Here is a 72,089-nt window from a genome sequence, read left to right on the forward strand (position 1 = left end):
CCCTCACCCGGCACCTCTCTAAAGAGAATGAATGGATTGAGGTTATCTGGCTTAGCCCCATTTGCCTGGTGAGTTAAAGGTGTAAGAAGAGGGGGTGAAAAATAAATCCAAAGGAAATAGCTAATAGGAATGAGGAATAGATTTTAAAGAAATATTAAGAATAGAAGACTGGGAGTTCATTGGCATTCAGAGGCAGTGTGGTTTATTTACAAACAATAATACCTGGACTTCATACTTACGTGGTAATGGTGATGGTTCTTGTTCTTGTTCTCATTGTAATTTTCCTTCTTCTCCCCCTCCTCCTCACCCTTCACCACCTCGCCCTCCCTTTCCTTCCTCCTCCCCTTCCCCTCCCTTCCTTCTCCCCCTCCTCTTCCCCCCTTGCTCCTTCTCCTCCTCCCTCTTCTTATTCTTACTTTCTTTTTCCCTTCTTTTCCTTCCCCTTTCTTCTCATCCTCTTTTTCCTTCTTCTTTTTATTTACTTTTCTCATGCTATTTAACCTCTCTTGGCTTGAGCTTTCTCAACAGTAAAATAGTGACGATATTTTCCCACAGGAATGTTGTGAGAATCTAGATGAGGCAAATTATATGAAGGTACCTAACACCTTATAAGAGCACAATAAATGTTATATGTTTTCTTTAAAAAAACAGAAGATAATTTTTGTTGTCATTAGTTTCCATTTTTAGTGTACATAACACAACACCCCAAATATTTGCCACCTATGCCTGTGTGCTTTACCAGTTCTCAAAATACACTTTATATTCCTTTTGGGGAAAATGTAGTTGGTTTTACTGGCTACAGAAGTTTAAAGACTAAAGAGGTCAAATGTCAACTCTATTGCAGACTATTTCTATAAAACTAAGTTTTATATGGTGTTTTAAACTAATGCTGCTTCTCTAAAAACTAGGACAACATCAGGCAAATCATAATTTATAAATTAGGGGTCAAGGAAAAAGGCAAATAATTAATCAGTTTCATTTTAGCTCTCACCCTTTTTGTACAGATAATAGCAATATTTGTGAGACTAGATAGCACGTATAGAGCCATACCAAAGAAGGCTCTTCTCTCGGGGTATGCAACTGTCCTACTAAATAACAGAGTCTGACTCTTCTTGAAGAAAATAAAAAGGAATCTCACTTGCTATCACTGATGGCCATAGGTCCGACGGTAATGTCACTCAGGGCATTGTGGCAAGGTCTCTAACCTGACAACTGTCCTTATGCCATAGGGAAAAATAAAAGGCAGAGCCTGAGGTACATATCAAGTTGCTACTATTTTCCAGAGACACGCTTCTTAGGCTGAGTCACTTTGAAAAACGAGTAGTTTCTATAGGCACGTGTACTTTTATATGCAGGCATATCTGTTTTGAATCTTGTAACACTGCTCATCTAATAAATTTTCTATCAGGGTAATAGGCATATCCTCATGAAGGTTTAAAAAAAAAACCAAAAAACCTAACAATGTACGCTGCATCTCTCTCACCTGGGATCTCCAAGAATTCCGGCACAATGTTGTGATTCACTTTGGGTCTATGGAAGGAGTTTATCTTTGAATCAGTCTTACCGCTAGTAATTTTGCACTGATTTCAAGCTACAATGGACTTGAACTTATTTCCTTGCCTTATTATGTTTTCAATCTCTTAAAAATGAAAATTATTTCATGGCAGGAATCTCACAAAAAAAGAAAATCTTATAATTTCTCCTTTCTTTCTTTCTTTCTCTTTCTTTTTCTTTCTTTCTTTCTTTCTTTCTTTCTTTCTTTCTTTCTTTCTTTCTTTCTTTCTTTCTTTCTTTCTTTCTTTCTTTCTTTCTTTCTTTCTTTCTTCTGTCAGAGTCCTTACATGCTCTATTGACCTCCAATTATTGGTCTCCCAGTAAGAGATGCTTTTCTTATGAATGTAGCATCAGAGTGTTGATTAACTGTAATAATTGGGTCACGATAGGGAAGCAATGTTCTTTAGAAGAAATGAGATAGAATATGCTAACAACTAGGGCCTTCCATTGGAGCCTCATGTTTTTGTTTTATTTTAAAAATTAATTTATTTTTAGAGAAGTTTTGTGTTTACAAAAAATTGAACAGATAGTGAAAGGATTGCCCTACCTCCTTCTCTTCCCTCTCAGGTTTTCCCTTATTAATATCTTGTGTTAGTGTGGTACATTTGTTATAACCCGTGAACCTATACTAATATACTACTACTAGCTGAAGTCTAGAATGTCCATAGGGTTCAACTTTTGTGTTGTTCAGTTCTATGGGTTTTGATAAATGCCTAATGTCACACAGCTACCATTACAGTATTATACAGAAGAGTTTCACTGCTCTAAAAATCCTCTGTGTTCCAACTCTTCGTCTGTGTTCTCCTCTAAACCCTTGACAGCCACCGATCTCTTTACCATCTCTATAGTTTTGTCTCTTCTTGAATGTTGTATAGTTGGAATCACAAAATATGTAGCATTTTTACTGTTTTTTTTAAGCAATATGCATTTAAGTTTCTTCCCTGTCTTTTCACAGCTTTAATAGATTTCTTCTTATTGCTGAATAATAACCTATTGAAGGAAGGTACCACAGTTTGTTTATTCATTTCCCCTTTTGAAGGACCTCTTGGTTGCTTACAGTTTTTGGAAACTATGACTAAAACTGCTATAAACTCTCATGTGCCGGTTTTTGTGTGGATAAATTTTTAAGCTCATTTAGGTAAATACCTAGGAACATGATTGCTGGATTGTATTATAAGCCTATGTTTAGCTCTATAAGAAACTGCCAAACTGTCACCCAAATGACTTTTCCATTTTGTATCCCCAACGTCAGGAATGAGAGTTTCTGTCATTCTACATCTTTACTAGAATTTTGCATTTTCAGATTATTTTTTGATTTTTCCATTAAAAAAGGTGTATAATGGTAACTCCTTGTATTTTTTTTTCAAATTTGCAATTCCCTAGTGACATATGATGTTGAGCATCTTTTAATATTCTTACTTGTCATCTGTATATATTCTTTGATGACATGTCTGTTCAGATATCATGCTTATTTTTTAATTGAGTTATTTGTTTTCTTTTTGCTCAATTTTAAGATTTCTTTGCATATTTTGGATACAAGTTTGTTATAACATATATGTTTTGCAAATATTTTCTCCCAGTCTTTGGCTTGTCTTGTCATTCTCTGAACCATGTTTTTTTTTTGTTTGTTTGTTTTTGTTTTTTTGTGTGTGTGCATTTTTGTTTGTTTTGTTTTGTTTGCAGAGTAGAAGTTCTAATTTTATTGAAGTGTAACTTACCGCTTATTTTATTTATGTATCATTTTTAGGTGTTATCTCTAAAAGGTCACTGCAAAACCTAAAGTTACCTAGATTTTTTTCCTAAAAAGTGAAAACTTTTATCTTCTAAAAGTTTTGTGGTGTTGTGTTTTACACTTAGGTCTATGATCTATTTGGAGCTAATTTTTATGAAGGGTGTAAGGTCTGTGTGTAGATGCCTTTGCTCTGCGTGTGGATGAAAGTTGTTCCAGCACTATTTGTGAAAAAGACCATTCTTTCTCCATTGAATTGTTTGTTCTTTGAAAAATGTCGATTGACTGTATTTGTGGATTTATTTCTGGGTTCTCTATTCTGTGTCATCGGGGTTTTGTTTTTGTTTTTTTGCCAAAAGCACACTATCTTGATCCCACTTGGCCATGGTATGTTGATTCTTTGTATACATTGTTGCATTTGATATGCTATGATTTTGCTGGCGGGTTTTGCACCTATGTTCATGAGATACATTAGATTTCCTGTTTGTAGGTTTTAGGGTAATGCTGGTCTCATAGAATGGTTTAGGAAATATTCCTTCTGCTTCTATTCTCTGTAGGAGATTATGGAGAATTGGTAGCATTTTTTTTCCTAAATATTTTAAAGAATTCACCAGTGAACCCATTTGGGCCTAATACTTTCTGTTTTAGAAGCTCATTAATTATTGATTCAATTTTTCTAGCAGATGTGGTCCTGCTCAAATTGTCCATTTCTCTTTGTATGAGTTTTGGTAGATTGTATCTTTCATGAAATTGGTTTACTTTATCTAGGTTATCAAATTTAGGATCATAGTGTTTTTCATATTTCTTTATTATCCTTCTACTATCCATGGGATAAGTCGTGGTGGGTCCTTTTTCATTTCTGCTATGAGTAATTTGTCTTCTCTTTCTTTCTCAGTTAGATGCTTACTTGATCTTCTGGCTTTTTTTTTTTTTTCTTTTTCGGCCCAGTTATATATATTTTTTTCTTCACTTTTGAAAGAAAGGAATGAAAATACAAGTTATGGAAGAGTATTGATCATGCCTTGATTAATGAACAATGTGAACGATAAGTGGGAAGGAACCTAATTACTGTTACCAAACCCAGGTGTGCACCATATAGAAATGAGGAAAATCGTATTAGCTACCAGGTTTTTGAAGATTTTATTTATTTATTTATTTATTTATTTATTTATTTATTTAGAGACAGAGAGACCGAGAGAGAGAGCACGAGCAGGGCAGAGGGAAAGGACTGAGCGGGAGGCCAGTGTGATGCGGGGCTCAATCCCAGGACTCTAGGATCATGACCTGAGCTGAGTGAGAGACGACACCTAACCGACTGAGCCACCCAGGTGCCCCAGCTACTGGGTTTTTGATGGCCTCTACTCTGTACCCAAAACAATAAATGGCCTGTTATGTCTTTTCTTAAAAATTCCAACAACTACCTTTTTTTTTATTAAGCTTATTTTACAAAGAAAACTCATACCCAGATAAATAAATAATATTTCCTAAGTTACAGGAAAAAAAAAAAAGTGAGGCAGGTTTTTGAATCCATGCCTTTCCTCTTTCAAAACTTCTTTGCTTCTTTTTCCCCCTTTTTTTCAAAGACTTTATTTATTTAAGAGAGGGCAGGGGCAAGGGAAAGGGAGAAGCAGACTCCCCACTGAGCTGGGAGCCAGACATGGGGCTAGGTCCCAGGACCTTGAGATCAATATCCAAGTCGCAGGCAAATGTTAATCAACTGAGACACCTAGGCACCCCTACCCTTCTTTGCTTCTTAAGATAATTCAACCTCTATTGTCCTGAGCTCTGAATCCTGGGGGGGCGGGGGGGGGGAAGTAAAATGATCTCTGTTTTTTAGCATAATATAAAACAGATGACATATTTTATATTATGGAAAATATTGTTACTTATTTACCTATTAAGTTGTTTTAATACTCGTGACTACTCCTAGGACAAAAGTTTTGGTGAAAACAAAACCAGTTAATTGTGAATACATTTACAAATCTTATTTGAAAATGTGAATCATTATTACCAAAACGTTTAGCACAAAGAGTATGGGTTCAAGAAAGACTTCTTATAATAAGAAATGATGACAATTAATTTTCTTATGTGTAAATCATTTTGTAAATTAGCAGAGGCTTGCCTAAGTTCTTTATTTTCAATTCTATTAATTACCTTCCTATAGATGTGTGAGAAATAGGGGACTTGAAGGCCTCAGGCCCATAGTCTAAGACAATATCAGATGTAGAATAAATATTTTATTCAAAGCCATTCTCCAGCACCATGCTTGTCAAAATAGCTCCCAAGAGAAGGTTAACAAGAATTGGCAATGTACGTCGCGAGAAAGGTAGAGAGAATCGAAAAGAAGAGAGCAGGAAGAAATGGGAATTAAGAATGAAACAGAACAGCCTCAGAAACTGTGCCTCCTTTCTCCTGGAGTCAAATCTCCCATCTGACTCTTATTAGGCTTTCGTGGTAGGAAATGTGAGTAAGGTGGTAGGAGGGGTGCATGAGGGAGCAAGCGGACTGACTGTGTGGGGGAGGGGACAGATTCTTGAATGAAGTATTGGAAATCTCTACATCATTTACCACTTAAAGTTTTTCTTTATTTGAATTTTCAGCCCTGATAAAAAGTTTGCAATTTCTGTCACAGGAAAATTCCCCATGGCATTTTGTAATGCCCAATTTCCATAGCTGATTTCATGTTTTCAACAGTCTGTCAAACTTCTGGCAGCTGTAACTTTTCTTCTGTGGAACACTGGAAAGGCACTGTTTTATAATATTATTTTGATAAATTACTGGGCCATATAAGAATTCTGAGAAGCAGGAGAGCCAATTCCTCTGCCGCTACACACACGAGGCTGGTGGTTAAGGTTTAGAATCTCTGCGAACAAATGCTTCTCAGTGTCACATTATTCTAACCATTTTTAAGTAGAAAGAGTTTAAAAATTCACATGCTTGAGGGTCCTCTCTAGAATAGTAAAATAAGAACCTCTGAGATGAGACCTAGGCATGCACGCGCACATACACACGTGCGCGCGCACAGATATATTTAAAGAATATTTGATCTTAATATATAAAATCATATTTGGTTTTAATACAGAAGTAAGGTTTAGAATGATTGCTCCAAGTCATTAATAGGGAAAGGATATCACTTCCGACATGAGTCAAAGGAGACTGGGAGCTTAGCTCAAGGTTTATCAACCCGAGATTGAGCTCTGTCTAGTAGGTACTCTCAGGACTCTTAGCAGGGTCCACATATTGTTCCCTGAGATGATCCCCCAAGACACTGAATTTGGAGATTCAAGGCATCTCCAAAGAGGAAAAAGATCGGACATTGAGGCCAGACTCCACAGTGAGTATCATCTGCATTTCCAATGCTGTCCCACCTACACTGTCATTGTTCTAGTCCACTCCAGAACAGGGGGCCACAAACTACTGCCTGCAGGCCTCACATGGCCCGCTGCCTTTTTTTGCATGGCCCAACGGCCAAGAACAGTTTTACATTTTTAGTATTTAAAAAAAGCTCAAAAGGAATATTTTTGTGACATAGGAAAATGCAATTTCTATAGATAGAATTTTATTGGATCACAGCCATGCTCATTTGTCTGCATATTGTCTATGACTATTTTCACATTACGAGGCAGAGTTGAAGAGTTGCTACAGAGACTGTAAGGCTCATAAAGTCTAAAATATGTACAATTTAGACCTTCTATTAGGTTCCTAGCACTGCCATAACAAATTATCACGAACTTAGTGGCATGAAAGAACAGAAATCTATTCTCTCCCTGTTCTAGAGGCCAAAAGTCCAAAATCAAGCTTTTGTCAGAATGATGGAAATTCCAGAGACTCTAGGATCCCACCCTATGCCTCTTTCAGCTTCTGGTGGTTCCGTGCGTTTGACGGTTTGTGGGATGCATTGCTCCAGCCTCTGCCTTGGTTTTCACATGGCCTGTCCTCTGGGCATTCGTCACCTCTAAAACAAGCACTTGTCATTGGATTTGGGGGTTAATCCAGGATGACCTCATCTTAAGACTCTGACATTAATTACATCTGCAAAAACCTTTTTTCTCAAATAAAGCCACATTTAGTTTTCTGTTAGACATAGCTGTGAGGGGACACTCTCTCTCTCTCTCTTACTAGACTCCTTTATAGAAAAAGTTTGCCTTAGTCTGGAATTTAAACTCAGTGATGAGAAAATGAGACTCTAGGAGAAAGGGAGAATAGATTATGAGAACTTTAACATTTTGCTAGTGTGGGCTTCTGTTCTATTCAAAAGGGACAGGAAAGCCTGTTGGTTACTGGATGACCTTTGCAGACAGTGAAGAGGATGCTATTGGTAAAACTGGGATTAATCCCACACACACATAATTCCTTATTTTCCAACAACTATTCCTTAAAATATGCCATATGTCAGTGAATTGATAAACTAGTCTGGAGATTTGCCTACAACAGTAATGTCGGGTTTCAAAAACACCAGTATATGCCAACAGTGACCACCATGTTAAGCAGAAGCTGTTATGGGTAACTGATCTGGCTCAATGATGGTAGCCCACTCAGCCATAGTCTCTTTTTGTTGCTCTTTATATCATTTCATAAAATTGAATCCTTGCCAAAAATTAGAGAAAGTCAAGGGAAATATGATTAAGTCTCTTAGAACACCTAGAGGGTGTCCTGTTGGCTCTCTGGGAGACTGTGGAGGTTGGGATAGTGTCAGAATCTGGTGGCGTGCCTTCTTCTTGTATCCTGAGCCACGGCTCCTTCTGTAGAGGCCCCTTTAAGGGAGGAAACACACTGAGTGTTCAATTATGATTACAGCACTTCAGAGGGAGTGAGAGCTCAGCCTGGACTTGTGGTGCCACTGTGGGCATCTGCATAGCCACCAGCCAGGAATCCTGCAGATGGAGAAAAACGAAAGATAGCCATGGGCCAAAGGGAAGGACTGGACCAGCACCCAGAATTCTAGACAAAGGAATCAGGCAGTTTGGATGGCTGCCTTCTCCATGGGTCTGTGATTAAGAGGGTGGAAAGACATTTGGCTTTCTGGCTGATTGTTGGGGGAGGAGAAAAGGAGACAGAAATGCCATCTTTTCATGGTGTCACTGCATATACCAAATAAGGGTCCACCTTAGAATCTGAAGGCTGCACTAGGGAGTACCCATCATAATTGAAATTATTAACAGTGAATATAAAACAGATCTAAGTTTTCTCTGTAGAAATCATTTTCATAGAAAAGGAAATTCAACCTAAGAGGTATTTCTTTGTTACCGATAAGATGTAAGAGATAATTGAAGCATAACTGAGGGCTTTATAATATGTCCTAAAGAAGATGACATGTTGGGGTGTCTAGGTGGCTCAGTTGGTTAAGCGTCTGCCTTCAGCTCAGGTCATGATCTCGGGGTTCTGGGATCAAACCCCACGTTGGGCTCCCTGCTCAGCCGGAAGTCTGCTTCTCCCTCTGCCCCTCCCCTCAGCTTGTGCGCTCTCTCTCTCTCTAATAAATAAATAAAATCTCTTTTAAAAAGTGATACTTTAATGTAACTATGTGATAGTAAATAAATATGCATATTATCTATGTACGTGTATATATATAAATGTATGTATACATATAAACATGTATATATAGACACACATAATACACATTTATGTATGTGTATACATGTATACATACTCATAGTAACTATATAAATATAACTATTTAAATGTATAAGTATATACGATGGAACTATATGTGTAAATATATAAATAAAATAGTCAATACATGTAACCATAAAGTCAAGTAGATAGAAGGAAATCAAGGGGCGCCAGGGTGGTGGAGCCAGTTAAGCATCCAACTCTCGGTTTCAGTTTAGGTCGTTATCTCAGGATTGTGAGATCCCTCCCCGCATCAGGCTCCGTGCTTGGCGTGGAGTCTGCTTGGGATTCTCTCCCCATCTCCCTTTGCCCCTCCTCTCTCTCTCTAAAAACAAACACATTTAAAAAAAAAAAAAAGTAAATCGTAACCTGTTATGAGATTGTTTGCATGAAGATGTCAATAAAAAGCACTGATGTCTGATCAAATTTGTAGAATCATCTGAACACTCAAGGCCCAGGAAACCCTGACCAACTGACATAATTCTTGACAGTTTTGTTGTTGTTTTGGGACTTCACTTTAACAGGACCTGTAGGTGTGAAAATGAAGGCAAGTATTTACTGGTTTGGTTTTTGTTTGTTTGTTTTTTGCCTAAGTGCAATGAAGAAATCTAAAATAAGTTGTTTTAATTGTGATATGGTATTTACATAGAAATATAAAATGGATTAATTTTAGTGGAACCTTGCTCATGTAAGTTAAATAATTTCTTTTCTGGAACTAGATTTTTTCTTTTTTCTCCCCAAACATGATTTTTTTCACAAGATATATATCCTTATTTTCTTATGCAGGCATTTGTTGCGAGACAGTCCAGAGCTATAGTGATAGTTTTAGAAAGATGCCAACCTGGTTTTTCTATTTCCTGCTGAAGAAAAGAATGCAAAAAGTAAATGAAATCTCTGCTCGTGTTGCTAGTGGGGCTATAGGACAAGTATGTCTGTCCCAGTGCCACTTAACAATGAATAACCTAGACTTCCTAACGGCACAGTTGTCCCCATCATGGGAGCCATGACACACTCCTGTAGTGAGGATGAGATTTCATCCGAGAGTATTCTTTCTGTCTCAAGCAGAAAATTAGGTATGACTCAGACTGGGATAGGAAAAGAGTTTCTTCTAGTTAGCGTATGGGAAAAGTTGGGCCTCATTCTTAGGCCACAAAGATTCTGGGAGAATTTGCCGTGATTGGGGTGAGCTGGCCCTGCCACACGAGACAGCATGGGAAGGTGAGGATAAATACAGAGAACAAAATCAGAGAAGGAAGATTTTTACTGATTCTACTATTGGAAATGTTGGGGGAGGCAAAAGAACAGCCCAAGCTGGGTGTTTGTATAAAATGCTTGTTGAACAGATAGAGCGAAGCAAGGAAAGAGAGGCTACTAGGAACTGTGGGATGTGAGAGTTAGTGATACAGGGTAGGTGGTAGGGAAGTACTGCCTGGGTTTCTGTTGGATCTCTTTGGCATTCATTAGGAAATGCCTATAAAAATACGAATGATGAACAAGTTGCAGTTGTTGGTTGTGCTCCCGTGAAAGTGTAATTATAGAGGGACATGGGTCTGTGCTCATATTCAAGTAACATAGGACCAATAATCATGTGAATATATGTGCAGCTCAAGGTTTGTTGGTTACCTTGCTTGCTGGTTAACGCCAGGTTTAACTGGGGAGGGTACCACTTTCTCTTTGTCTGGGTGGAGGATTATTTGACCTTCCTGGATTATAGTAGAGGAAGTTCAGGGATGGAATATAATTTATTAGACATCCTAGGAGACTGTGTATAGTTGATGAGCTTCATTGGGGAATAATGGCTTTTGACAAGTGGGAGAAAGGGTGGTTCGGAGCACTAACATGAAGTGTGGGTGTGTGAGATGACTGACAGACACGTGCGTTGCAATGTGATGTCCCTGCCCAAGTATTGTCATCGCTTCAGTAAATCATGGTAAAGCTGCATTGGATGGAGGCTTTTGGAAGCAAAAAAGAGCAGAGCTCTGTTTCATGCTGACATCATCAAGGTGGTAGGGTGGGTCTGGGATGAACTGAAATATTCTGAGGTTTAGGAACCAGAAAAGGGGGACTAATAAGGAGCTAAGTTCCAGAATTTGAAATAATTTGGTCGACATAGGATTTGCTTGAATTAAGTAATCAAGGAATCAAAGCAAAATTATCTACACTGTGAAAGGGTTAAAACAGCCCCATTACAACAACAACAACAAAAGGAAAAACAAAACAAAATAAAAAAACTCAGAGTGGAAAAAACCCAGGGAATAGGGGCACATAGAGAACAAATCACTTCCCACGGGAAGAACTAAGCGTAGGACACAGTTAGTTCAAGGAAGATTAAAGCATAGACTTTCTCTTGTACTTAAAATAAAGAAAGAAAAATAAAGCAGCAGAACCCCTAGGTGTACTGGGGAATAAATCAGTATCCTGTCTGTCAATGACGGCATATATGAGTGGTGAGTAATTATTGTCTAAGAAAGAAAGAAATTGAAAATTCGAAAGTAAATAGATGAGGAGGTACATGGTGCAAAGTAATTTTGTTTCAAAAATAATAAAATGACACAGCAAGATCTAGACATTTTTTTTCGGTTTTTGCAAATATCTGAAGGAGGCTTCTGAATCGATAATAATGTTTGTTTATCTTGAACATGAGCCAAATTGTAGCAACAGTTGGGAGAGGATTGTGCATGAAAAAAAGAAGACCGGGGAATTAGGGACATATGCTCTTTGTGAGAAAATGCTATTGCCCATGCCCAGGGCTCTCCCCGAGGGACCTGGAGAACTGGACAAGTCAATCACACCGTGGATTCCCTCCCCATTATTTTTGTACAGCTGAACTTGGATTGAATAGACCAACTTCTTCCCTCAAAAGAAACACACACACACACACACACACACACACACACACACACACAGCCTTTAAAAAGCAGCTGTCAACTTGAGGAGGGAAGGTAGTATGGTAGAGAAGAATTTATGGACTGACAGTAATAGCAGTAAAGTAAACATTCATTGATTATGTGTGTCAGGCAATGTGCTAAACACTCTATATGCATTGTTTCACTTAATGCTCATAACAACCTTGTAAATAAGTATTGCAATGTGTCTATTTTACAGAAAAAGAAACAAGTATACAGAAGTAAAAGTGCTTTGTGTAAGACAACATTACCATTACTAGTCGTACTGATATTATCAAAGTCATTAAACACTTATTATATATCAATAACCAGTCTAAAAATCCTTCATACATTAACTCATTTAATTCTATCTGTTAGTAATAATATTATTCTCATTTTATAGATGATAGTACAAAAATGTCAGAGCTGGATTCTAAAACCAATAAGTAGATTCTACAGCCATATGCTCAACTTTTGAACTAGTCTACTTATGTATTATTGCCCATGAACCAACCAAAGAAATACACCTTCAAATCTCTGTGTGCCAGTCAATTTACCTGATCGTGAATTTAAAGCTGTTTCCATGGCAGTGCCAATCGAAGAGGTTTTGATAGATAAAGAATGGTGGTACCAAACCGTGCAGTTAATTATTATCTTTAACATATTATTAACTTTTACAGATATTGTGAAAAGAATGATACTTAAAGAAAGGGACAATTTATGTGAAATTGATTTCTATCTTGAAAGATACCCAGTTTAAAAAAAAAGAAAGAAAAAGATACACAGTTTAATATCAGTTTTGACCATTAATCTTTTCCAAGGCTATTGTGCACAATATAATTTTTTTAAATACAGTTTCAAAATATAGAAGGCTAGAATTTGTGGCACTTACATTTCAATTTGCATTTTTCTTGAAAATTTTCATCAATTTCAAAAAGCATAAGAAGAGTAAGGAAAATGTGATGAGATTCACATGAAACTCTAAGTATCAAAATTAAAGCACTAAGTTTTGCTAGATCCTACCAATTTTTTTGTTAACTTTTTTCATTTAGCAGGCATATAAATATAAATATAAATGTGTATAAATAAATACACACACAAACACATACAAAAAACTTTGTTTGATTTTAGTTCCCTGAAGTCTTTTTTAATTTACTTGATGAAATCCAAACTCTTGACTTCACTGATGTAGTCTGTCTTTAGGTACAGTGATATAAACTTTCCACTGTACTTAAGAAATACTGACAGATTCTATGTGATGCTTTGGGGACACCTATCAAAATGAATTTAAAATTTATTATTTTTCTAACTGTACATTTTCTTATATAAAATGGTAAAATCAGTGGTTGGTCATTCGTTGGCAGGCATTCATAAACCTTCATTGAGAACCATGCTATACACTAGCTTTGCAGCAGCAAGAACCCATTCCCAGCCCAACCCCCTATCAAGAAGCACATTGAGCATCTACTAAGTTCTAGGTGTTATGACAGGGGGCTTGAAAATAGAGTTCATGGCTGCTTGGGGTTCTGAATCTTCCGGAGAGGCAAGACTTGACACAAATTAGTACAAGACAGGTCATCCTGAATGTATAAACAAAGAATTAAGGCTGAGATAATTTATAATTATATAATTAAATGGATACAATTGAAAGTATCCTATTTGATAATAGAACCCATATGCTATGTCCAATAAGAGGCACAAAAATAAAATCTATATGGGTGTTAGAGCTTGGAGTAAGACAATGAAAAATTTTAAATGCTGCATTTCCTGTTGCTGGTTCTAAGAAAAAAAGAAGTTCTCTGAACAGAAAAGATTGCAAGAGATGAAGGCATGGATTTCTAGGCCTTTATAGACGTCAGAGTATCCTTAAGGTATTTGCAAGGCACACTTCTAAAAGGAACAGATTATTTATTTATTTATTTATTTATTTATTTATTTTTGTTTTTATACAACTTTTTAAATTATTGATGACAATTATCCATCTCGTGCTTCAACAGATGAATATGTATTTGACCTTTAACAGGCTCATTTCTCTAAGGATTCCAGTTTTACTGGAAGAGCCAAATGTTGGCTTAGATCCATCAAATCATTTACTATCATTCCAGGCATATGATTGGTACTCATAAAATTGTACCAATAAGAAAAATTTATCCTAGACCTTACCAAAACCCTGAAGATTTCTGCAGAAGATACTCCATAGAATTTTTTTCTTTTTTACATCAAAACCATAACTTGTTGTGACTATAGAGAAGCCATCTAGTGAAAATTCAGACACAAGGTATAAGCCTACCTCAAAGTCACTTATTTTCCCTGTCTGTACAACTGATCAATATGTTTATAGTCCCTGATAAAAGCCTACTCTTCTACAGTTTCCTCCTAGACATGAATGAGTATCTATCAAATACCATTGGGTCAGATTTATCAATACACACACCAGCCACCCTGCTTCACTGCTCATCAAAGAACAAGTTACTATGGGAACAGTGGTAGTTCTGTGAATAGCCCAGTAAAAATATTCCACTTCAACAGGGATTCCTAGCACTTTGTCCCTGAGAAAAAATTTGCTTAAAAAACTGACATTTTCAAATACCAAACATTTAAAAAGTCATTTAAAAGCTGTGCTTTTAAAAATATTTCTCAACATAAAAAAGAAACAGCTCTGATTAGGATCTCCACAAAATACTGATTGGTAGGTAACACTCAGATATTCTGGTCCACATTGGATTTGGCAGAAGTGCAAAATGATTTTATCCATGGGGAATCTGTAAAAGATGGATGCAAATATAGACAATAATATTTTTTTCTATCAGAATTAACAACTAATTAATACACAAAAGAATAAACAGTGCAGCCAGTAATTTTGTTTGCATGTGTTAACAACCAGCTTGATCACAAGGGATACTCACCTCCAATATTTGAGGCCTTTATCTACCTCTTGGACAAGTGTTATCTGGGGCCTCTTTCATCTGTAACATTCTATTTTCTAATAAGTCTTTTTCCCCCAAAAAAGAGTATCTGTACCTAGAATAATTAATCTACAGAGCTATTCATAACAACAATACACCTTACAATGTATTGTTCCCAAATGGTCAGGAATAAAGTAAAAAGCTGAGTCAAGTAATTAAATATTTTATTTAAATGACATCAAACAAATGGTTTTCATTAATATAATCTCAACAATAATTTTGGTATTTTGTGTCAGCATTGATATATATTACAGCTACAAAAGAATATTGGAGTCCATTAAGTTTTAACGTGTTGTGTTCCTTCTTTTTCCAATGTAGATGTCAGTTTGGCTAGTAAATGCTTTGGAAAATTCATTTCTGCTAACCGTTGAATCTCAAGTACATAGCGGAGTACTTGACACATAGGCGATATCGATAAATACTAGCTAAATGGGTAAATGAATACATGTTCACATTAAGTAGAACCAATTGAAGAGAAATAAACAGAAAAGTAATAATTTTTTAGTGCCACTTAGGTGCTGCCAGGTGTCATTCTTTACATTGTCTATCTCACCTAGTCTCAGCAGGTGTTCAAATATGAGGACTTGGGAAGCATAAACTGAGTTGCTTAATTAATTTTTAGTCAGAATTCAACATTTCATTTTTAATAAAGTGACAATACAGAAAATCCATCTTTCTTCCGAATTATTTCACCTTTATATTGCATTGAGAGAAGTCTCCTTACCTTGCATAAAATGATTTTCTTTCCATGACTATTAAAACCTTATTTATAACTACTGTCACCATTTTGTTAATTTGTGTAGCATTTGAGTTCCAGAGTTAATAATAAATACCTTGTCAGGGAAAAAGGAAAATGCCTCATGGATTTGCAAAGGTTGTAATCTTTAAAGGTAAGGATGACATGTATGAAGGCATTTGAAGGGTTGATAAAAAGAAAATCGTAATTATAACTATTGATTATCTTATTCTGCTCTTCTCTCTAAGAATGAAAAAGGGAGAGGAAATGACAAAAGGTTCTTTCTTGCCAGTAATCTCAAAGAAACATACATCTTCAAATGTTGTTTTCCTAGAGTAATAGCAAAATGAACTAAGGTGTTTTGATTCTTGAGCCCATAGGGCTCCATTCTGATGTAAATTGATTTCCATTGTTTCTCCTACTGAGAACGTGTGTCTCCAGTGCAGTTACTCTTACATGATTTAATTAATGAGCATGAATCAAATGTATTCAGAGTTTATACAAGAATAGTGAATTCTCGCAACATTTACAAGCTATTTGAAATGATCCTTTACATTGCTGCTGGTTCTAAAAAAAGCAAGATCTGCCACCATGTTGGATACTTGAGCAAAAATTTAAAAAAAACCCTACATGTAAACTAGTTTTCCCAGATTTATTGAATAAGTGAGCCCAACGTGCGAGAGAAATCCATATTTTAATGACCCACGATTGAACTGTGATTTTCTCTGAGCCTGTGTCACATGCCCCTCCAACTGTACTGGAATCTGGTTCAAGATTCTTACCTCTGACTTTATAAAGATAATATTGGGTTCTAGGAAATCCTGTGAAGGCTGACTGGTCAAATAAGTATAAATTTATTCTTTAAAAGTTCATATCTGTTATGGCAAAAAAAACACACAAAAACCAAACAGAAACCTCCACATTTTCTCTATCTTTCATCATTATGGTTTCAGTGTACTTCAGTTCAGCAAACATCCGCCAGTTCTTCTGCTAGGCAGGCAGGATTCAAAGACAAAACACAGTCCCATTTCTTTCAAGAGCTTATGTCAGCTGTAATGCTACTCATTTTGACAGCCCCCTTAAATTTTACTCCTCAGGGAATGCCACTGATTGGTAGTTTGATAGATGTTTGTACTACAACATTTTTCATTGAGATCAACAGCATTGCTTTTCATTTTAGCTAAAGTGTAAGCTCCTTGAGGACTGTGTTCATTCACTATTTTCTCCCCTGTGCTTAGTGAAAACCTGACACCTAGTTAAGGTTTAATGCACATGCGTTGAACAAATGTCTTTTGTGGAATGAAAGAAGAGTCTTCCTCCAGGTGTTATCATTCCTGTGGATAAAGTATTCAAAGAATTTAGATGTTTGCCTTCTCTTTCAGAATTTTAATACGTTCTGGGGCAACAATCATAGCTATTTAAAAAATTCATTTCTATTTGTTTGTTCAAGTTTCTTCTATTCCTTTGTTTAAAATATTTCATTTGGTTTCTTTCCTTCTCAAATTGTTTGATGTGAACTGATGTGTATCAATCATCCATCCTAAAGGGTTCTTCTCGCTGCTTAAGCATGTAATAGATAGTAGAAGGAAAAACTCTATCGTCGTGTTGGAATAGCTTTTAAAATGTCAATGAAAAGAGTTCAGAAACAGAAATACTCAATAAGTCTGCCTGGCCAGCATGATAAGCTATGACTTTGTACCCACAAGCATGAATTAAAACGTTAATTCCAACAGCTTTGTTGTAACCATAGTTTATCACAAATCCTCAGTGTTCAATTTTTCAGCATTTGCCAAATGTGCTGCCTATACACATGGTAATGATTCACTTTGAATATTCAAATGCTTGAGCTTTCTATTGCATTTTATAATTAAAATAGTAACAAAATGATTTTGGTGTCTGTTGGCAGTTTCACTATGCCCATGTGATGTTTCTTAAGGGATCTTTATACTTCTAATGGGTAAGAGGGAGGGAATGGCCTTCTCTGTGAGCACGTATCTACTGGTTATTACAGAGATTCAAAACATGAAACAGCATGTCTTTGGCACCTGTGAGCTAAATAAAAATAAAAATAAAAAATCTAAAAAACAAAATATGTGTTAGATGGGTACACATTTTCTGTTATTTCATTCAGGAGAAAACTTGGCTCTTTATACTGCTAAAGATAGTCTTCACAGGGGTTATATAACCTCCAGTTAAAATTTACCAACAGAATTAAATTTAATTAAGACCAAAAAAATGCTTAAATATAGTCAAATCATTTAAATGGAATCTACTAATCTCAAAGGAAATAGACTTAAGCTACTTTTTCTAATGTTCTGAGTAGATTGATAGCAGCCTATCTTTGCAGGGCAATTTTCTTCAACTTTGTTATTTCTTACCATCATTAACTAATAGGATTTAGAATTCTGAGAAATGATGTTTAAGATATGAGCAACAGACAGGCAATCTACCAAAAGCCACCTCTAATTCACAGCACTTCACTTATTAACAAAACTGAGTTGATAACATATTTCAGATGTAAATTCAAAAACAATTTCGTTACTTCTAAGTATGTATTGTAATGAGAAAATAAAAAACATAAAGCCTCACCAGAGTCACCAAAGTAAACAGACGGAATTTATTTGTAATTTTTTCTTGAAAAAAGACATATTAAGCCACACTTCGTTTTATTAAACAATCTAAATATTATTTTTGCTTACATATTGCTATTCAGATTATCAAATTACAAAATTCCTAACATTCTGAAATTGTTTGGGTACAGGGCTCCTAGATAGCTCAGTCGGTTAAGCATCCAACTCTTGATTTCAGCTTTCTCAGGGTCCTGGGATCCAGCCCCACATCAGACTTGGTGCTCAGTGTGGAGTCTGCTTGAGGATTCTCTCTCTCTCTCTCTCTCTCTCTGCGCCCCTCCCTCTGCTCTCTCTCTCTCTCAAATAAATAAATAAATATTTAAAAAATAGAAATAGTTTGTGTACATTGGGAAAACAAAAACAAATTTATAAAAACACTATATTTCATTCTCTCTAAAGACATTTTACAATAAAAATAAAGAGATATCCTCTATTCTATAAATAAATCTTTTGCAGATCTATTGGTTTGTGTGAATTTGGTTTAATGTAGCTTATTGTTTACATCAGCCATGCAGAGAGAGCGTCTCCCATCCCGCACAGTACACACGTACATTGCAACAAATAATATAGGAACTCATATAAGAAAGAAGCCAGGGGTTAGCCACAGTATTCATATTATTGAACTGTCTGAAAAAAGTCATCAAAGTGTAAATGGTTAGTGAGAGAATTAAAAAAAAAAAATCCAGATTCTATGATTGTTTAAATGAAAGAGGTAATGAAGTCCGAGAAATGAGTTTCATACTGACTCAGAGAGCAATGATCTTTGCTCTCTTTCGGAAAGAACTTCAGAGGGTAGCTCAACTCAAGTCAACTCTTGTTCAGGTATAACAAAGAGGAAAGGAAAATGGAGACTAGGTGTATCATTTTGAAATTATTTTTCAGAGTAGAAATAATCATCTCAACTTCTGTGTGGATTTGGGATGAGCATCTTTATCTTTTATTCTTTTATGAAGAGGAGCGTTTATGAAAGAAATTGTCCTAATCGTCTCTGAAAAGAAATTTTGTTGGTAACATAATTTATCAGAAATAAAGGCAAAATATACATTTTGTTATTAAGTGAAAGACATCGGCTTTGGTACATGGGATGGAAAACCTGACAAAGATCTCAAAGTCTCCATTTTTACCAATGAAGGCATTGAATTAGATGACCACAAAGGTCTCTTGTAACTTTAAGATTCCATGAGTCATGTAAGTTATTAAAGAAGCACCATTATATAAGTCACGGAAGTTCCACAGATATCGATAACCTACAGCAGCATCTGACTTTTCTTCTACATTATATTATGGTATATAATGTAGATGGTAGTAGATAAGAAGGTTTGTGGGGAAGGTGAAAGAAAAAATAGCTATAAAGCTGGTAGGTCAAGGAGTTAAGTGATTGACAACTTATCAGTCACCAAGGTCCCAGAGTTAATTAAGCCCATGCATTTAAAACAAAACAAAACAAAACAAAAACCAACCAATGATATAATTACAGGTTGCAATAAAAAGTATTTGGCCCAAAAGGTAAAAAGCATCCAGATGACACCTGCCCTCACCAACCAATTATATAATCAGGCAGAAACATTGTTATTCTAATTTTTCCATAGTAGCTTCATGAACATGGGTGCCATGAACAATCCCATATAATTTCATATTCATGCCCATGCTAATTGGTGCTACTATTCACAGAATCACCTTCCCAGGAAAGAAAACGGCTACAGAATCTTTAGGAAAAAATAAAAATATGTAGAAAGATTTGCTTTAAAAAACGTCTGTTGCTCGCTTGCTCGCTCTCTCTCTGCCATATTATTTAGTGAATGCCAACTACATGCCAGGATGTGAGCTCTTTGGATGACCTACTTAAAGTCGGCTCGCACTTCGTCAGTTCAAAATCAAAGACTTGCGAGGCTGAACGAGGACTCCGGAGGTCGTTTATCTCAGACCCCTGCCTGGAGGAGTCACTGTTCTAACCCATCCTAGAAGGAGGTTGGACGAGGAGTTGTTTCCAAAGGACCCCAGGGTGCTATAGAAGCTGTGCTGGTGACTCAGTTCTCTGCATTCTCCTTCGCAGTCAGGGCCCAATCAAAGTTCCTGAGAGGTGGAAAGGCCACCGCACGTTTAGATGTTCTGCCTTTCAAATGTACTCGAAATGAGTTTCTCACAATGAGCGGCCATTTAAAACTTCCTAGGTTACCTGAAAACTACAGATTTAACTGTTCCTTTAAAGAACTAAATTCCACTTGACATATAGAGTCTTCTTTATTTCCTCACAGTGTCAGTTCGCTTGCCAGTCTTCCATTTTCTCTCTCTGTTGGACATTTGGTAGATGTCTGGGCATCATTTAGTCATTGATTCCCCCTAGAGGGGAGGCTGGTTGTGCATACGAATGAGTTGTTGGTGAGTTTGTCAAAGACAAAAGTCACGGGGACACTAAAGTGTATTTTATGTAAATATTTTAGAGAATAGAAAATAAAAAGTAGGTCAGATATTGGCAAGTAACATCTTCATTTGGTTGTCATGTAGATTTGTGTATATAAAGTTCACCATATGTAAGAACGCCTTTTTCTCATATTTCTCAAGTGTCTCATGAGAAACATCGTTCCACTGAGAAAAATGATCCTCCATCACAAATTGATTCTATCTCCAAATCCAGGCATTCAAATCACAATCACCAACAGATATCATGGATCTCAAGAGAAGCAAGAGGAAGACCAATTAGTAAGTCTTTGTCAATCCAATCAGACTACTGACAAAATCATTGCAAGTCTCTGTCAATCCAATCAGACTACTGACAAAATTACTTAAGAACAATGATTCCTCCTTCATTTTTACACTCAAAAATAAATATAATCCTCTCAATTCAAAGCTAATGGCACTAATAATTTGTGTTCAACCAGAGGGGTGGATCACATATGAGAGACAATCTTCCAGTTATATCTGTTCTGTCCATACATCCAACATTCTCTTACTGATAAATTATAGGAAGAAGGAAGATATGACTCCTTGACAAACATTTGGGATATGCCTGATATAGGAAGAAGAATCAATAAAACATGAATTTTATTTTCTTGCTACTCAGACCAGAGTTCCCTCCTGGAAGGAAAGATCCAAAAGTCATTTACATAAGACAATGCAAAAGATCCATTTAACCTGAGTTTGTGAAATTTGGGTGCTTATGTATATTGTGTTTGCCTTCCATTTCTAGAGATCTGTAATGATTTATTATATTATAGAGGTAGCTCTCAAATCAGTGGCTAAAAGTGACATAAATAGTGTTTAACTCCCGGGAGGGGGAAATATATATATATATATATACACACACACACACAAAATACTATCTATATATATACATATATATATATATAGGATATGTAGGATATATATATATCCTACAAAATATATATACAAAATACTATATAAATATATATATAGTATTTTGTATTACATATCTTAGGAGTCAGCAAACTTTTTTTTTTTCTGTGAAGGGCCAAATAATAAATATTTTTGGCTTTGCAGGTTTCTATCACTCTTCAATTCTGCTGTTGTAGTGCAAGAAAGAGCAGCTGTAGACCGTGCATGAATAATTGATATGGCTGGCTTTGGCTCATTGTGAACCACAATTGGCTCATGGGTTAGAGTTTTCTAATCCTTTCCTTAGACCATAAAAATTTCAAGAAATATCAAAGATTGAAATGTAAAATAATAAAACCATAAAATTATGAAAAGAAAACTGTACAGAAAAATCTTCTAACTTGGATGTCAAAATATATTTTTAAGTATTATCCCAAGCCCAGAAGTCAAAAAGAAGAGTAATAAACTTGACCACATAAAATTAAAGAAAAAGAATATAATCATGTCAAAACCCGAAGATGAGGAGACAGCACCCAGACAATAAATATAAATGAATCTCAAACATAGAACCCAGCTGCTCATCATCATTTGTATTAGAAGAGTTTGAAGTTAAAAAGATAAAATGAATTATCATTTTTCAGGTCTAAGATTGTCAAAAAGTTTGACCAAACATCTTCAGGAGGATGGGTCAAAACAGGACCACTTAAACATTGCTGGTGTTGCTGAATATCGATATATTTTCTATGGAGAACAATCAATGTTTCACTTAACTTTACATGACAAGGTTTCAAAATAATGAACAATTGATGTATATACCTTTTCTTTGATATATTAAAGTTTGCTTTGATATAAGTTTAACAATTTATTTGATACAAATCTAATAATAAAGCAATAAAAATCTTTACATTAATTAGTGCATAAAGCTATCCTCATTTTAGTTCCTCAAAAGTCATTATAGTTTCATGCAGATAAAGATTCTTAAAGTATTGTCAAACTCATTATTTGGATGTCTTCCAACCTGCATTTTATTTATTTATTTATTTTAAAGATTTTATTTATTTATTTGACAGAGATAGGGACAGCCAGCGAGAGAGGAAACACAAGCAGGGGGAGTGGAAGAGGAAGAAGCAGACTCATAGCGGAGGAGCCGGATGTGGGTCTCGATCCCATAACGCCGGGATCACGCCCTGAGCCGAAGGCAGACGCTTAACCGCTGTGCCACCCAGGCACCCCCCAACCTGCATTTTAAATGACAGCTTTGTAGAGCTCTTTGACATCACCTAAAGATAGTAGCAGATTATCCCTATTTCATGTAGTTGTCAGTTAATTCATAAAGAATTTCTCATTTTCAAAGTATGTTTGACTATGAATGTTCTGGTAACGTGTTTCTATATTTGAATTTCTTTGCCCTTCCACTTCTTTTTTTTCAATAATTCCTAATTGTTGTCAATCCCGCCATGACGCACCACCTATAAAAAGCCCCATCTAACCACTTCTACCTCCGAGCCCTCAGACAGCCTTGTGTGGTATTCTTCAGGAGACTGGCACCCTTACCTTTATCCACTACTCTCATATCGTTGGATGAATCGTGAAGGGAAGAGAATTATCTTCAGAATCTTTAGATACTGAAGACTGCAGAGGGTTGGAGCTAAATGTAAAGGTTCTTGATTTCTGTATTTAAAATGTGGGATCTTACCAGGCAATCAAGCTTCCACTGAAAGTGTTTAGCACTGAAATGATCAGATAAGATATATGACTTCAGAAACAACTCAGACAGATGTGTGGAGACTGGATTTGATGACAGAGACTGCAGATAGAACATGCAATGGAAAGGCTGTTACACTAGCCCACATAAAAGGAAGGAAGAGAATGACTGATAACAGAAATTGACGATCAAAACTGTTAAATTAATTTCTAAGGCCATGTGAGTGTATCCAAATGAGTGTTTCCTTATGTGGGGTTTTATTTTGTCCACTCACTCTAACAGCTGTTATAAAACAGCATACATACTGCTGATAGGTAACTGTATTCACTTTCTGAGAAGAGATTTAGGGAAAGACACATTCCCCAACCCGACTGAATAACATAGCTGCCATCTGCTTAGCATCAAGGCCCTTTTCTATGATTAAAGAAAAAAAAAGTAAGCATTAATGTCACCTGCTTCACTACACGTAGTACCATATTCCTGTTAATTCATAGGTTACCTCGTATTTCAGACAGGTTTGAAACCATATCATTTATACTTTCTCTCTGGAAACCAGAGTTTTCACCAAATCTTTTAATGAAGGTATTGTTTCAAACTGCACAAATGCTATTTGAAGCATGTGGGAACATTGTAGCCTTCGAGAATAAAGTGTTTCAGCAAATAATGAAACAAAACCTTCCATCTGGATGAGAAGCGTTGCATGAATGCAGCCATTTAATTGGATAGCACATTGCTGGAATTTTTCACTTCATTTGTAAGAACAGATACCAGCAATCAGTCCACTTCTATTCAGTTTGCCTAAGTCAAGCAGGCAGTCTGAACATAAAAAACGGTTGTTTTCTCCCCCCAACTCTATAAAATGTCCAGATTTACAAGAGAGTGGATGTGTCATCTCCAGAGATGCTGTATGCTTAGTGGCATTAATGTAGACATAATTTAATCACCAGTCAGCATACTGATATTGATGAGCTATACGTGTCTATGATTCTTTGTCCTGAATGTAATATTCAGTCTGAACATTTCGAGAAGTCACAGGTCCTCAGGACTCTGGGCTAGACTTCCAGGATTGTATATAACTTCATCGCTTCAGATTTCATTAACTGTGGATAAGTTGTTTAGTCTCTAAATACCTCAATTTTCTCATATGTAAATTGTAGATGACAATATTAGTTACTTCATATGGTGTTTTGTGAGTAAATACATGTAAAGTGCTTAAATATGTCATAGCACATAGTAAGCGTTCAGTCAATGTAGCAATTATTGTTTTTAGTTCCTCCATATGGGGACAGAATTGGCTGAGGCCATTAAACAGATTGCTGACTTTTGAGATGAATCTAAACTACTTTCAGAAAAATGCCAGTCTCTGAAAATTTCTTTCAGATCAGCTAAGAAGTTGATCTTATTAGGACACCTTGGTTAAAATGTCCCTCTAGGAATAGCAAAGACAGGTTTGTAAGGTAAGGACCACCTTGGGAGAAAAGGCATCTGCTTCAGGAACAATCATGTCCATATCTTCTAAGATGTTTTTCATTCTACTTGACAAAATCCTTTTGTTCTTATTTTGTTATATGAACCCCAAAGAAAGAATCTTCCCTGTGTTATGACTGTAATCAGCTGTTCATGCCACCAGCTTAAACCAAAAGGGGATTCTGACTGCTCAGGAAAGCACAGAAGACATGTCACAAAGCCTGAAACTAATAGGATTAAATAGGGAGAGCAGAAACCAAATTATATTTTGGCCCTTTCCTTCACATAATTCACCATAATAAGAAGCTCATTCCTTTCTTGAAAAACTTCCACAAATCTTGCCCTTCTCATTTGGTCAGAAGGGAAAAGAAACTCTATTTCAATACCTTTTTCTTGTAGGTCAAACAGCACTATAAAGAATTGAAGGAAGTTTAGGAAATAATTTAATAACGAACAGAAAAAGTGCTCTCTGCAAAGAGCATCTATAGGAATCCCCAGAGGTCACTCAAGGGACCACAGTTGCCTGACATATATTTTTTTCTTTAGAAGATTTCTCATTTCCCAATAAGAATATTGGTATTCATTATTTCATGAACTTTGCTACTCTTCTGTCTTTGTGTAACTTCGAGTACATTCCTTTTGTGAGTTCATGAGTTTTACAGTTAACTTTGAATAGCCATGCTAGTTGAGAGAAAAGAGAATATGGAAAATGAATGCCTTCAAGTCTCATTTCAGGTACTGAAGTCTTCTTCCAGTGGGAAAGAGCTGCAGCTATTCCATGTGGTACTTTATGGGAATTAAAAATGGAACCTCTCCAGGTGCAGCCCTGCACCAAGACAAGTGATAGAGCAAACAGAACCAACACTTGACTCTTGGGTGACCTTGTGTAGTGCACAATCTATGCAGCCACATGGGGCAGCTTGAACTTTGAAGACAATAAGGTTTTACTTGACCATTCTATTTTGTAAATTGGCAGTAAGGCCAAACATTGTGCTGCTGGGAAGCTAGCATTTTAATTTAGTCAACTAAATTAGTAATATATAAAATAGTTGACTATATAGCATCCATAATCCTAGTATCTTCTCCCAGTTATATCTGTGTTGTGTGTTAAATATTCCCTGTACGTATTATGTATGCTTTCTACCAAAGCACATTTATTAGTTTTATTTCCTTAATTTATCCATAAATATAGGTACACCTCATTTTATTGTGCTTTGCTTTATTGTACTTTTCAGATATTACATTTTTTTATAAACTCAAGTTTTGTGACAACCTTACCACTATCAAATTTATCAGTGCCATTTTTCCAAAAACATTTGCTCACTTCATGTCTGTATGCCACATTCTGGTAATTTTTGCAATATTTCAAATTCCTTCCTTATTACATTTGTAGTGGTGATCTGTGATCCGTGATTACAGTTCATTTAAAGCTCAGAAGATGGTTAGCATTTTTTTTAGCAATGAAGTATTTTTTAATTAAGATATGTGTATTTTTTAGACACATACTATTGAGCATCTAATAGACTATAGGTTAGTGTAAACAATTTTTATATGCACTGGGAAACTAAAACATTAATTTGACTTGCTTTACTGAGATACTCACTTTACTGCAGTGGTCTGGAAAACAAACCCGCAGTATCTCCAAGGTACGCCTGCATGTCTATTTCATATAATCTTTTAAGTTATCCTTTTGATTAATTGGTAACATTTCATTTTAAGTGATTGTGGTATTTATGATTTTATTCTTTCTTTGTTTTTATCATCTCGTTTTTCAACAATCACCTTTTACACTGTGATAAATTGTTGGTATTTCAGAATAATTATCAAGGTTTCTCTCTCTGAAAAATTAGCTGTTATTCTGTCTGAAAATTTTTTCCGCATTTTATCCCTTTGATCTCCATATTTTTTAGCTAATCCTAATCATCCACGATGGCTTAGCTTCTAGGTTGTCCTATGGTAGATGCTGTCAATTACCAATAGCCAAATCCTACTTGATCTTAGTTAAGGGTGGACGTTCCCTGATTTCAGAATGGATATGGCCCCTCCACCAGCACCCGGTTATAAAGTTAATTATGGAAATCCCATTCCCTTCTATCAGAACCTCACTGTATTTTCTTCTCACTAATGACACGTATGGCATCATTTTGGCAAAAGCTCTAGCATATACTCCTGATGAAAAGGCAGAACTTGAGGAAAAAGCCTATGATCCTACTCTATCCTTTTTCCCTTGAATATGATGGCATTGACTTGCAGAAAACATCCTTCCCCAGGATTGAAAAGCCAGCATGCTGAAGATGGCAGAGCAGGAAATAGAATGCCATACTCGATGATATCACTGGGTCCTAGGTGATAGAACTGAGCTTTTGTTCCAAATCTAGTATCACTTACCTCTTATTTATTTTAAATTATTATTTTGTCTGATAACAAAATATTTTTATTTGTAACCACTGCTAATCAGATATTTTGTTATTTACAGTCAACTCTAGTTTGTTCACTTCATTTGTGTAATCTACTCTGGACTCTCAGGTCTGGGCTGGGTGCCACCATGTGATTCAATGCAAAATGTTCATCCATTATCAAGGGAGTCATCATAGAATATTAAAATTGTCTATTCATCTAAATGAATAAATTACTATTCCATTTGTTAGTGCTACAGTTTAGGGTAGTATATCCATCTTTTTCAATATTTTATCTTTGGTGTCTAACCCAGTAACCAGGCTATAATACATACTAAAAAGAATGTTGATGAGAGAGAGTTGAACTACTCAGTTATTTTCTCTCAATTTTTTATTATTTATAATTTTCTCTTATTTATAATCAATCCATTTTATAATTCGGATTATATGCCACTACCCTAGGAGAATTTTTTGGCATTAATATTACTATATAAAAGGTTATGTATTTCTTGTGTATTTTTATTGTACGAATCTTATTTCAATAAAGATCTGCTATTCAGAGTTAGACCAAACTCAAGATTAAGGTCATAGCCCTTCAGACTGCCAAGTCTACCCAAGAATGTAGATATCATTCACAAGTTTGTGGGTCCTAAGGGCCACCCTCAATTCAGATCAGCTGGCTAAAAATGTGGGGGTTCCCATGACCGACCTCACATTAAATGATTTCCCCTCACAGTACTTGGGAAAGCACTATATTTGGTGTTGGTTTTGTTGTGGCAAAAGGACACGAAGTAGAAACACACAAGGCAGAATGTAAGACTGGAAGGAGTGTTGCAAATATAAAGCTTCTGTGTCCCAAGGGATATGCTACCCTCCTGGCACTGAAGTGTAACAATATGTGCATGAAATATTGTCAAAGCAGGATGCTCACTCTAGCTTTGCTGTCCAGAGCTTTTATTGAGGCTTCGTTGACATGGATGATTTACTGCCCACATGGTTGAAATCAATCTCTAGTCCCAACCCCTGGAGATCAGACTGATTTCACATAGCCAACAGTCCTAACTCTCTGATCACATGGTTGATATTTTGGGACCTGGTCAACCCCTAGTGGGTCATCTATTTAGCAAAATGATCAGTTGGGGTCCAAGGAGCCTATCCTACCAGCAATCATCTTGTTAGCATAAACTATCAGCTGTGGTCCCGGAGGCCCACCCATGAATACCAAAGATATTCCATTCATTCAGGGAATTCCAAGGGTTTAGAAGTTACTTCCTAGGAGCCAGGACTAAGGCCAAATGAACCTCTCTGGGTACAGTTAATTCTTCACTACAAATCCGCTTAAAATTTTTTCTTCCTCCCTTCCTTCCTTCCTCCCTCCCTCCCTCCCTCCCTCCCTCCCTCCCTCCCTCCCTTCCTTCCTTCTTCCTTCCTTCCTTCCTTCTTCCTTCCTTCCTTCCTTCCTTCCTTCCTTCCTTCCTTCCTTCCTTCTTCCTTCCTTTCTTTTTCCTTCCTTCCTGCCTGCCTATCTAATGGATTCTGGACTGGCGTAAATTACAATTTCTCACTCTAATGGTGATAGAGAAACATTGAATGACCTGTCAAAAATAGCATTCAAAAAAGAGCAGAAATAGAAGAAATGGGAAAGCTAGATTACCTACAAGTTGAATCATGAGCCTGTAACCATTTCTTTCTGTCCAATGACATGTTCAATGAATAGACCTCCTGTCCATGCCCAACATTACGTATACTTGTGAGTGAGAAAACAGCTTAGCAATGCTGAAAGAGGAAACATACTCCCTTTGCGACCAACAGGTCAGAGTGCAGGAAGAGCTTCTTGGCTTGTCCTCACAGCTTGACTCAGAGCACAGAGTTGAGGTCCAGAACTATGAGTGTCTCTTTCCAGCTGGCTTAAAGTTTGAAAGTGCAATAGCCTGGTGTGGGCTGATCCAACCATGCTAATGCCTTGCCATTGGGACAATAAACCAGGACATTAGAATCTGGGTACTCTGAGATGATATTGAGAGAAAGGCCAGCCATCTGGCTGCTACATCAGGTTTTACTAGTTTTAATTGACCCTTCTTTCTGTCCTATCTGTTTTTCTATTCATAAACCCACAAGTGACATTTCAACTGGTATTATGCAGAAGAAATGTCTGAGAACTCACTGTCCCAAGAGCTGGACTGGGGACTAACAAATGCTTAATTCTTTTAGAGGCATATTTTGTTTCTCATTAACTCATTTATTTTATAGTCTATATTCCTCACATGTCTGAATAGTAGAGAAAACAGCTTTTATTTCACCTAAAAGATTAATAGGGATGGTATGAAAAAAACCTGGTAAAGACCACAGGCTTGTCAGAAGAACTAGTTCTAATATCTCTCTGAATATCTTTATTCCCAGAATTACCAGCTATAAAATAGAACAAGAAAAGGCTATATCTAAAGGAATTATAAGAATTGTTAGATAGTACAGATAAATTATTTAGGTGCATAACTGACTCATGGTAAATGCAGAATAAGTAATAGCTAGTATTTTATGGGCATAGCATTTTTACTGAGAAATGTTCAGATATGGGAAGACAATGATAACATTTACTCAATAGTTTTTTGACTTTAAGTATGGGAAACCTACCAATCGGTAGTCAAATTAAACCCACATATTCTCAATTAAGTTCTAAATTCTAAATCCAGCCATGTGGGTGAAAGTAAGGAGGTCTTCATATTAAACAAAGAAATCTAGGAGAAGAGTAGTTTGTTAACACACCTTTACTTTCCTCCCCACCAAATCAAAGTACAGATATAATCTAAAGACCGATATAGATTACCAATATCTCAACCATTGCTGTATTCATTATGTAATAACTGTATTAAAACACATTATCTCCTCTATAATGTACAGTAATAAACTATGTTAAGCAATAATCTGGGTCCTGATATACTTAGACCCGTTGAAGCAATTTATTTTTATCTGGGAGAGTTAGCAGTTTGTCTTTTATTCTATACAAATGTGTGTATTTCCCTACATTTTGTCATGGCAATTTTCATTGCACTGAATACATTACACTGATACATTACACCGATGACAGGATGAGCATGGCTGAGAAGGAAACAAGTGAAAGTACAGGCTTCTAGCCTTTGTAATCACATAGAGGGCTGTGGATGAACTCATGGACCACTAACTCAACTAAAACCATTGGTGGGACAACCATCATTGAAGTCCTTAGAGATCAACAAATGTGGCTATTTGGAGTCATTTCCAAGGTCAAAGATAATCTTGGGCTGCTCCACTGAACAACAAGAAATAATAAAAAAATGACTACTTCAACTGCTTGAAAAGGATCATAGTTTGATATATTCTCACTGGTAGCAATAAGTAATAGAATTCTGTCAGAAGGTTGCTGCCTAGATTATTCCAGGGCCAGAAAGGCTGCTATCCTACTAACACAGGTTTAGAAACAGTTAGCCTTTCTTCTTGGTTCTGATTCATTAGTTAATAATTAGTTACTAATAATTCATTAGTTAATAATTCAATAGTTGATAATAATAATAATAATCAATAGTTAATATAGGTTTACTTCCTGAAGTAGAATAACTCAACACACTGTTGGGTTTCTGGAGTAAGGCACTGATGCAATCTACTGTCCTGTATCTTTTAAGAGGAAATTAATAGCATCTCACTGGGCTCTGACAGGTGTGAGAGATTGACTATGTCATTGTAGAGACTTAGAATCAGAGTTGGAAATTGCAGCCAACCACCTATTGGTTCTAATGCCCTTTCATGTGTATCTCGTCTATGTCTATGTCTTCTGCACTACAACTACAGAGTTGAGTATAGTGACTAAGGTCATACGGATAACATAGTCTACAATATTTACTCTCCTGCTCATCATAGAAAATGGTTGCCAACTTCTTGTCCGAATGATGCGAGGCCTTCACTACAGGCTCTGAGAAGGATCTGTGGAGACTCTATTTTGTCTATCAGAAACGCTACCAAAATGAGAAGATGTAGAAGAGATGGAGTATGGTCACAGGTCAGGCACCATGGGAAGCTTTGAAGGAAATCATTCTTTCACCATATGTGCAGTATGCCCCAGTTTTTAACAAGTAGTCCTATACTTCTTGTTTTCTGCTTCTCTATTTTGATGAAATAGTGATCTTTCTGTAGCCAATGTTCTGTACTTATCAAAATATTTATACTAATTAACATGTGTACACATTCTAGTAAAGGGATTATTGCATATTTATATCATAAAATCAATTTATAACACATATGGATTTGGTCTAATTATTACCAAAGAATACTACATAATTAAATGAAACTATAGTTTTAAGAGCTATAGAAGCTTTCTAAAAATTGATTAATGAGGGGAACTAAACTTAAGAGCCTGGGAAATGCAGAGTTCTTGGTGAAAAAGTAAATTAACATTATGATATATTTAATTATGAAGTATTTCAACCATTAATAAAAAGATACAGAAGAGCCAAGCAATGCTCTTATACACTTGTACATCATGCCCTTAAGTCTGTTTTGTTTTGTTTTTTAAAGATTTATTTATTTGAGAGAGAGAGCGTGAGAAGGGGTGGGCAGAGGGAGAGAGTGGAGAGAGAGAGAAGTAAACTCCCCGCTGAGCAGGGAGCCTGATGCAGGGCTCAATTCCAGGACCCTGAGATCATGACCCAAGCCAAAGGCAGCTTCTTAACCAACTGAGCCACCCAGGTGCCCGTAGGTCTATTTTTTTAAATAAAATATTCCAGTTACAGATGAATTCCCATGCATGATTTTATACTTTTATAATAAATGAACATATTCACTGATTATATATAGTATCATTTTCACGTTTTAAATTTATATGAATGGTATCATGTTTTATGTATCTTTTTTAAAAATGTCTTAAATACAATTTTCTAAAAATCCATTCACATTGATAGATATTGTTTGAGTTGATTCATTTTATCTGTTGCATGGTGTATTGTCATATGACTGATACTAATAATAGCTCATAATTATTATAAGCTTACTATGTATCTGATTAAATCTGAATTCTATTAATATAAATTATTTATTTTTTATACACAAAAAAACATGAAGGTGACACAATTTTTACCTCCATTTTACAAATGAAGAAACTGAAGCATAGAGCTACATTTGCCCAAAGTTGATAGAGCTGGATTTCGCACGCCGGCAGAGAAGCTCCAAAAAATCATTCTAAATCACTCTGCCAAAACTGCCTGGCTTAAGCACAATTTAAATATTTGTTCTGCTGTTAGTGGGAATTTAGGTTGATTATGATATTTGCTCTTACAGACAATGCTATAACAAACATTTTGGGACAGTTCTTCTTACGCTATAATGAAATTTTCTCTAAGTATATTGTTGTGAAATTGCTGAGCTATAAGGTATAGGCATCTTCAACTTCATTAGATATCGACAAATGTGCTCTCCAAAGTCGCTGCATGCATTTAAAATCTCATCAATATAGAAGCAAATATACTTGATACTTGTAGATTTAAATATTTTCTCAACAAATCTGAAGAATTGAAAGTGGCTTCTTCTGGCATTAAAAATAGTTATTTCTTTAATTACTAGTGGGGTTTCACCACTCTTCTTATGTGTTGATAATTCATATTTCTACTTCTAAGAATTGTTTGGTCTCTTCATTTGCCTATGTTCTTCCTACTTTTTCTTAACCGTACTAAACTGTGGGGCCTTAAAAATACATTATAAGCACTATTTTTTAATTTGCTAAGTTATGAATGGTTTCTCTAATTCTTTTAGTTTTATTGCATGTTTAGTTCAACAGAAGTTTTTAATTTCAGTTTGGTCAAATTTGTCTACTTATGGCCATGTTTTTGTCTCTCATGTAAAAAAATTAGTTCCTCCTTCATATCATAAGATATTCTTTTGTAATTTTTCCAAATTTTAAAGTTGTATTTTTCATATTTAGGTTTTCATCCTCCTGTATTTGATTTTTTTTTCAATTTCATTAAGAAATTACTGACATGCATCACTATATAAGTTTAAGGCACATTTCACTATTGTGAAATGATTACAATAGGTTCAGCTAACATCCATCTTCTCATCTAGTTAAAATAAAGAAGAAATGAAAAAGGAAAAAAAATATCCTTGTAACCTTAAGATTTACTCTCTTACAACTTCCCTATGTATCACACAGCAGCATTAGCTATAGCCATCATGGTGTACGTTCATTCCACTTATATGTTGTATAACTGGAAGTTTGTACCTTTTGACCACCTTGCTACAATTCCCCCTCCCATCAGCCCCTTATCTTCTAACTTTGGGTTCAGTTTGCTCTTTCTATAGTTCTTCAAAACATAAAGTTAGGTTGTTTTTTGGGGATCTTTCTTGCTTCTTAATGTAGGTGTTCATTGCTATGAATTTCTCTCTTAAAACTGCTTTTGCTGTATCCCATAAGTTCTGGTATGTTGTCTTTCCATTTTTGTTTGTCTCAAAATTTTTTTTTTATTCTCCTGTAACTTCTTCTTTGATCCATTAGTTGCTCAGGGGAGTGTTGTTTAATTTCCATGTGTTCATGAATTTTTTAATTTTCCTCTTTTATTGGTTTCTAGATTTATACCATTGTTGTCAGAGATGATACCTGGTATAATTTCAATTTTGAATTTGCTAAGACATGCTTTATGGCCTAGAAAATGTTCCAGGGGCACCCAAGAAGAATGTGTATTCTGTTGCTGCTGGTTAGAATGCTCTGCGTATGTTTGTTATGTCCCTTTGGTCTATAGTGTCATTCAAATCCACAGTTTCCTTAATTTTTCCTTAATTGATTGGGTGGTCTATCCATTGTTATGAGTGGGGGTATTAGAGTTCCCAACTATTATTGTATTTTTGTTTATTTCTCCTTTTAGCTTTGTTAATTTTACTTTGTATGTTTAGGTGCTCTAATTTTGGACACATAAATATTTAAAGTTGTTGTAACTTCTTGATGTATTGACCCCTCTATCATTATATTTTGACTTTCTTTGTCTCTTTTTTCCACTTTTAGTTTGAAGTCTATCTGGTATAAATATAACCTCTGCTCGGGTCCCACAGATTCCCCTATAATTCCTGTGGAGCAAGATCAGAGTAGGGACTCCCACAAAGTGACCCCCATGCTGGGGGAAGCTGGTTATTTCCTCTGGGTTGTCATTTCCCACCAGAAGAACTAAAGGCTCAGGGGAGTTGTCCCTGCACGGTCTGCACTGCCTGGGGGAAGGACAATGTGGTTAACGTGTAGCCTTTTCTCGTACCCCTCTAATGAGACTCTCTTGGTCTCTGAGGTGTAGGGGTGCTTCAGCTTCACCCCTGTGTTCCAGGATTCTTTCAGGGGTGTCTTGGTCTTCAGCAGATATTAACTGTTCCTGTGAGAGAGATCAAAGTCAGAAAGAGTCAAGATGTGGTCATCTTGGTGATGTCATTTGTATTTGATTTTTAAATATGGCATGAAATATGGCCCCATTTCTTTTCTAAAACTGTATGTGATGAAATCACTTATCCAGTGACTCTAAATGATGAATATCCTCACTTCATTGTTTATTAAGATATGATAGATTGATAGGTTTTAGTTCTTAATTCATTCTATTACCCCCCATTTTTTTATATTAATGCTTTAGTGAAAAAGATACATGAAAACCACCTATGTACACAATCCCAGGTGAACATAACAAGCAAACCTCCTCACACCTTTTGTCTTATAAAAGCTTGACTTCTTTAGAGTAACTAACTTCTTGCACATTCCAGCAACCGTGTCCCAGTTAACTTGGTTTCTTTTTCTCCAAGTTCAAAATAAAATTAAATTCCTCTAGGGTCAGGGGCTGAATTGAGAGTCTCTGGCAAGTAAAGAGAGCGATAGATGATAGATAGATAGATAGATAGATAGATAGATAGATAGATAGATAGATTTAATGTTTTTAGTGTTTTATTTAAATTCCAGATAGTTAACATATAGTGTAATATTAGTTTCAGGAGTAGAATTTAATGATTCATCATTCATTATTTTACATAAAACACCCAGCGCTCATCATGAAGTACCCTCCTTAATCCCCATCACCCATTTAGCCTCCCCACTCCCCCCCTCACTCCCCATCCCCACCACCCACCTCCCCTCCAGCAACCCTGAGTTTGTTCTCTATAGTTAAGAGTCTCTTTTATGGTCTGCCTCTCTAAGAGAACCATATTTTTTAAGGGCTTGGTGATGGGTTTTGAGCTCAGCCAGGGTAATGAAACACTTCATCATTGGAACAAACGGCACAGCCACCATTTAGGGTTTTCTTTGGTATATGGTTCATAATGGAGATTGTTTTTCTCAAACTGTTTGGTCTGGGTAAGCCTCCTTCACAAGCTTCGCAAGTCCTGAGATGCCTGGCTGCTGGCAGTTGCTATGGTAGGAGTAGGCTTCTTCCTCCAGCTTCATGGTTGGAAGGAAGTTCTGGGCATGTCCTGGTAGCTGCGAACACCCTCCCAGCACGCTGTCTGCTTGCGCTGTGCTTTAAGATCCTCAGCACTAAACTTCACATCTACACCTTTCTCTAGTCTGCTTTCTGTCTCTGACTTTCATCAGCCAGTAACTGCTTAGATTCTTCCCACATTTTTTAGAGGCTGGTCTTCCTCGGGCTGGAATTTCCCACTTAAGCTGATGTCCCTGCTGGGTTCTTAGTGTTGATATATTTTCCTGCTGGCCCGTTATTGTTGGCCCAGCAGGCTCAGAAGCCCCAACCAGCCTCTTCTGGGGTTTAATCATGGTCTCCCTGCAGGGGTGTTCTCTCACAGCACTGACCCCACCACCCGGCAGATGTATTACATGATATTTTTTATTTATTACAGTTTTATAATTAGACTTGTTATTTGGTAGAACAAGTCTCCTCATTTTGTTAGACTTTCTCATGAATGTCTTGGATATCTTAAGACCTAATGTTTCATAAATATTTTTAAAAATCTTTCTAAGCTATCAACTGGAATCTCATTGAATTTGTGAAGTTATTATATTTTTGTAGAGTAATTATTTATACATATTATTGCTATCCGTAATTACTGTATACTACTAAATTTAGTTATTCTGTTATGATTTCCATAGTTTTATTCTTTTTTTTCTTAAGTTCTTGCAGAACTTTGTTGTTGTTGTTTTTACATTAATACCTAGCACCATATAATGTTTGTTGTTACTATAAATGGTATTTTAAAAAATCTGGCATTTACTAATGTGGAGGCAATAAATGTGTACCACTCAGATATACCTTCAAGAATGAACCTGTTGCATAGAATTCAGTCAGATAATAGCCTTGAGTTGTCGTACCTCTGGGATCCATTACAGTATTTGAGTCAAATACTCACTCTGCCTAGGCAGCTACCAGCCAATGACAGAGCGTGATAGGCATATTAAGGCTTCCTGTTGATTGCTCTATACAATACTCCTCTGCAGGCAATTTTTGCCCTACAGCTCTCTGCTGAGCTGCCTACGGCTCTTTTACAGCTGCATTGCTCTTTTGCAGTTCTTCCTATTTCTTTAAATTTTTGAAGAAACAACATATTTCATAAAGATAAGGCTTAATTTAAAATATTAACATACATTTATAATCCAAAAAACTCTCATTCTGCTACTTAAATAATCTGTAACTGCTTTGTCATCATCATTCTATCAACAGAATTCATAATATGAAGTGACTTTCCATGTCACAGGATTCAATTTATCAGGCTAGATTTTCATCAGAGGGAATGAAGTTTTCATGAAGCATGGTCAAAAAGCATCTGACTACATCTCTGTCCCAAACCCAACTTGCCTTTCCCACCCCAGAACACATTTTTATTTTCAATTGGAAAAAATGTGATCTACCAAAAAATTTGAGTTCACATTGTTACTGAAATATAGAAAACATGGGAAAATACATGTGAGATCATTAAAATTCACTCATAAATTTTCATATTGTCAAATATAGAGTAAAATGGTACAGGTTAATTAAGCCAGGGGATACAAACGCTGCACCAAAAATTCAGTTTACACCCAGGTTACTGATGCAAACATTTGTTACCACATATGGCTTTAAATATTTCAAGACATTGGGTTTGATGTTTACACCCCACAGTGTGTGAATCTTCCATATGGTGGTTTTCTATTATACATAGTATTTGAGTTATATGGTTGAGTGATAGAAGTTTTTATATCAAATGTTAGTGGATATATTCATGTACACACACACACACACACACACACACACACACACATGCACACAAACTTATACAAGCATCAAAGCTTAGCATGAGCCTTTGAGACCAACCAAACAGCCCTGGATATAACCCTACATAGACATTGGAGAGATGTTTTAGCAAAATATAGAATTATTTTTCCTAGGCTATTTTTTTTAAAGGGTACAATTTCAACTCAATTTCCCATATTTGTCTTCAATGTTAATGGCAACAAGTAATTTAAACTTTGCCTTGTTGCTTATAAAACATCTATAAATACCTAACTTCATCATCCTCTTCTTGCTTTCTGTATGTTGAAGAAGCAAATATGATTAATAACTCATTTAGATTATTCAATGAGCAAGAAGCTCTAATTTGAGCAGTAAGTCTACAAAAAAGTGGTAAAACAAAGAAGAGAGTTGGGATTGCTTGGTCAGGGCCTATAGAATAGCATTTTCTGTATTTATTTTCTTGATTACATGCCCTGAGACCAGAAGCCTGAAAGTGCTTGACCATGCAGCAATGACAAGAAAAGCATGGTGTTGTTTTCAAAGGACTTTTCAATTGTAATGAAACTTTTCAATTAGCAGAAACACGGAGAAAGGATTTAAAACAAACAAACAACAACAACAACAAAACATGTCTTAAAGACTTAATACAAAATTCATCCAATGATCTGAAAGATGTATTTCGAATACTCACCACACAAATACTCAAAAAATAGATTTTTTATTTTTATTTATTTATTTATTTTAATGCACAGCCAGAATGCAACCATCCATTTCTCTTTGTGCTTAGTAATGGTAGACCTTTGTAACCAGGGATTCTTTAAAATAAAAGAACGGAGGAAGTGCCTCAGTGGTGGCATCATATGTGAGGAGAAATGATAAATAGGTAGGTAGAAAGATGATAGATAGATCTCTGTTTCTGCAGTGACAAGTATAACTTCAACTCACCAAGACCTCATAGGAAGCAAAAATTCTCAGACTTTAGATTATCAGTTTACCATAATGTTGACCACTCTTCCTTGCTTACTAGCAATTACAGAAACAATTGTACCACATGTTTGGCAAAGGGTAAATGATCAAGAGATGGTTTAAGAGGCCGTTATTCTTACAGAAACTCAAACAAATTGATTGGGGTTGATCTATATGAGGAAATGGATTGACATTGCAAGGGTCAAGACCAACTGCAAACTTTATGTCACCTATAAAGCATTAGCTCCTGATTCCCGTTTTCAGAGCTCCAGCTTTTCTATGGTGACAGAAGAGAGGGTTCTTGGGTTGACCAGATTGCTTTGTCCAACAGATAGGGCATTTATGCTGCAACAAATATCCCTTCACTTAATGGTAGTAATTCACCTCTGGTGTAAATGACAGTAGTTGAGATTTTTTTTTCCAGCAAACCCATAAAGGAGAAAATTTAACCCGAAGAGGAAATGGGGCAAAGATCATAACAAATAAAAATTTTTAACAGATGAGCAGGAGCTAGAAGAGAAGGACCTGTTTATATGTGGTGTCTGCCTTTGAGTAAACATAAATGGTAGCATAAATTGAATTTAAACTTATGCGGATAATAACAGTGGAAAAGGAAATTTCCTCTTAGGTTAATTCTTCCCAGATGCTCCTATTTTTAAATAGTATGATCCAATGTTACCAGATTTGCTACTGTAATCTGGCTGATGTTTCAATGGATTACATAAATCTAATTAGTCAAATCAGGATATATGGGAGATGCTAACTGCTTTTTCTAACCGGTTTTGATATTAATTTTCCATTCTTGGCAATATATTGTCTCCTAAATGCCCTTGGGAATAACAATACTTTAACTATTTTTGTGTAATATATGATTAAAGCCTAGCTTTAAACAAAATATTTTAGTGTTCTATTTTTGAATATTAATGAAAAATGTCCTTAACAATATTTATTTTTCCGAAGCATATTTTCCAACTTTTTCTCCATTAAAATGTGCTTTATAATATTTGCCTTATATTAAGATATAGGAACAAACATACTTTGTTCACAATTATATTTCTAATGATGTGTATAATGTTTGGCTTTGGACCTATTACATGCTAAGAAAATAGGTTATCTTTCAACTATGTTAAAATTATAATACTGACAAAAAAGTTTCAAATATTTAATCTTTAAAATTACTTCACTGTATCCTTTAAAAAATTAGCTGGCTTATTTGAATATGTTGTACATTTTTCTAACTGAGACTACTTCAACTGATAATTTGTTAGCCCAGCACCATAAGTAACACTTTATATGTGTACATTGGCTTTATTTTCAACATATGAAAATATTTATTATCTTCACTATACTGTCATACTCACATTTAATGCCGCTGTTTTCATTTGTATAGTAGACCCACTCTCTCTCGCTTAGCACAAGCTCATTGCTCCAGAAATAATTCCATCTTTATCTTACATCATCACTTTCCCACTCTCTATTGGATCATTCCCATCAACATACACATATACGGTTATTTCTTCTTAAAAAAATTTTTTTTCTGATTCCACTTTCTCTGCTAACTACTTTCCTATTACTCTGCTCCCCTTTGTAGCTAAACACCTAAAACAGGTGTTTTTCTCCCCTCCTCACATGTTCTCACTTCATCATGTCTTCTTCCTCATCAGTTTATTAAAAATATTATCATCAAGATACTCCCAAAGTAACTGAAGCCAACTGACCTGACCTATAGGTAGCATTTGAAGCAGTTGATCATACCCTTCTCCTTTTTATACTTCCCCACATTTCTTCCAAGACTTTACTCTCTCTGGGATTTGTCTTACCTCAATGGTAGGACAGTCTCCTTTGCTGGTTCCTTTTCTTCTCCCCAGTCTCTAAATTAGAACATTTCCAGTCTCAGACTTTGGTCTTCTCTTCTTTTTGCTCATTCCATTGGCTATTTCATCTAGGCTCATGGCTTTAAAAATTAAAAAAAACTTCTGGAGTTACATTTCCCACCCAGAGTGTTCATCAGATTGCAGACCTGTACATCTAATCGTCTACTTGACATCTCTACTGGATGTCTGGTTGACATCTCAAACTGAACACGCTTCAAAATGGATTCTCAATTGTCCCTCCCCATATCTACCTCAAATATAGGCCATGCCCCACTGCTTTTCCAGTACCCATGCCAGCGTAAGTGGAGTCATCCTTGAATCCCCATTTCTCTTACAACCTACACCCAATATGTCAGGAAATTTGTTGTCTCTAACTTTAAAAATATTCAAAATCCAAATATTTTGCACTGCCTGTGATCAAAATTGATTCCCAGGACTACCATAGTCTCCGAACTAATTCTAGTACTTGTATTTTTGTCCGTTAGAGGCTATTCTCAACACAAGAGCCAGAGAGTATTAGGAAACACTCTCGGAATTAGCACCTGTTGGGGCAAGGAGTGGTGAGAGGGGAGGGAAGAGAGCATCTTTGAGCAAAGGGAAAAGTTGGGCCATAGAGTCTTAGAAAATGTCACTCAATCCCACAGGAACCTCTGAAACTGCCATGGTCCTTCCGAGTGTTCTCAAGGTAGTGAGGGGCGCCAGAGCCTTTAGTTGCTCGTTAACGACACACTGAGTGTAGGCAGCCCTCAGAGACAGAGTGAGGCTTGGGTGAGCGGGCTCCCTGCAGCAAGCAGAGAAAAGTGTCACAGTTGGAATCTATCAGGCAGCAGCACAATCAGCAAATGTATTCTAAGTCTTCCTGCGCTGAAGGGACATGTGGTTGCAGCATCGCAGTATCCACCACACAACCAGTTGAAAATCACTGAGCTTAGGAAAACAATTAGGAGAGTAAGTAGGTGGAATTTGCCTAACTTCAAATTTGAGAATAGAATATTGCCGCGTTAGCTATCTGACAAAATATAAATTCCATCTCTTCCTTATGAACTTCAACTGCACTGTTTACAAAAATTGTGAGTTGTAAGGTACTTTCAAATGGAACATGTGATTAATGATTCAAGAGAGAGTAGGTCTCCAGGTGTCAAGTATGTGACAGGAATTTAATCACTCAGTGGCTTCAGGAAGTTTCCCTTATTACCTATCTACTAGATACCTTTCTAGTTTGTTTCTTTCTGCATGAAATCATTTCCATTCATTCCTTTAGCTTATAATTTTCTTTTGTTTAAAAATACATGCACTCTAAAAAGGAAAACTCATTGAACCTTTTTGGTCACTACAACTCATTTTTTGCTAAGCCATCTACATTCAGTGAAGACTATTGCCCCTTTATGTACCAGAACCTGTGTGAGGTTGTGAGCTTACTGAGGTGAATGGATTTCTAAATGATTTCAAGGAACTCTGCAATTTGGTAATGGAAAAAAGAAACTGTAAAAGCCCATTATTTCAATGCAGCTTGGTATGTGCATTAACAGAGATTCGCCCAGGGTCCTGGTCTAAGGTCACTAGAGAGGAATCCTGGAGGACAAGTAGGGTTAATCAGTTGGAGACTAGAGGTGGAAGTAATATTTCAGGCAGAAAAAGCTGTGTCTGCAAAGGTTAGGAGGTCAGAGAGGACACAAAACACAGTGGAACTTACAGGGAATCGATCGCCCTGGGACAGAGAGCCTAAAGAAGGCAAGCTGTGGTAAGGGGAACCTGGAGCTGGAGGCAGGGAAGAGCACAATTGTACTTACTCAACTGTTTTTCAAACTCACAATTTCTTTAGTGGAATAGGGAGTATACTTGGAAGGAAAAAATACTGGAACATGAGAGCCAGAAATTGTAGATTTTTTTTTTTATTAATTGTTTACACCATATTTAAAGCATGCAAATCTTCCTTTCCCTAATTTTCAAGTTATTTACAAAGACTGATACTTAATCTTTTTTCTTGTGTTTGTGACTATAGCCTATACAGAGAATCCAGTGAAACATACAGATCTTCTTCCCCTATAAAAATGCATATAGGGGCGCCTGGGTGGCTCAATCTTTAAGTGCCTGCCTTCAGCTCAGGGCGTGATCCCAGAGTCTTGGGATCCAGCCCTGCAGCGGGCTCCCTGCTGGGAGCCTGCTTCTTCCTCTCCCACTCCCCCTGCTTGTTTTCCCCCCTCTCGCTGGCTGTCTCTCTCTCTGTCAAATAAATAGATAAAATCTTAAAAAAATGAATATAAAATGGTGCATATTTAATTCCGAGGTGTTTATAGATTTCCTGAAGCTCATCCATAGGACGCTGAATTAAGAAACCCACATCTAGCATTTGATAATATTAGCGCCAGTATGCTGCCCTTCCCCTCCACCCTCAAATCTGCTCTCAAAGCACACAGTATTTTTTTTAAGATTTTATTTATTTATTTGACAGAGAGAGAGAGGGAGAGCACAAGCAGGGGAGCGGCAGGCAGGGGGAGAGGGAGAAGACTCCCCACTGAGCAAGGAGTGTGATGTGGGCCTTGATCTCAGGACCCCGGGATCATGACCCAAGCCAAAGGCAGTTAACCAACTGAGCCACCCAGGTGCCCCTCAAAGCACACAGTATTAATTCTAGTTGTCAATTCATTCATTTGGTGACACCCAGAATCATGATGTACTGTATCACTCAACTTCTGGGCAGGGCCAGATATATCTCACCCTGGTCATGCAACCCCTTTATCAGCAAGTGTATGAACTTTCGGGCGGTAGAGCCTTTTCTTATGTCCACTATAAATCTCTCAGACGGTATTATAGCACCAGTGTTTTGTCCACACTGGATTTGGAAGCAAATGTGAAGACAGCTTAAAAAGTCATTTACCTGTTGTAAATATAAATTCTTAAACAGGAGCCCCATCCTTTACAGTTATGAGATGTTATAATGATTTTACTGGGGAGACAGATTTAATCAATGTCACTGATGGAACTCTTTTAATAATTACACTTACTCTTTTGAACTTTTTCTCTAGTTGGCACTTAAAACAGCTAATCTTTTGGTCTGGATAGCAGTGGAAATGTTTTGTTATAGTGAGAAAGTTGAAGCGTTTTTCTTTGTTTTCCTATATTTCTCCTCTGCCACTTCTATAGGATTAATTTATACCAGTGGATGCATACTCATGGGGTTAAATGCTTATATCTTAAAACAAAGCATGGTATATAATTGTACAACTTCTAGACAACATGAAAGACATCCTTTCCATACATCTTTTCCAAATTTGAAAAATATCAATTCCTTGCCCAATCTTTTAATTAATAAAATGTGGACCTGTAGTAACAGAAATGAAAGTCCCTTAGAAAGTCTCCTCCGTCCACAAATACTCTCATCTATTCCTCAGTGAAAGGCAGGCTGAGAAAGTTTGGGAAATGAAAGAGGTATGTTTTGACAATCATGTTTGCAAACCTCAGGATTTATTGGGGAAAGAATTTGTTGATGGTCTTTGGTTCACAGAAGATGCCTATTAGTTGTAATATCAATAAGAATAATTTATGTATGCTTTATTTTATTAGTTTGAGACCAGTGTCTGATTGTGGGGAAAATTGCCCGTACACAGTGATTGTAAGGTCTCTTGAAAGCCTTTGACCCCAATTATTTTTATCACTGGTCTTATTTTTCACATATTAGAGACATTACTTTGTTAGGAATAAACTTCAGAAATCACTGGAGAATTATAATATGAAAACTCACTTATTAACCACAACTTATTAACCACATTGACTTCTCAGTGGTAAACCAGAAGAGTTAAAATATCTAAATTCCAATATCATCTGAATATACTGATCATTAAATTTATAATGATACAGTTAAATGATGAAACATAAAACTTGGGGGGCACCCGGCTGGCTGGCTTAGTTAGAAGAACATGAAACTCTTGATCTTGGGGGCAGAGATGACCCCCCCCCCCAAAAAAATCATAAAGCTTAGAAGAACTTTGAGTAGTTTTTTTTGTTTTTTGTTTTTTATCTGTTGCATTATCTTCATGTAGGGCATCACGTGAAAACCCTTCACACACAAAAGATGATCAAATCTTTATTTAAATACCTTTAGAAAAGAAGATACAAAGTCTGCCTCATCAAGCTATTCTAGGGTCTAAAACCAAATGCCTAAACTAAGGAGCCTCTGCTACTGTTCAAAGGTTCTTTTCTTCCCCCCTGAAAGGCAAGGGGAAACAGTTCCTGCCATGCAAGAAGATATGAAAGCAAAATGTGTTGTTCCCATTATTAAGCGCACTTTTGAAATTCTATCTAAACATTTGCAACTAATAGCAGATATTTTAAGACCTATGGTTTGAATAATTACCTTTAATAGTAGTAAATGTTAGGTCCCTTCAATTTCTTAGCTGCAAAATTTTGTGAGTCACTCACTGCATGTAACTTCATACATTTATAGTCTTTATTTTATAGATTTTCTGAAAACCAACTTCAATTTTTCTTCTTTTCTGAAGTATATTTAATAATTATATTAAATATAATTAAAGCAGATATTATTCTTCTTTTCAATGTGACGTTTTCCACCCATGAGTCAAAAATGTACTGTTTTTAATATAGCTAGAGATAAGTCGGAAACAAAAACAACTAGACTGTTACATATACAAATACCTAAATTGTCAGTTTTATGTTCTTCTTGGAATCCATTAACAAAGAGGATAATTACAGAAACAACCAGTCTAAATTAAAAAGAAGTATTTTGTTGGGGAAAAAAAAGACCCAAGATTGAGATATATCCCCACAATTTATGAGCTGCCTGACCTCATTAACATCTTCTAATTTCAATTTATTTGTTCTCAAAATAGCATATATGTTTCACATGTGTTACCTTTTCATAAGATTTTAAGATAAATTTCAGTTTAGAGAACAAATATGAAACATTCACAACTCTGATCTTCACTATTATTGTGGTGACTGTATAAGTACTCTACCCTTTATCAAATATATACACCATACAAAATTATCTTTATTAAAATTCAAACAACAGCCCATTCTAATTTAAAAGTTTAAAAAAAACTTCCTCTAACAATTTCATTAAATAATCTAGAAGCTACTTTATATGAGTGATGATGCTTCCTCTGCAGTAACAGGACACACAAATCAAAATGGCTTAAGCTATATGAAAAATTCATTATCTCATTTACAGAAAGTCTCACAGTAATGGGGGAGCATCCTCGCTCGGCCATGGTGCTCCTATTCACTGTATGATAAGTTCAGTGCCAGAGTTCCATGCAGTAATGGAAGGTAAGGCATTGTCTAATGGGGGAAGTAACCATTTCATTTGCCAGCAATTTTCTCTTCCCATCAGTTGGCCAACATTTTGTCATACGCTTTATGTCAATCTAGTTATTTGCAATGTCAATGGGATTATCATAATTAGTTATGCTGGGTTATCCAATGCGATAGCCAGTAGCCTCATGTGTCTATGAAAGTTAAATGAATAGTAATTTAAAAAATTAATTAATTCATTGATAGTAATTAAATAAAATTTAAAATTCAGTTTTGCTGTCTTACTAGCCACATTTCAAATACTTAATAGCTCCGTGAGGCCAATGGCTACTCTATTGGGCAGTGTAGAAATAGAATATTTCTGTCATCACAGAAATTCCTATTGGACAATGTGAGAACTTTAGATAAATCAGTATTTACCTCTAAGCTAGAGCAAGGATCATCTTCTTTGAAAGCTGGCTCTCTGAACAAATTGTGTTTCTATGTACCAAGGGATATATAAAGATTGGCTGTAGGTATACAACACGCAATATCTGCTACATCGTTTTTTGAGGAACAGAGATTGCCACATCATACAGGCCTTAGTCCCAGCATTGTATATTCTATGTACCTCTCCCCTGTACTATACTTTAGCTGGCAAATGGAGAAGTGGCAGGGAGATTTACAGAATAATATCTGTGAATTAGAGTTGGCTCTATAAATTGGACATAAGACAACTACTTAAAACTAGAAATTAAAAAAAGACTGAGAAAAAATATGAATGAATTATACCACTCTCCATAGCAAAATAATTGTGTCCATATTTTAATTTCTGCAACCAAATGCATGGCTTTGCTTTCATTTTGCCAGATATCAAATGAAAACATATTTATATTTAGGAAGTATAGCCTATTGTTTACAACTAATGGTCTGCATTATCTACAGGGAGAAATTTATAAGAGTCCATTGGAAAATTGAGTTCCTACATAGTTTATTCCCTTGTCTTCAAGGCAAATTACCTATCTAACCTGAAGAAATGTGATTCTCAATGCGTTCCAGTTCACATGTACCCATCTCTATAGCTTCTCTTGCTGCTCCACTATGCCCCTCTCCACTAAAGGGAAGGAGCCAACTAGGAATATTGGAATAGTCCCCAAATTCTACTTAACTGTCCACATTATTAAAAAGTCCAAGGTAAGTGTTCCTGGGCGGCTCAGTCAGTTGAATGTCTGACTCTTGTTTTCGGCTCAGGTCATGATCTCAGGGTCATGAGACTGAGCTCTATGTTGGGTGTAGAACCTGCTTGGGATTCTCCCCACTCCCGCCCCTCCTCCCACTCACATGCGTGCACACTCGCATTCTCTCTTGCCCTATTCTCTCTAAAATAAATATATAAATAAAATATTTAAAAAGTCCAAGATGAAGAATAATGGCTTGATAATCATTAAAGACTTTATAATAGAAATGGAACAACAAATGTTGGTTATGTTAAGGTTACAAAAAAAAAATTGAATGGAAAAAATATTGAATGGAGATTCCAAGAGAAAATGTTAGAATGCTTTTCGGTAGCTGAGATAAAGGATGTTCTCTCTTACGCAGGAAAGAATAGCCGGGAAAATATACTTCTCAGGTCACAAAGCACTAAGGCAATTTACTTCTGTCCGTATTTTTATCAACGGTCCTTCTTCTGTAATCCCTGACCTCTGAGAAATTTTGGGTTTGGCGCATTCTCTCCCCAGCCTGAAGGTCATGCTCTGTTCTATTTGCTGTGTCTGAAATAGCTGTGTGCTTTCATCCTAAATTCATGCTTTGGTCCAGGACCGTCTAAGCATCTGATTAGCTCCATCTTTTTCTCCTATCTCAGTGGCTTTACACCTTTGGCCTTCTGTCTCTGATGTTCCCTACACACTGATTGATACCGAGCAGCAAAGTTGGCTTTAGAGCCCTGAGTGGGTCAGACCTGGCCTCCCTGCACTCTACTTAATATCTTGCCAAAAGAAGTCTGGTCTCTGGAGAATGATCAACCATTTTTCAAACAGTGAAGTTAAGCTTTTCATTTATTTTGTGTCTTTCTTTCACACCTTCTCTCTAATTAAAATTTAAAAAATAACTAAACAAAAAGGTTGAGGGTGTATTATAGGTCACAAGAATGAATAATTTCTAATATTTCATATTATGTATGTTATAGCATAAACTGATCTCCCCTTTCACTTTACGTTGTTAGATATTTTAAACTATATTTAGGTTGGGTTCATTAAAATCCATTTACAATTTGCATTTTCTTTGGTAATTATCTACATCCCAAAATGGTACTCAAACTACATATTTTACATATTTGATGGATCTCGATGTTATGTTTTATATGTATTCCTTTAATTCCTTAATTAAACCTGAAATCTTGTTTCTAAGTCAAAATATGTGTTCGTAAAGATTGCCTCAGGTGGTCATCATTCTTTCAGAATTATCCTCCTAATCCCAGTCAGCTATCTTAAAAACCTTCGTTGGTTTTATGATGTAGCATACAAAAGACTATGACTAGGGACAGCTTGAAGGCATAGGGGACAGGACATTACACCTGAGTTCCAGGTTCAATAATAGCTGGGTGAATTTAGGTCATGTCATTAAACTTTCCGTTGTCTTCGATTCTTCATTTACAAGACTAGAGGTCCCATGGCTCCTGTGTAGAGGGAATCATGCTCCTTCCTGCCGCCAGCTGCTGAAGGCAGGAGATGTTTTTCATGACATACAGATCACTCTTAGACTTGAGGGGATTGTGGGCAGAGAGCCAGGATATGTCAGTCTTCTGTGGTAAGGGACTTGAACTGCGAAGTGCCGCTTTTCCATTTATTGCGTAAAAATGGAGTCTTGGTGTCTTAATAGCTCCCATTTCTTGGCCCCATGTTCCCCTTTTCTTAAAAGGTCTGAGTCTGGAATGACCTATTCTTGTGGGATTTCCACTAAAAACACTTGACACTTTGTCAAGATGATTTCAAATTTACTTTCATTGTTTAAAATTGTAAGATGTAACAACGATAATATAAACATTCTAACTGAAAATACAAACACTCTAACTGAAATACAGGCAAAGGACTTAAATAGACTTGTCCCAACAAGATATCCAATGGGTAATTAGCACACTAAAAGATTGTCAGCATCATTGGTTACTAGGATGATGCAAGTCAAAACCACACTGAGATATCACTTCACATCCAGTTAGGTGATCATAATGAAAAGAAGTAAACAAGTGTTGGTGAAAATATGGAGAAATTAGAGCCCATGCATTGCTGGTAGGAATGTAGAATGTGGAAAACAGTTCAGTAGTTTCTTAATACACTAAAGATAGAATTATCACATTAATAAGCCTTCTCCTCCTGGGTTTTTATTCAAGAGAATTCAAAACAGGTACACAAACATTCATAATGGCTCTATTCACAATAGCCATAAGATGGAAATAATCCAAATGTTGGTCAATGGATGAATGGATAAACAAAACGTGCATATCTACACAATGCAATAGTATTCATCCAAAAAAAGGAATAGAGTATCGGCCTATCCTACAACATAGATGAAGGTTAAAAACAGTATGCTAAGTAAAAGAAGTCAGACCCAATGGACATATATTGTAAGATTCAATTTATGGAAATAGCCTGACTAGACAGCCCGTTAGGACAGAAAGTAGATGAGTAGTTGCCATAGGCTGGACTTGAGAGAATGGGGAATAATTGCTTATTGGGGGTGAGATTTCCTTTTGCAGTGGTGAAAAAGTTCCAGAACCAGATAGGGATGATGGATGTACAACATTGCAAATGTATTTGATGTCACTGAATTGTACACTTTAAAATGATAATTTTTATGTTATGTGTATTTTAACACAATAAAACAAATTATGACTCAATTTACACAAAGTAGAACTTTACATTTCTACTAAAGCGAGACGCCTACCACATGTGGGAAGAGAAATTCCATTCTTATCAGCAACTTGCAGCAGTTGAAAAGGGAATTTTTTGTTTACATAGTTTTGTGATTTAAAGAAACAGCATTTCAAGGCATAATAAAAAATAACACTCTGGGATTTTAATTTTTAAAGTTTTAAGCATGATCTTCAGCCAATCACCTTTTTACCTCTTAGCTCCATGCTTCTCTGTTCTAAATGCTAAATTACCCTCTCTCTTTTTCTTTCTCTTTCAAAAGCATCATCTCTGTTCTTAGGTATATGCTGGGCTTTTTTATGGTTTAGCACAAACACAATTATCTCTCATTTATAGCGAGGTTTTTGTTGTTGTTTCGTTTGTAGCCAGTGTTTGTCACACACTACTGTGCATTAGAATTAAAAAAAAATCTCTAAATTAAAGTACTTTGCAGATAGTGATACGACAATGGGTTTGGGCTGCCTCACCACATTCTCGTGTTTGTGAAAATTATTGCACGTACAGGGTTGGCTATAATGATGTAAGCAGCTGAACTAGAAGGTAGGCTTTATATCATCTACTTTAATAAGTAACACATGTATAGATACTTAATAGTTACAACCCTCGTGGTAACCTTGGGTATAAAAAAAAAAAAGTATTATTCTTTATTTCTTAAACTCCGATTCAGAGCTACCTACTTGCATATTGTGGTCAATTTCATTTAGTCATTTCTGGGTTTAATTTCTATGAATGGAGGGATCAAATTCTCCATTTAATTCAGGCCTGTGGTTCAGTCTTATGCTGGTTTAAAATTCCCCGTTTGTCCCCCTGCTTCTGGCTTGTTCTCCATTTCTGGTGATCTCTGCATCCCTCTCACGTGCTGTCACCACTGGTGAGCTTCTCGTCTCCTCTTGGCACAGGCGGTACCTGTGGATGGCTTGGGTGGAGGGTCCCACTGGAAGCAGCTCTCTCAGTTCCTACTAGTGACCCTGCCTACAGCTTTTAGCAAAGTATTTGCCTACTCGAGCCACAACTGCATAAGTGAGAACCTCAACATTCCTCAAGAGTGTGACATTCAGAGGACCATCTCCCCTTCTGCCAGCCTATCTGGGGTCCATCTACTGCTCCCTCATGCTGTCCTTGGGGCTTCTGCATGTGTGCCCCATTTGAGAATCCCAGACAAGAACCCGGGGAAAAGCGTCCACTTCTCTCATTTCTCCTCACCCTTCGGAGGGAACTCTGGTAGGGTTCCAAGCTTTTACGGCCCTCAAGTGAAGAGGACGTGCAGATTACTGGGTTTGAAGGAGCAGGAGATACGTGCAAAGGTTCTCAGTAAGATAAGCACCCCCCCCCAGTCCCAGTTAAATGAAAGTGCTCAGAATTTTCTTTCCTTCTTTGCTTTCCTGTTCTTCCTTTCTTCCTTTGTGTTCAAGAAAAATGGAAAGAAGAATAGATTAGTAGCAGGATTGCATATTTACTTCAGTACATTCAGCTATAAAAGGAAATACAGATTAATTTCCACAGCTCTCTCATTTTTATCACGTTTCTACCCAAATAAGCCAGGATAGAAAGAACAACACAATTAACAACAACAACAAAAAAAAACTAATCCAGTAAGATTAGTTTGAATCATATTTAAATCTTTTTAGGTGACCAGTAAGACAATATTGGATAAAATTTCAGAACTTACTCCACTCACCTGCTTTCTCCCGGATACTACCTGGCTGCATGGAGGAGGGGTATTGCTTCCAGGGCTTGATCTTTGGGAAAGAGACAAACGTCTCTGAGTCCTGTAGTATCCCCCTACCTTCATCCCCACCCCTCCAGCCCTGGCTTTCCCTCTAAAGTATCGGCTGCTGTCGTGTGAGTGGTCCTAGCCTCTCCCTGCTAAGCCACCCACGGCCAGCTTCTGCTGAAATCTGTCACTAGGAAAAACGCTCTCTCAGCTTAGTCAAGGTGCTGGCAGCCATCCTTGAGGAAGTGAACATGTCTTGGCCCTCCCTGTTTGCGGAGCCTGCTGGGATCTGAGTATGAATCCCATACTGCCCCAGGCCGAGGTACAGTTACAGAAATTCCTTATCTGCATGCAAGAACTTCCGGATCCCACCCCTGGCCATGCAAACTGCAAGGCAGCCCTGAGTGAGAAGCCAGGCCCTCTCTGTGCCTGAGTAGACTGTACAACCAGAGTTTTTCCACACGGCTGTCCTTGGGGACGTCTGAGGTATCCTACCATGCTCACCCTGCCAGGACACATGAAGAAAAATTGGCAGAAGCTTCTGGGGTTTGGCATTTCTCTAAATGAAAGAAATTTATCCCCTACTCCATATACCTGACTGCCTGCCTCTTCTGCTCTGTCTCCTGTCACCCCATTAATCTACCAGGTCTGTAGGTGGTGGTGGATATTACCCCATTTCTCTTTGTTGGAATGTTCCTTAGGTAAAAGTCAGCAATCACATTCTCCAGACCTCTGCTTCATATGTTAAATGGATAGATAAAAGAATTTCTCTTGAAACAGCCTTGCTTTTAAACTGTCATGCCGCAGTCTCAAAAATACTATATTAGGTGTCAAAACTTGAATATTAACTCTTTCTGCCTTTTGGTGGGATAATCCTAGTACCGCCTTGCCTTGATCTGCCCCAACCCGTATGTCCACTTCAGCATGGATACTTGTAAAAAGAATTAGCCGGAGCACCTGGGTGGTTCAGTCGTTAAGCGTCTGCCTTCCGCTCAGGTCATGATCCCAGGGTCCTGGGTTGGAGCCCCACGTCGGGCTTTCTGCTCAGCAGGGAGTCTGCTTCTCCCTCTCCTGCTCCCCCGTGCTTATGTTCCCTCTCTAGCTCTCTCTGTCGAATAAGTAAATAAATAATCTTTTAATAAATAAGTTAAATAAATAAAATAAATAAATAAAATTAAATTAAATTAAAAGTATTACCCAAGACATGGACATAGGCTACAGAGGTTGCTGGATGTCCCATCAGTCTAATGCTGAACTCTGAGCAGGGAACATAACATGACTGAGGATTAGCTTGTTTTCTAGGAGGAGCTGTCTTCATTAAACTATCTTTTTACTATTGATTAGCACACTTTACAGCTCTGTAAGGGCAGAGGTTAACTTGTAGAAAACTGGTATTAGTGAAATCGTTTCTTGAATGGGAGCACTCAGCTGACTCTTGTTCAACGATAATGTAGCCATTCTATCTAGAAGAAAAAGTTAACTGCAAATGTTAGTTTATTGCCATACGTGACATTAATCAGTTTTGTATCTAGTTGCAAATTATTTTCAGTGTTACTGTAACTGACAGACTGCATAAGTCTTCATTTCTTGAAATCTGTTTTGAACTACATTTAACATCTTACTGGTTCCCTTATTAATGAACTGAGAAAAATCTTTGACACTTGTTTGTTTATAACCTTTTGAAAAGTGTACTTTAATGATATTCACAATATGGGATGAAAGTTGATAGAGAAGCAGGGAAAGAGACTTTTAAAGATACATCTTTACACTTTTGGGGGCTGCATGTTATCTTTCACTTAAATTGCACTTAGAAATAAGTTACAGAACAGAAAAAAAATCTTCAGGGCATGCAGGCTGAACAGTAGAGCTCCTCAAAATATGTGGAAATAGGTCATATTCACAGCACTGAAGAATCGTAAAAACACTGACATTTCATCACTCTTATTTGGCATAAAATTCAAGGCAAAACCTTTTTTGTTCAACCAAACAGAATGCATAAGTTCCAGTTTATCCTTTGTGATATTTTCTAACTGGAAGTCATGTTGAGTAAATTGGTGAGTGCATCTCTGCTTGAAACCACCTCAAACTATGATTTCCTTTAAAACGTCTACGTAGTATGTTGGCGGAGGAGAGGGATGTAAAAAATGTTTATTTCTGAAAACAAAAAATAAGTCCTTTTCTCCAAAGTTGTATAGATTTCTCATAATTACTCCGTCAAAAAAAAAAAAGGGGGAAGATAAAGGAACAGTCATATGAGGTAGGTCTCTGTATGGAAACCAAGTAAGAGTGAATGTACACATATCGATGCAGAAACAGATCTAGATACAATATTGACCTTGTAACAAATTCAAAGATCTATCATCTATCTATCTATCTATCTATCTATCTATCATCTATCTATCATCTATCTATCTATCTATCTATCATCTATCTATCTATCTATCTATCATCTATCTATCTATCATCTATCATCTATCTATCTATCTATCATCTATCATCTATCTATCTATCATCTATCTATCTATCTATCTATCTATCTATCATCTATCTATCTATCTATCTATCTATCTATCTATCATCTGTTATTTATTTACTTAAACAAGCTGGACATCTTGGTTCAAAAACCTCCAATAACCTATTCAGGTTATTTTTGTCCAGTGCAATAAATATCAAAATAAACTGACCTAACTGAGATAAAGTAAGGCAGAGTCTTGTGGAGAATACATAGCCCTTCCCCTTCAATACAGCCCACCCAAATTCTTTGTTTTTACACTTACTTAGATGCCAGTGTACAATCAGAATAACTTTAAAGAAGGCAGAAAACACAGGAGGTGAAATGCTTGGGTAGGCAGCCACTCCAGACACTGTGTAGGATGTTTATTTCAACCAGAGATGATCAGAGAGCAAGAGGACATTTTAGAGTTTATCCTTGACGTTATTTATGAAATTATTCATTATGTATAAAATTATTTTATCTTACGTCTGTTTGATTAAGATCTTTATCCGTTCGTTTGGGTGACGTTGTGATTTCGGGTGTTGTGAGGTAGGTGGTGGGTGTGCCATACCCAGCACATACCCACACGCCCATCTGCTCCACGGCTCCCCTTCTCCTGCCATTCCTGTGCTCAAAGTCTGTTGCCTTAACTCAAGGTTTCTGTTTATTACTACAAATAATTTCTCTGCATGGTTATTTGTTCTTCAGCTTGCCGCTTTCACTTTATATCTACCTATCTGATTACCACAGTTGCAAGATGATGGATTGAACATGTTACAGCCTGTTTCCCTTATGTTCCTGGTTCCTAAAAATGGTTTAAGAAATGGCAATAAATCCAACATTATAGCAAAAAAAGACAAGGATATAGTTTATTGGCCCACACATTGTGAGAATCCTTGGAAGTCCAAAATACTTAAAGGAGAATTAAGGAACGAAATGACCATTGAGAAGGCCTGAAGATTATTGCTGCAGAAAGACAGAATAGGCAGCAGGGAATGGGGCAATCTGGAAGTGTTTGTGGTCACCGGGAGCCAGAGCCAGGCTGCTTTGTTGGGAGAACCACTGCAGGAGCAGCCGTATCTCTCTCCTTGCCCGTTAACTACTGCCTCACCATGGTCCAGGCAGCAACTATGAGGGGCTCTAGATGCAGAAAATACAAGAGTTAGAGTTAGATACACATGCTTGAAACTCCTTTTGAAAAATGAGTTTATCATACGGGGGTGCCTGGGTGGCTCAGTCGGTTAAGCGCCTGCCTTTGGCTCAGGTCATGATCCTGGGGTCCTGGGATCAAGTCCCACATCGGGTTCCCTGCTTAGCAGGGAGTCTACTCTCTCTCCCTCCGTCTGCTTGCTCTCTTTCTGTCTCTCTCAAATAAATAAATAAATCTTTTTAAAAAATTATCTATCTTACATTATATATGTAGACATTAGTTCTATATGCCTCAGTGAGTTTATATTCCTTAGATAGCATAGAAGGTTCAATTCTTTTTTTTTCTTTTTTTTTTAAATTTTATTATGTTATGTTAATCACCATATAGTACATCATTAGTTTTTGATGTAGTGTTCCATGATTCATTGTTTGCGTATAGCACCCAGTGCTCCATGCAATACGTGCCCTCCTTAATACCATCAACAGGGTAGCCCATCCCCCCACCCCTTCCCCTCTGAAATCCTCAGTTTGTTTCCAGGAGTCCATTGTCTCTCATGGTTCATCTCCCCCTCTGATTTCCCCCCCTTCCTTTTTCCCTTCCTTCTCCTAATGTCCTCCATGCTATTCCTTATGTTCCACATATAAGTGAAACCATATGATAATTGTCTTTCTCTGCTTGACTTATTTCACTTAGCATAATCCCCTCCAGTTCCATCCATGTTGATGGTGGGTATTCATTTCAACACTTTTCCTCCCAGCATAGGGAAAAGACAAATGAGATGTAAAAAAGAGAAAATGAAACATGGCCCAGAAGGGTAGAACAGTGGGTAGCAATAAAGCTCTCCCCTTTTTATTGCTCCTGATTTGAAACTCAGCTGTAGTAGAATAAAGAGGATCTAAAACTTAATATTGCTTCTGTTTTGAAATTTTTATTTTATTATGTTACCATTACCATTTAGAGTGATGTAGAAGGTAGATATCTTTTACCATTTAAATATTGGTTACCTTAAAATTTTATAACAGCATTTTAAATCAATGCAATCTCATTTTCACTGAGCCATACCGAGAGTCAGAGTGATATTTGGAGTTAATCAACTCCTCCCCCGATTCCCAATTATCACCATTTCAGAAAACAGGTATCTTTCCGTAATATATTATGTTCACTGAGCTGGAGCTAAGGAACAAAGTAGCAAATCTGAAGAGTTAACCAACAGTCCCTCTCCGGCTCCCAAATTATCTTCATTATTTTAGTAAGTTCCTCATTGTGCTCTTGACAGATGAGTCTTCCTGTGTTTTTTAGAATATTCTAAAAACTCATGAATTGCTATGAAATGATTATTGTAGACACTTTTTTTTTTAGATTTTATTTATTTATTTGACAGAGAGACAGCCAGCGAGAGAGGGAACACAAGCAGGGAGAGTGGGAGAGGAAGAAGCAGGCTCCCAGTGGAGGATCCTGATGTGGGGCTCGATCCCAGGACTCCAGGATCACGCCCTGAACCGAAGGCAGACACTTAACAACTGAGCTACCCAGGCACCCCTATTGTAGACACTTTAAACAGGTGTACAGAAATAACTATGATAAACCAGCCATATGTGTTGAATGACCTTTCAGATTTAGCACAAATGACTGGCAAATGCAGGTAAGAAAACAGACTTTTCTGAGGAGCTCACATGGGAGATACTGTACAACTTAGGATCATTCATCAGAGAAGACGGAGCTGGCATTAATTTTAGAAACTTGTTAGTATAATTCTTCAATTAATTGAATAAATAACCTGAAATTTATGGTAATTAAGTGATATATGGAGTTCTGTAGTTGGTGGCAGAATCAAGACTAATTCCAAGATATTCTCACTCTCAATCCCGTGTTTTCTCACAACGTTACACTGAATGAAGACAGAAAAGTGATTGATGAGCTATGATTATTTAATTCAATCTCCCTTGGTTTGAAAATACCAATTCAATATTTTATTTAAGCCAACTGATACTGAAGGGAGCAAATCCAAACTTAAAAATATTGAAGGAAGGTACTATTCAATCCATTATGCAGTTAATAAATGTATCTAGAAAGTATGTTACATATTACTAAGTAATTCATCTTCCCAAAGACATGAATTCTACACGTTATGCTTTCCGGTTAATAGGACAAACTGTAGCAAGTAGATAGGTATGTGCATATTTTCCGAAGTGTTTATTAAAGCAGTACAGCAACTACCAAATAAATGTTCTGAGAGCAAGGAGTTCTAATTTCAAAGGAAGTTTATTGACTTCGATTCAGTTTCTTACAGGAAAACCTTGGGGAAGGAGTATCTAAGAATTTGGTGGATGAGGAAAATTGTAGAACTGAAACAGAGGTGGAAATTCAAGAGGCTGAGGAGAAATAAGATTACAAAATTACTGTAAGAAGTACTAGAACTTTACACTTTCTTTAAAGTTTTGTCCAGGTCTGCCCATGTTAATGGCAGTTGACAATTACTTTAAAAGTGTCTATTGCTCTTATTGGATTATAAGAGGTAAAGCTTACTCTCTTTAGAAGCTGTTTTTGACGTTATGTTTGTGAGTCTAGTGAGGACTGAGATGACCTGCAGCCCCAAAACTTAACTCTCTGGACTAAAAATGAAGGCTGCCTCCGTCAACATCACTTTATTATTTATTCTGGAAAATTCTTTTCCAGGAAGGTAAAGATATAAACCAGTAAATGACTTCATTGTTTGCTTCAGGATCTTCTCCCAAATTCAATTATCTAAAAGGAATGTCCTTGGGGCACCTGGGTGGCTCAGTAGGTTAAGTGTCTGCCCTCAGCTCAGGTCATCACCTCAGAGAGCCCCTTGTGGGCTCCCTGCTCAGCAGGAAGCCTGTTTCTCTTCCTGCCCCACCCATCCATTTGTGCTCTCTCTCTCTCAAATAAATAAATAAAATCTTTTTTAAAAAATGAATAAAAAATAAAAGGAATGTGCTCAGTCAGGCTTTTCCTAGGACAACAGTTTTGTTTATTTAAGCAGGTAGCCTTCTCAGGACAGTAGATTGCTCAAATGGGCAAAGAGGTCACTCGTCTGAAAACTGGTCCGGAACACTTTTCTAAGACCCTTACCTTGATTTGTCCACAGATCCTAAACCATTATATCAAAAACTGCACCCAGTCCAAATCAGATTCAGGAGCTAAACACTTGACTTCAGCCACTGAAGCCTTAAATCCTAGAAATAACTATTTCCCATGTTCCCGCTTTAAGAAACTAAATGTCTCTTAAGGTGATGCATTACCTTACTTTAATAAGTTAATCAGTGGAGCTTTCCTTAACCAACATTTTACTTTCGTGTTCTGTTTGGGGAGTTGTCAGCTGATATTACTAATAGCAAAGAGAACTTTCCACCAAAAGAGTTGCAACTACTGTATTATTCAGAAGCTACACCCTAAAGTTTTTGCAAGGATGTTGATTTGCTTATTTTTCCATTATCACTTATTTGTTTAACAAGATGTTATGTAAAGTGTTTGTGTCAGAAATCATTATAACCAGCATTTGTTGTCCTTCTTTCTGATGATCACTCTATAGGCATCAGTAAAATACAGCTGCTGGATTCTTCACCACTGCCGAAGGGCTGGGACACAGGGCAGCTTTGCCCGGCTTTCTCCTCCTTCGCTCACACCTTCGCTTAGGACTACTTGCCCCAGATGCAGCGAATGTCCTGGCCATCATGCTGACTCTCAACTCAGCTCATTTCTTTGCTCCCCTTGGGGGCACGAAGAGCTTCTGTTGACACCAAGAGAGAAGCTAGGAGTTTTACTGAAGGCTTACTCCACCTGACTGAGCTCTGAGTTGAGTTTTCCTTCACGCGACATCATTTCAGGCTATGGTTATGGAGCCAGGTAAGAAACATTTCTATCCTTAATTCCAAATGTGATTGTAGGTGGGGGAAGGTAATCCCCTCACCCTAGGAATTTCCCCGAACCTACAAAAAAAGCACTGTACTTCCAGGCAGAGAGAGGTGACCGTGGCACACTTCTGACCAACTGCCTTCCCTGTATTTTATGTTCCTTCTTGTCACAATCCAATAAGATTAGAGAAGGCAGGATCAAGGCTGGCTTCACCGGCATGTGACCCGTGGATTGTACAGGGCCCCACACTTGGTTTAATACCTGTTGTCACTGTCTTGATATTAATGATATTTGATCAAGGGACTCTGCATTTTCATTTTGTAAATTGCACAGCTGACCCTGGGCAGGCTTCTTCTTTATCTTTTTTTTTGTAGACGCCATGCCCCTTATGTAGAGCCTTATAATCCAGGGTCAAATATAAGATAAAGAATTCTCTAAAATTCTCTCTTAACAATCCTGCTTTTTTTTGCTGCAAAGTATTGCTGTCTATCTCATTGAAGAATCAAAAATCCACGTATAGGTAATGAAATTGCAACAACTCTCCCTTTTGAAGCCACTTTTTAATAATTTTAACCTCTAGCTGATCCAAGGCAGAAGAAATCTGGGACTCTTTAAGGAAAATGTCAGATGTATAGAAATTCAAAAGAGAAAATCATATTAGTATAGTTTTAATTTTATACAATTGTTAAAAAAACAAATTAATTGGATTAAATATTGGCAATAAATATGAAAGTTTCATCTTTTGTAACAAATACAGATTAATAAAAATAAGATAAATGCTACAACAGAAGAATTAAGAAAATGTATATAAATACCCCATCAATATGTAAAATAGTAGTCAAGCTTGATTAAAAAAAGAAAGGCAAATACAAGAACATATTTTATTTGCCACTCAACTGTAAAGTAATTTTAAGGTATAAAAGTCCCTTCAAGTTTGCCAGTATCCATTCTCATCTCTTGCTGCCGGTGGAACTGACTACAATATGCATAAATAACCCAAACTTTCATGTCATTTATTCAATTTCATCCAGTAATCTCACTTGAAGTAATTTACCATAAAGATAGGTGCTGTCAAACAGTTATGTATAAAAATATGCACACCAATGTTATCCATAGTGCAGACAGTATGACACTAGACATGTAGAAATAATCAGAGATGCAGTCCACAATTTATATATAAAGATGTTCACTATAGTGTTATTCATAATAAGGACAGTTCCTACCTTTGTGTATAATGCCTTCTTGAAAATATGTATGTATTCTGAATGTCAGTAGGATGAAAAACAGACTTACATAGAATAAAGAGGTTTCTATTCCATGAGAACCAGAAATATTATAAATCTCTAATAAAACCTTGCCAAAGTTACAATTTCAGTGAAATACTTCCCAGTATCCTGCTTTATATTCTACTTTGTTTCAGTTTTGTGTTGAGAATGATACTTTTTCTTATTAGTTTCTGTGGTTGTTTCATTCTTACATTTGTACATAATAAAAAAGGAATTCTGAAATACAATAAAGTCCTCAATTAGTTGCACAAACTTGAAGAACCAAAATCAGATAGGCTAATGTTTTTGTTCATTATCTGTTTACTCATATTAAGGATTCAGTTCAGTATATGAGAGGTGTTATAGGGAAAGTAGCACATATTTTATGAAAATTTGGATTTTTGAAAATGAAATATGTAAGTCAAAAACCACCTCTGGTTTAAAAAAAATACAAATACTCAAAGTACTCAACATAAGTTTTGAAATAGGAGAATTATAAATAGGTTACGGGAAAGACTTTCAATTCCTTGGAATAATGAAAGAGCTATTCCAGGTGGAAAATATGGGCTTTCTGGACAGCATATACAAATGTGGCTATTTTAGGAGCAATTAGACTGTAATTGAAGGAAAAAGTTTTCCTCAACACTTTAGGATTCCTGGCTGAGTCTGAAAATTAAACTGACAAAGACAGATTCATAAGAGAAGAAAATATACATTTATTTAATATAGTTTTATATGACATAAGAGAATTCATAAGGAAATTAAAACCTGAAGAAACAGACCTGAGTATTTTTATGTTATGTGTGATGAAGAGTGGGCTGTCCTATAGCAATAGGACAGGTAAGACAGCGTGAGGTAAGTGGAGTAAACTGGGAAACTTAGCAAGACTTGTTTGTTCAGATTCTTCTCGGTGCCTTTTTTGTCTTCACAGACAAGGATGCTCCTTTCCTCTGGGTATTAGGAAGGCACCTCTCACATGAGGGTTTTACGACCTGTCTCAGGAAAGAAGGTCAGAATGAGCTTTCTGCTTCTACTATTTTCTAAAATGTCTTCACCCTAAAATATTTAATGTGCCCAGGTGCCATATTTTGGGGTAGTGTGCCCTGAACTCTATCAGAAGATCATCCCAATGATGAGTGGGCCTGGCAGGTCACAATCATGGAAGAGACAACGTTCCTGTAGACATCACATCCTAGAACTTTCTTTCTTCACCCCTTTGAGTAGAGTTGCAGCTGAGGTTTGTGATAGGGCTGGCATTCCCATGATTCAAGCTATTGGGCCTGAGTTAAGGCAGATTTTTTTTTCTCCAGGGTCTGGTAAAAAAAATTAAAAAAAAATTATATATATATATATATGTATATATATACACATACATAAAACTTTGTATTAATAACACACACTAATAATAAGTTTTCGGTACAGATAAGAAGACAAATGATAAATTTATTGTAAATTACTGGAAGTTTTCCTTGACATCTCTATTTCCAGGATGTTAACATAAATGTCAAGCTCTTATATATTCCCTTAGCACTTCCTGTTATAAACAATACTATCAACTGTCTATAAATGTTTATAGTTCTCCTGATTTCTTGTAAGCTCCTTAAGGACAGAAAATTTGACTGCAATATTTTGTTTTATTCTTAGCACCTAAAAGGGTAAGAGGCACATACAATGTGTTTGACAAATATCTATTAAATACACAAATAAGTAAGTAAACATTTGTTGAGCAAATGAGTGATTGAGCTCCAGCTGGGAATTTCTGGAAATCTGCTTAAGATCAAACACTCTGGCCTAAGACTTGCCATGATCAGCTCATGAATTTGCCATAAATTAACCCTGATGCTCCATGTACTATACTTCATTCAGGCCAAATTAGCCTTGGCAGTTATATAATTCTCAAAATGAACTATACACATTCAATTTGTTCTTTTATGTATGTCTAGAGCTGATAAAAGAACATAATAGAAAATAATTATTTAATAAATGTTGAGTTGCATGGAAATACAGGGAAGGAAAGCTTTTCCTCTACCCTCTTGGTTTTTTTTTTTTTTTTTATGAATAGTATATGAATTTATTTGACAAAAGACAGGTTAATGGGAGGAAAAAAAACATGCAAACTGATTTTATGTTAATTTTTTTTTACATATAGAAGGAATTCACAAAAAAGAAATGAAAAACCCAAAGTAGTGGTTAGACTAGACGACTTGCATACCATTTTAACAAAGGAATATAAATTGTGGTAAGGTAACTAAGAAATATATGGTAAAGAAGGGTTTCTTAGTAAGGGTTGTAATGAGGACTAATCTCAGGGTCATCTCCAGTCTTATTGGAATGGAAGGGGCAATATCTTCATAAATGGAAATTCATGTCACATTCACAAAGGGAAATGTAGGCCCTACTTTTAGGCAGAAATGGTAGAGCAAAGAATCTTCCTATGTGTACTATTTCTCAATTGCCCTCACCTCAAAATAATTCTTATGCCAAAGTAGCATCATTCTGGAGTGGGTTATTCTGCCTCCCATTTAAAATTCCCCTTTTGTGAACATTCTAGCATTTGCTAGTATTATGTTTGCAGTAGATTGGGATCAGTCCCATAGCCTTCAAAAGAATTTATAATGTCAGGGACGTTATATTTTAGCTTCCAAAATCTCTCATTTATCTCTTCAGCACACTTGTTTACACTTGGTCTCCATAGTCCAAGAGAAAATAATAGATATTAAGTATTCCTAAAGTCTGTTCTGGAGAAGTTCTGTGGATCAATAAATATGCTTTGTATTGGAAAAAAAAAGTTTAAGTCATTTTCATGGACATATGAAGTGAGAAATGATTCAAAAAGAAGAAAATAAAATTATACCTCCAAGTTATATTGGTTTATTTTTCTCTAAGCCTTACTATCTCAGTGTGCTGCATTTATTTCTTGAAAATTAAATTTCTTGAAGGAGAATGTCATTCCAGGCCTTCTTCAGTTGTCCTCCGATATTTGCATATAACTGCCATTCCAGTGAATATGGGTTTTGCTTAGCAATTAATCAGTGTCAGGATGCCTTCCATTGTAGAAAGTAATTCACATGCAGATAGTTTCCTTAACTTTCCTCATTGAATTCCAAAAAAAAAAAAAAAAGTATGAAGCATCTGGATTTTTGACATACCTCTGTCTCAAAAGCTGAAGTGATAATGTTTTCATTGAAGAGATGTAAAACACCTGGGGTGTTAACATTTAATTGAAGCTTGTTTTTTTGAAAGAACAGAAATGAATTTGTACTTTGTCATAAATCATTTCCCTGAAGATGCAGTTGCTCCACAGAAATCAGACAATAGAACTGTTGCCTCATTTGATTTTTAGCCAAATGACCAGATTGAACAATATCTAACAAATATTAATGTGATTGTAATGAAAACAATTAAAATACAAATAAAAACTATCTTGTGATAAATGTATATTTCATTCAACAAAAGCATATATTGTGTATATAATTTTTACTTTTACTTTTTTCAGTCTATAATACCACCTGGCGATATTCAAAGCCAAGTGTGCCCAGAATAATCTTGTCTCATTGAAATTGGAAGAATGCAAATTGTGTTATTAAACTCTCTTACATACAAACAAAACATGTAATGGCAAAGAACATTTTAATTGGTTAAATGTAGAAAACTTCAGGATGGTAGTCTTGGTAAATCATACCATTTTAGAAAGGGAGTCTTTCACATTTTAAATTAAAAAAATAATAAATAACTGAAATTGTCAATCTTCTTTTCTATCTCCCTTGTCCATGACACTAAATAGAAGCTACAGAATTATACACAAAATTTTTATACACAAAAATTTAACATCACCTGTCCATGAAATAATGTAATTTTTTCATCTTTATTTCTGATAAGTACTGAGAATATGTGCAGGAGAAAATTTTAAAGGTAAAATTATGATATAGAAATATAAAATGAATACATTTCACAGATCTTATTTAGCACAATAGTTAGTGTGGGAACTGGCAAAGTATCAAAACTGGTTCAAAGGAGAATTCAAAAAACACATTTGTAAAGACAAATAGAAATACTGAAATGAAGGTGGAAATATGTGCAAATTTGGCCAATATCCACAGGGCAATAATCAATTACATTTCCACTGGACAAAGTTCATTTGCATTTCTAATGAAAGTAATTATTTACATTAGTATTAGTTTTCCACAACTTACAGAATTGTAAAATACATTGAAGATCATGAAAGGCTAAAATAATCTGAGTGTTCTGGACAATATAATACCAGTAATCAATTTTGCCCATTTCAAAGTCTTTTACAGTTTTTCTTGATATATCATATTTGAATACTTGCCATCTATTTATATGTCGGGGAGCAAGAATTCCTGTCCCTTCAAAGGTCCTTCTAGCTGGACTAAGGATCAGAAAGGCATGAGACAGACTAACAGAGGAGAATCAAATTTAATAGTGTACATACATACAGGGAATCCACACAGACATGGAAATTCAAAAGATGGTCAGGCAAATGAGGTATATGTGTCATCCTGAACTAGGGAGAAAGAAGTGGGAGTCAGGGACTTCAAGGGAAAGGAATGTAATTCACAGGACAATAAGAAGAACAGATGTTTGGTAATTAGATGTTTGTCTTGTGATACAGATGGGTCACTCAGATAAAATTTTTCTCTGCTAATAGAAAGATCCTCAATTTAGATTCTTCTATGTAGTTAAGGGAGGGGCAAAAGTGTCTCTTGAGCCTGTAGGGGCTTGATTGCCTTCAGCTCAGAATAATCTTACCAAAGTGGACCATCTTGGGGTGACATGCTCTTGGCCCCTACCATAAAATAAGTAACTGCAATTAATCTTTACCAAGGATAACTTTAAACTTATGATGTGGTACACAAAGGCAGAAGAAAAATTAGTAAATTTCCTTACAACTTAGAGCCCATGGACAAGTACTTTGAAAAAGGCAGAGTGTCATTCCTCTAGGGACTCAACTACCTGGATGTTGACAATTTGCTAAGGGCGAAAGGCAATCTTAGCCCAACCCCCAGGATCCTGTAAGTCTACTTTAACATATAAAAAGTTCTTTGGAAACTTCCTTTATCTCAACCCCCCCCAGGATACATGTTGGCAATCACCTTCCAAGCTTATGACCCACTTATGTACATCTGAAGGGTCTCATGACTAAGGTTTTATTAGACAGTAATGAAAGACATTTTCCTAATAATAGCCCCCTCAAGGTCCTGGAAACCTTGCTTCCAAAATTCCTTAGATACAACACTATCCTTATCCCCCTCTCAACTTGAAAATATATAATGGACCGCTCCTCAAGACCACCGTGCAGCTCTTTCTGCCCACATATCCTCCCCTGTGCTTTAATAAAACCACCCTTTTCCACCAAAGACATCTCAAGAATTCTTTCTTGGCTATCGGCTCCGGACCTCACCAACATTCTAAAACTACATCACTTGGCAACCCATTTGGGACACCTCTCACTCTAGAGAGCTTTCTTTCTGTTCTCACCTTCACTTAATAAATTGTCACTTCACCCTTTTGTGTCCATGAGATTCTTTCTTTGAATCCACAAGACAAGAACCCTGAAAGCCTGAAACACATCCCACTTCACACGAGCACTTGTGTAGGTGTTCGGTCTTCCTTTATAATAATTTTTAATGTAATATGAGAGAATACTATGAGTTGTGTTAGGGATAAATTAATTTAAGTGTTCCTAACATGATAAAGCTTGGGATCCTCCAAGGTATGAACAAATTTATTTTGTGATTTATGATGTGGTTTATACATAGATGAGTTTATCTGTCAACTATCATGTGAATGTCCCCCTGAAATTTTGCAATGTGGTAGACTTGGTTTATTTGGCTAAATGCAAATGTCAGGGGTAACTGAAGCTTTTTATCAGATTCTTAGTGGGACCCCACAATTTGTCAAAGGTTAAAAACTTCTACTCCAGATCAAAATTATTCTGACCTACTTGTCTGCCTGATATTATTTCATTCAATCTTTTGGACTATTTATAGCAGGAAAGACAGCTGGACTAGCACAGACACTCAAATATGCTGGCACGACAAACAGATTTATCTGAAAATCACCCCGGGAGCTCACACTGGGTTGTCTGGATAGTGAACTATTTTGGAGAACCTTGATCTTCCCACTCACACCTCATTTCATCAAAACTGGGTGCATCATAATTACGTTTCTTACAGGATTGATGGTTTCTTTTCCCAAGTAGGAGGACCCGAATTGACCCTTACCAGACAACTCCTGAGAAGCATTGGAACCTTTACCCCAGCTGTCCATCATGCCAGTTGTTTGATTATTTGCCATTTACCACATAAGGAAGGAGAGCAATGGGCTGCTGGGGTACCTCTCCTGGAATGCAGATACACACTACCCTGGCTGTAGAGAGCCCTGGCATGATGCCAGTCTGTGTGATGCTTTCAGAGGACCTGTGTCTTCTATTCTTGATCAACCTTGGTTGCCAAGTTCCTCAATAAAATCTATTCCTATTTCTCAACCTATGCCATAGAATGCTATGGAATTTTTGCTCAGTGCTAGGGAAATACAGTTGGTGATGCAAAAGGGACATAATTTTATCAGAAGTGTTGATTGTAAAGAGATCAAACATACCTCAATCATCATCATAATATATACGTATTCTCTGATTTTTATAATATTTATGAGCCTGCTGAAAAAAATGTGTGCACTTTAAGGGTTCAGAGATACATAAACAAGTATGGTGAACTTTGGGGATGGTACCAGAAACTAAGTGGTAGAAAGACTACGGTGTCCTTCTGGCATGACCCACTATTAGAAAAGGAGATAAGTATGGACATCAGGACTCAGCACCAGGGGTGAATTTAGGAAGAAAAATATTATGGGGTATCATTTGTATACATCCCTATCTCAGCTGATTTGCCAGCTATGTGCACATCACGGGCAAGGAAAACTTATAAAGCAAACGAACAACAACAACAAAAAGTAGTTTTACTTAAGCTTTGGGACCCTAGTAACTATTAGGGAGCAAAAATATTCTGTCCCCTTCAAGGTCCTTTTAGCCAAGCGAAGAATTAAATTGACATGAAACAGATTAACGGGAAGGAATCAAAGTTAATAGTGAACCTACGGAGAACAAACATGGAAATTCCAAAGACAATGAGGCAAAGAAGGTATATACGTCATTCTGAACTAAGGAGAAAGGGGTAGGAGACTGAGACTTCAAAGGGAAGGAATGCAATTCACAGGAAGATTTTAAAAAAAGAGTAAATGCTAGGCCACTAAGAAACAATGGGACATAGAGGACTTTGATCAAACAGGTCTTACTAAGTTCCAACCTGTCTATCATACCTAGTTTATACCATAATGTAGTTATCTATGGTGATAGCTCTCTTCTTGGAGCAGGTCTTCTATCGATCTATCGATCTATTGATCTATCATCTATCTATCATCTATCTATCTATCTATCATCTATCTATCTTTTTTTTTTTTTTTTTGGTATTTGAGGGGGAGGTAAAGAGCTTTTCCTGAATCTACTGGATTTTGATTGCTTTTTAACTCAAAACAATCTTCATGCCGAAGAGGCCCACTTCGTGGAAGCCCTCCCTTGGCCCCCAACATAACTCGGATGTAGTGATGCTATAAAAAGAATAGGTCATAAAGTGATAGGAGAAACTTTTCTTCCAACGCTAGAAAATTATGCACAGTTTGTCCAGAGCATTAGAAGGCATTTGTCAAATGCCTGAGATGAGTGACATTTGTGAGAACAGCAGACAGCCGAGGGAGATCAGTTACAAGATGAAAAGAAGTACAAGTGAGCTCTGAGCCATCACCTGGAGCAGCCCAGGAGCAGTGAGGGAGCAAGTATGTGGGCTGTTCAATAACAGAATGCTGGCAGTTCAGCTAGTGATGACAAGAATTTCAAGGGCAATAACATAATTTGACCTGCCTATCCAGAAATGTTTGCATGCATTGCCATGTAAACAGAGGTATAGATTTTGACATCAAATTACTTATTACAACAAAAATGGCATAATCCTTATTGTATACACCTATAACTCTTTCATTTCTTGGATGTATCTTATATACCTTTTTCAAATCGGTATCTCGGCATCATCAGACTCTAAACTCACAGAGCTTAATCTGAAGCCTGGGTTCTCAACATACTGAGAACACCCTCACTTTGGGCTTTGCACCTGTGGTTTCCTTAGCCTGGAAAGCCCTTTCTCCATTTATATGGTTTATATCATTCTTTGAAACATATCTCTACTCAAATATCACCAAGCCCTCCCCCTTTTAATACAGTTCCCTCTTCTCTCCCCCACTTTTTTACCCATCCCTCTGTAGCAGCTGGCCTTGCTTCTTTTTTCTTCTTAGCACTTAGCAGTACTCACCTTGACATTATGCATTTATCTGTTTTTGGTCTACCTTTCTTGTTAAATGTGAGCTCCAGGAGAATGAGGACTTTGTAGGGTTTATTATCACCATATTCTTGAAGGCTGAATATAAAGTAGGCCTTTGATAATATTGTTAAAAGGATGGTTGCATCAATTATTTATCATTCACCAATAATTGGTGATTATCAATGGTATGACTTTCTCATAACCAAACTTGTCCTTCATACATAAAAATGGGGATAATAATGCTACATAGCACATATGGTATATGTGAAGATAAATGAGATTATTTTACTAATTATAATGACAGCTAACACTTACTATGCACCGTGCTAACTTCTCTTTTACTCATCTCCCCAACCTATAAAATAGAGACTACAGTTAAATCCACTGATATGTAAGCTGAGGTCAAAAGAGTTCAGAAGTGACAGGCATATGATTTTATCTCAGGCAGTCAGATTCCAGCAGGCTCTCCCCAAAACTACACTATGCCATGTCCTTAACACATATAGCATGGGCTCAACTAATGCTGACTAATGTTGTTAGTAACATTATTGTTGTTGTCATTGTCTTATTCTTTTCACGACTGTATAGTGTCCCATCACATGGATATACTATATTTTACTTAAATTCTTGATTACTTTATTCAGGTGCTCCCGTTTTAATAAATCATTACAAGCAATGTCTCAATGTAATCCTCTGTGTATGTCTGAGAAAATATACCTCTACAAAAAACTTTCAAAATTGTAATAGGCAGGTCATTTTGTTTTATATTAAAGATTTATTTATTTGAGAGATAGAGAGAGTGGGGAGAGGGGCAGTGAGAGATGGAAAGAATCTCAAGCAGACTCCTCACTGAGCATGGGACCCAACATGGGGCTCGATCTCATGACCCTGAGATCATGACCTGGGCTGAAACCAAGTCAGATGCTTAGCTGCCTGAGCTACCCAAGCACCCCTAAGCAGGTCATTTAAAGTTTGACAAATCTTACCGATTTCTGCTTTTAAGAGATTGTGCTTTTACTTTTTGAGTCCCTAGAGAGTATCTCACATACAAATTTCTTGGTCACTTATGCCTTTGTTTTCATCATCACTACTTCATTTTACATTAGTTTACTAATTACTATTAAAAATTCACAAACTCACAGTCTTTGTAAAGCCAAAACAAATTTATCCTATTTGTCTCAATACCCAAACCATTTTGTTTGGCTTTGCTGTTTTCTTTAAAAATCTGTTCTATCTTGGAGCACCCAGGTGGCTCAGTGGGTTAAGCGTCTGCCTTCGGGTTGGGTCATGATCTCAGGGTCCTGGGATTGAGCGCCACATCAGGCTCCCCGCTCAGTGGGGAACCTGCTTCTCCTTCCCATTCTGCTCCTCCCCATTGCTTATCCTCTCTCTCTCTCTCTGTCTCTGTCTCTCTCTCAAATAAATAAATAAAATCTTAAAAAAAAAATCTGTTCTATCTTTTTTGAACCATTTCATTCCAAAAGAAAGTTCCCAAATTTATGTATATTTTAATGAAGATGGTGCTAATGTTTTCTCCACTTGATCTCGAAATTTCTAAGTGATTATAAAAACTTCTAATAAGTTATGCGCTATTCATATCTGTAAATATTTTTGGAGGCTTAGCCTAAAGTTCTAAGCAAAGCAACCTCTGGAGTGTTTACTAAACAGCCATAAATGTGCTCTCTGACTTAATATTATTTCACAACGTATTTAAGCAAAAATAAAAGAAGAATTTAGAATATACATCACCTTAAACATCAAAGATCACTCAAGAAATAAACATGCTTTATTTTATTTATTTTTTTTAATTATTTATTTATTTATTTATTTATTTATTTATTTAAGGGGGTGAAGAGTGAGAGGGAGAGAAAGAATCTCAAATAGACTCCCCACTGAGCCCCATGTTTGACTCCATCCCAATACCTTGAGATCATGACCTGAGCTGAAATCAAGAGTCAGATGCTTAACCAACTGAGCCACCCAGGTGCCCAAGAAATAAACATATTTTAAAGTCAAGATATACACATCATGTTTATGGTCTCCAGCTCATTGAACGGGGCAGCAGGAGTCACTGTAATCCCTTCTTGAAGAAGACATGCCTTAGCAATGTCACTACAGAGATTACTAAATGCTCCTATAAATACTGAAAACATTTGAGAAGTAGTTATGCCTCAAGATTATAATTAGCATTTCTAAATGGAATAGAGTACAGGTAAGATGGTAACTTATATAAACAAAGTATGAAATGCGACTACAATAATTTTAATTGCTATCACTTTTCCAGTTTTCAAAAGATACTTGAAGAGGTATGCCAACTTAAATTGTCCAATTATTTGGAAAGCGTTATAAAGTACTACTTACGAAAAGCATGTAAAATAAATGAAATACAGATTATATATATTTGATTATTTCCCCACTTTTGTACAGGCAAGCTGGGAGAGTATGTGCATGGGTGTGTTCCTCTGTGGGATTTGTTTAAAATTCAGAATGGACTTACAATATTCCTGTTATTTATTATCAATGAGATCTATTTTAATTCGATAAGCACAAGAAACTTTTTTTTTTCCTGACAGCGTTAAAATAATACTTAATGAAATTGAACGCATAGAAAGGCTTGTGAAAATTGCAGGAAATTTCCCATCTGAATATGTGTGTCTGCTTTTTTGTGTGTATCTAATACAAACTTAGTTCAATACGGAGTTAAGAACAAGGAAGAAGCAACTCTTGTATCTTCCTCTTCTTTTTTATCCTCATTGCCATCCTCTTAGTCCAAGCCCTGATTACTTCTGCTAAGCTAGTTGCACCAGCCTCTTCAGAGAACTACAAATTGGTTGGATTTGACAGTAAGTCAGCTTTACCTCTAGTAAAAGCTAAGCCAGTTCAGTAAATAAAAACGATTTTATCTGAGCCACAATCTAAAAGGAACAACTATCATATTTTGTAGGTATGCACATTATATCTCAAGCATTATCAAGAATGATGTTATGTGCTAGTTTCCCAAGAAATTAATTTGATAAATTTCATTTTTCTGATATTTTTTTGACACATATCACTTTTTTTTTAACTGTGTAGATCTAAGAAACCTAAGGGAATATATCCTAAAAATGTAGAGAAAAATGAAAATGAATTTTTATTTGTAAACCTATGCATTTATTGTCATATTCAATTAACTCAGAAACTCATAGATAGTAGGAAACACCTACTGTGTGAAAGACATTGTTGGATGTGTCATAGAGGGTATAACGCCTTAAGAATTGTGATTCCTGTTACAGAGAGCTCGTGATTTCATTAGAGAAATACTATAGAGTCACATAAAAATAAAATTCAAGGGAGTGTGTAATTTGGCAGAAGATGAGAGATGTAGACAATGAGTACTATGTAAATTTGTAGGATGAAGAGAATATTAAGTACTTTGCTGGTGAAGAGCCCTTTGATTTACTCATCTTCAACAGAATCACTCTGCTTTTATCTGTTTTATTTGTTTATGCTCCTGGCTAAGATTTCATCTAAAGAGAGGGTTCTGTGTGGGAAAAAATAAGTTTGAAAATCACCGTTCCCATAATGAAGTGGAGCCGTGGCGAAGATTTTTAAAGCAATATTGGGTAATCTGACTGAGATGCGTATGCTTGTTTTTGTAATGCATCATGCGGAGCTTTGGGATCACGTTGATTTACTTCCTAACCTGCCAACCTGACATGCATTTCAAAGTAAATATGGATGCCAGTGTCTTTTTAAATTCTTCAGCCACCTGCCATTGCCTAAAGAACAAAACCCAAACTTTTTAGCAGAGCACATTCCGCATCGTGACTCCAACTTCCCTTTCTCTGTTCTATTTTTTTTAATTGCAACCTTATCCCTGATAGCACAACCATAACACCCTTGAGATGTCTATTTATAATTTCCATTATTCAAACGAGAAAACTGAGCTTCAGTATGGTCATGCCCCCGTATATGAGAGGCTGTTC

At 36.5% G+C, this 72,089-nt stretch overlaps 1 pseudogene; it reads right to left on the minus strand.

Moving 5' to 3' along the window:
- Positions 1-34,780: 34,780 nt before the first annotated feature.
- LOC113263359 (thymocyte nuclear protein 1-like) lies at positions 34,781-54,037 on the minus strand (annotated as a pseudogene).
- Between the last annotated feature and the right edge of the window lie 18,052 nt (positions 54,038-72,089).

Source organism: Ursus arctos, unplaced genomic scaffold (genome assembly GCF_023065955.2).
Source record: "Ursus arctos isolate Adak ecotype North America unplaced genomic scaffold, UrsArc2.0 scaffold_1, whole genome shotgun sequence".
Classification (NCBI taxonomy): Eukaryota; Metazoa; Chordata; class Mammalia; order Carnivora; family Ursidae; genus Ursus; species Ursus arctos.